The sequence below is a fragment of the Juglans microcarpa x Juglans regia genome, chromosome 2S, assembly GCF_004785595.1.
Source record: "Juglans microcarpa x Juglans regia isolate MS1-56 chromosome 2S, Jm3101_v1.0, whole genome shotgun sequence".
In the NCBI taxonomy this organism is placed as follows: Eukaryota; Viridiplantae; Streptophyta; class Magnoliopsida; order Fagales; family Juglandaceae; genus Juglans; species Juglans microcarpa x Juglans regia.
This window is the reverse complement of record NC_054597.1, coordinates 27,591,999-27,664,087: the sequence shown is the minus strand read 5'-3', so window position 1 is coordinate 27,664,087 and position 72,089 is coordinate 27,591,999. Positions and strand designations below refer to the sequence as shown.

General features: G+C 36.1%; 3 protein-coding genes and 1 long non-coding RNA gene across 4 annotated transcripts; 2 read left to right on the top strand and 2 right to left on the bottom strand.

The window, feature by feature from the left end:
• Window positions 1-21,069: 21,069 nt before the first annotated feature.
• Window positions 21,070-28,149, top strand: LOC121252415 (AP-4 complex subunit sigma). Its single transcript, XM_041152020.1, has 4 exons — window positions 21,070-21,317; window positions 27,130-27,216; window positions 27,674-27,742; window positions 27,859-28,149. Exons 1-4 carry the CDS (start codon window positions 21,177-21,179, stop codon window positions 27,988-27,990), a joined length of 429 nt encoding a protein of 142 aa, XP_041007954.1. The 5' UTR covers window positions 21,070-21,176; the 3' UTR covers window positions 27,991-28,149.
• Window positions 28,150-28,602: 453 nt separating this feature from the next.
• Window positions 28,603-31,977, bottom strand: LOC121252414 (glutathione hydrolase 3). The gene is made up of 7 exons (XM_041152019.1): window positions 31,754-31,977; window positions 30,829-31,169; window positions 30,130-30,648; window positions 29,745-29,980; window positions 29,366-29,630; window positions 29,117-29,254; window positions 28,603-29,039 (listed from the first exon to the last, which is right to left on the bottom strand). Exons 1-7 carry the CDS (start codon window positions 31,869-31,871, stop codon window positions 28,767-28,769), a joined length of 1,890 nt encoding a protein of 629 aa, XP_041007953.1. The 5' UTR covers window positions 31,872-31,977; the 3' UTR covers window positions 28,603-28,766.
• A 23,262-nt stretch (window positions 31,978-55,239) lies between these two features.
• LOC121253527 (probable inositol oxygenase) lies at window positions 55,240-59,909 on the bottom strand. The gene is made up of 12 exons (XM_041153528.1): window positions 59,671-59,909; window positions 58,046-58,107; window positions 57,813-57,927; window positions 57,642-57,723; window positions 56,731-56,935; window positions 56,565-56,624; window positions 56,419-56,471; window positions 56,177-56,299; window positions 55,932-56,001; window positions 55,578-55,656; window positions 55,363-55,444; window positions 55,240-55,266 (listed from the first exon to the last, which is right to left on the bottom strand). The coding sequence occupies exons 1-12, from the start codon at window positions 59,907-59,909 to the stop codon at window positions 55,240-55,242; spliced, it is 1,197 nt and encodes a 398-aa protein (XP_041009462.1).
• Window positions 59,910-64,070: 4,161 nt separating this feature from the next.
• Window positions 64,071-64,432, top strand: LOC121253126. Its single transcript, XR_005938359.1, has 2 exons — window positions 64,071-64,293; window positions 64,380-64,432. It is a non-coding gene; the product is annotated as an uncharacterized LOC121253126 (long non-coding RNA).
• Window positions 64,433-72,089: the final 7,657 nt, after the last annotated feature.

Genomic DNA, 72,089 nt, shown 5'->3' with positions numbered 1-72,089 from the left:
AAGAAACCCTCTTGCTCTCTTTGTGCACTGAATCGATTTTGTTCTGCAAATTCACCCTTTATTCTTGTCTTCTGGGTTTGTCCCAATTCGAAGAGGAAGAAGAACGAAGGTTAGGGTATTAGAAATTCTGCACTGTTTTTTTTTTAATTAACAGCAGCTGCCATGTCAGTAGTCTACATCAGCTGACTGACTGCACGACATCAGCTGACTGCACGACAACTATAACTGACGACTGTACATAGCATATCTGATATTTTTAGGTAGTATTTTATCAGTTCTGATGACTCTGCTGCTCAGAAAGTCAGTATTGTCTACAAACTCATATTCTTATTTATGAGAAAACATCAATTATTATATGTAAAAGTTTCTAGTTATCTCCAATTTATTATGTCCTTCACTTTGTAGTTTTGAAGTAAGAGTAAAAATGACCTGAATGGGGCATTTCTAAAGGCCAAACCTATCTAAGGGGACAATTAATCATGCTTGTACAAGACACAACACATCTATGAATTTGATGGATTCGAGCATTCATTTCACATAATCTATGATCTCACAATTTTCATGCGAGACCCCAAAAATTTAGTGTGCTTTATTTTATTTTTATTTTTTTATTGTATTTTATTCTTTTATTTAAGGGTATTTATTTATTTTATGAGCCCATTTGGTTGGTTGTGTGTTTTTGGGGTTGTTGTAGCTATTGTGGGCAAATTATAGGCCTGAAAGTGAGGAGAACTGGGCCCAGCCCGTGAGCTAGCTGGGAACCCAACCCCCTCCTTCAAAACAATGCCGTTTAGTGGTCTGGGAAGGGAATTTTTCCCCCTGGAATGACGCCTTTTTGGCATGTAGGGTAAAAAACCCTAGCATTTTCTTTTTCCCCTTGTCGCCGCACCCTTCTTTCTTTCTTTACTTTCTTTTTTATTTTCTTCTTCTTCTTCTTCTTCTTCTTCTTTCCTCCTCCCATGCCTATGACCTACAGTGTCTCCACGCCGTCAACACCCCAGCTAGCCTCAATCTTCCAAACATATGGCTTTCCTACTTGCTTTTGCTCAACATCATGATCCTACGACTCATTCTCAAGCTGTCAACCATTTCCATTGGCATGATCCTACAACTCTTCCTCTTGGCAAAATACCCATTGGTTGTAAGTGGGTCTTTTCAAAACCAAGCTTCAAATTGATGGTTCCACTGAAAGGCATAAGGCTTGCCTAGTTGCTAAGAGATATACTCAGGTCGAGGGACTTGACTATCATGATACTTTTGCCCACATTGCCAAACTTGTTATTATACGTTGTTTACTTTCTGTTGTTATTGATGAGTGTATGAAAGTGCACTCTAAATATCCTATTATTGGACTAAAATGCTAAAATGTGAATAGAAATCATAGGAATTAATGTGTATTCTTGAATTAAGTTTCTATTTACTTTGAGATACTTCTAATCAGATTTTTATTTTTAATTTCAGTGTCTATAAAAAAGCAAGTCAAAGCCCAGTCAAATTCAAATGAAGACTTTCAAGTGGGCAAGACGTTGGAATAAGTTAATAACTTACAAAGAGTGTAGGACTCTTCAATTAAGGATAATGATGGGGTTTGAGAGCAATTTGGATCAAGGAAAAAAAAAGAAAAAAATCACAAAAGGAAACCACAGGAAGTTCAAGTCTGAAATTTGCTAGAAGACAACCTGAACATACTTTGGTCTTTTGAACATAACTTAAAGGCTACAAATTTGTCTCTAATAAGGATTTCTAAATTTGAACTCCTGAAACGCGTACATGGCTGCCAAGCTAAGTTATAAAATTTAGGCATCTTTTATGTGTGAATTATGAAGACATTAGAGTTTATTTCCTACCCTATATAGTATATAAGCATATCATTGGCACAAAATTGAGAAGTTTTTTAGAAGAGACGGCTCAATTATAAAGATAGGATAAAATACTATTTTTATTTATTTTTAGCTCTTTCATAGAGAACTAAATCTTAGGTAAAGCCTAGGGCGGAAATTGATTGGTGAAAATACTTTGATTTTCTTTCAATTCATAGATTAAGTTTTATTGTTTAAGATTCTAGGATTCAATTCTCTATTTGTTTTGGATATTATAAGTTTCAGAAAATTATATTAAATCTTGTTATGGTTTGATTTTGTTGAGCTATAGGATTATGAATATATATGATTGTGACTTAAAACAGGCTTTTCATGCCATTGATGTGATCTTTTGTTGTATTATTATTTGTGAACATAGTGTCATCTTTAGATCTGATATTCATCTTTATATATGAAAATTATGGTTTTTAAAGGGAGAATAGATTTTAGAATTAAATTTGAGAAAGTAGATGAATATAATATCATATCTTCCAACTATGAATTTGGTACTATAATTCTTAATTGTTGTAAGTGAGAATGCTCCAAACCAAGTCAAACACAAAGATAAACATAAATCTGAGAAGGTCACTCCTAGAGATATACAATATGTAAATTCAAATATATACAGAGATAAGGATAAATATAATTCAAACTAAGTGAGGATCATTCAATTGTTATCTTGTAATCAACCATATTGCTTATAAATATAAGGCAGGATGCCTCCATATGATTACTGGAGAGCAAAGCATTCATCCAAAATATCTTATCTTTATTTACTATTTTAATTGTGTATATAGTTTCAATAAAAAAGTCAGAGTATTAGATCCGGTTGATAGAAACCCAAAGCTTTACTTGCCTTCTTATCCGTGCCCTAGTCTCATTTTAATTACTTGATTTAGGTAGAATTTTCATATTCTTGTTATATTGTAATTTGATCTTTTCTTTTAAGCTTGTGTCTTGTTGTGTTTCTTCTGAATCCCAATGGATTGACACCCTGAACTATACTATAACACCGCGTACTAGTTTGGACATAATCAGTTACTGATTGCCATTGGTCATAAAATTAACTTGACGTTTTCCAATATCTTTCTCCATGCAGTTCTTAATGAGGAAGTTTACATGCAACTTCCTCCCAGATATCCAAAACAAGAGGAGAGACATGTTTGTTGTCTCAATAAATCTTTTTATGGAGTCATACAGGCTTATGGAATTGGTTTTACAAATTTATCTCAATTCTTCTCACGGCTGGATTTTGCTAATCTCAAGCCGATCACTTCTTATTTAAGTTTTCACAAGGTTCCTCGTTTATTGTTATTGTTGTTTGTATTAATGATATTCTTCTGGAAGGTAAGGATGACACCTCCTTTTGCAAGCTTAAAGATTTTCTAGCTCACTAGTTCTATCTCAAGGACCTCGGCTATTTGTGATAAATACTTTTTGTGCATTAAAACTTCATGTTCACTTGATGACATTTTTCTGAATCAACGGAAATATGCCTCAGACATTCTCACTAGTGAAAGTCTTTGAACTCAACGTACTCCATTTTCCATGGAACAAAATTTTGAGCTTATGGTCACTAACGGTAAACTTCTTTCTAATCCAAGTTGCTATCATGGTCTCATAGGCCGATTAATGTCTCACAATCATAAGGTCCCAACATTGTCCAATTTGTCAACGTATTGAGTCAATTCATACATCAAGCACACCAACCGCATTATGATGTTACTATTCCGATCCTTCTTAATATTATTTCCTCTCCCGACGACAACATTTTTTATCCATTCAAATTTACCCCTATTCTAATTTGAATTAGGCCTATTGTCCTATCACGTGCTACTCTATCACTTATTACTTTCTTACATTGGGAGATAGACGTATTTCATGGCATACTAAGATGCAACTCAGTCTCTTGCACTTCCGCAGAAGTAAAATATCACACCATGATTGCTATAACTTGTGAGCTCATATGGTTGAGGATGCTCCTCCATGCATGATCTTGCCATCTTCCACTCTCAGCCTATGAAGCTTTACAACTTTTGCTCTTCACATTGTTGAAAATGTATTTCAATGTACATTGAAATAGATTATCATCTTAGACGTGAAAACCGCATGCTCATATCATTTCTACTGCCCATGGACCCGTTGCTCATCAACCAGCCGACATTTTCACCAAGGCCTTGGGCCGTGAGCCTTTCTATCCTCTACTTAGCAAGTTGGACATTATAAACCTCCACACTCAAACTTGAGGGTAAGTATTATGACTTAATATGATTTTATTCTCATTGTGGGTAGCTACATAGTTTTGCATTCTTTGTATATTGTAGGTAGCTATATAGCTTTATTGCTGAAATTTGTTTTCCTTATTAGACCCATGATTCATGGGATGTTATAGCTTCCTCCACTGTATATAAAAGCTTGTATGGATATTGTAGTCATGAATAGGAATTACAAAGAATTATCTCCAATTCTATTCCATGTTCTATTATCTTAATAGTTACTGTATCTTAACATGTCCCTCCTTTGAATGGACAGACACATAGATTCATGAGTCATGAGTATATAGATTCATGAGTCATGAGTATCGAGACACTCTACATGGAAGAGATCTCAAAGTGAAACTTGTCTTCCTCCAAAAGGGAAACTTGATCTTTCCAATTTGTACGTCATGCTTGTTCTAATGCACAAAGCTTCAGTTTGCCTTCTGCCCAACTTGGTCTGCCGCCTATCCCCTTCTTGTCGCTTAATTCCTTCCCTAGCGTCCTCCTTATTATTTCCTCTTTGTGCTTTCCCTATTTTTCTTTATCTCCACCATTTTTCTATTCCCACTCCACTTTTGACCCCAAATATGCCACCCTCCCGCAATAACAACCGTGCGTGAGCCTTTTGACCATGACACCAACTTTTGTTCCATTACCTAGTACTTTTTTTTTAGCCTTAAGAAGACATGTGGATCCCACAAGTTGTTATCCACAAGATCAAAACTTTAGATTGCGTTTGGATGTTGAATTGAGTTGAGTTGAGATGATAAAATATTGTTAGAATATTATTTTTTAATATTATTATTATTATGGGATTTGAAAAAATTGAATTTTTTATTATATTTTGTATTAAAATTTTAAAAAGTTATAATGATGAGTTTAGGAACCAAATGAAGTGTAGGGGCTTCAACCCACCAAGTTTCAAATAAACTCGTACTTTCTAATTTTTATGGTTTTTATAGAAGGAGAATTTGTTAACCTCCAACCATCACCTAAACCGTCATGATAGGACTATAACGAATTGTGACCACTGACTAGCAACTATAGTTTTTTTAAAATATTTTATAGGCAAATTTGCATTAATTAAGAGAACAAAGGGTGGTGAGCCCCAGCAATAACACTATTACAACTGCACAAGAGTTCAATAGAAAAAGAAAATAAACTAAAAAACTAGAAAATAAAGCCGAATTAATGGTTAGCTCTCTAGTTTTCTCTTGATGGATTAGATACCAAGAAAATGTTGTCTTGAAGACGGTTGATATAACGGTTCAGAAAGTTATGGAAGTTCATGTTGCTTTGTATGCTACGAAGAAGACTGCATATATATAGTAGGAAGGGGCACACTGTTGTAGACTGTAGCAAGTAAATCGTTGAAACGCTCATTTTCCTTGTCTTAGTAGTAACATAACGAGATGAGACAAAATGAAAGGATTGGTGTTTCAAAGGCTCCAAAAGAGGTTGGACGGCTATATTGGTTCTTTGGGGTCCACACGGTGGGAAGAGTACTGGGGATGTAGTGATGATCAAACTTGAAAGATCGACAGCTGAGAGAAAATGAGGGTAGCGCACATCATGTGGGCATTCGTCGCGTGGTGGAGATGTGGTGGAGTGTGTGGTCAATGCGTAGCTTGAAATGGAGCACTAGTTATTATTACTGGTACGTAGATTGATTAATTTTCGATGAAGATGGTGGTAGGGGGCATTTAGCTCGTTTGGTGTCTTCAAAGGCGGTAAGTCAGTTATCAACCAACCAAAAAGACAAGAAAAAAACTAGAAAAAAAAAAAAAAATGGCACATGGACCCTGTGGGAGAGGGGGAAGGCAGGGAGGGAGGCCTCGTTCCACTCATGGGGCTTGTAGGGAGTTTTTTTTTTTTTTTTTTTTTTTTTTAATAAAAACTTGCCTGGTTTGTTTTATGAGATGAGTTAATATTAAAATTAAAAGTTGAATAAATATTATTAGAATATATATTTTTAATATTATTTTTATTTTAAGATTTGAAAAAGTTCAATTGTTTATTTTATTTTGTGTGAGATTTGAGAAAGTTATAATGATTAGATGAGATGAGTTGATAGGAGTTATGAAAACAAACGAGGATGTCCGTTTTAACCTTTAGGCCTATTAGACCACCACCATAGTCAGAATTAACTATGAATCCCCTTTCTCTGATTAAGCAATATAGTTTTTATAATTTATCATATTCAGTCACACAGATAAAAATTTAATGAAGACTCAAGTCACATCTTGACTATATTTCAAAAAGATTAGCCAATGGTATAATTGAAGCCCTTCTGAAATCATTATAAGGAGAAAGAACTTCTATCTCTTAAAAAATGTGAAATCTTATGCATCACCTACACTAAAAAATAAGTATAATTAAAATGATAATATTCATAACAAATGTGGCCTTGAATTATTTGTATTTGTTTTAGATATTTTCTTATCTGACATATAGACTTTGCCAATAAAAAAATCAGTTCTACTACGGAGCATACTTCATTTTAACACACTGGCCACAGTGGCTAGCGTGTACAGTAACATGTCCTTAAGGTCTCGTTGGTATTCAAAATCCACCTCAACTCATATTATCTCATCATTATAATTTTTTCAAATTCTCATACAAAATATAATTAACAATTCAATTTTTTCAAATCTTAAAATAACTTTCTCAAATTTCCATACAAAATATAATAAATAATTCAATTTTTATTTTACTATTTACAAATTATTTTAACTCATCTCTGAATCCAAACCGCTCCTAAGTTGAATAAAAAAATGCCCACAAACAAAGAGCCAGAAATACACGAAAGTTGAGATTTTTCCTTCCATTCTATTTCAAAAGAGTGAAAAATTGCCCTAAGGAGCAGCCAACGAAACTCACCAATGAAAGTTTTTTTCCTTTCTTCTGTGTCAAACTCAAAGCAGTGCATTTCGTTCCCCACTGACGTGAACCAAAGCTGAAGCTCAAGGTTTAACCAAAGATGTGCATTTCGTACGTCCACCATATCTACTTTATATTTCAAAATTTTTTGTATTTGCATTTTTGAAATTTTTGTATCTATTTGTGTTTTTAATTTGTTTGCGTATGTAATGAAATTTATGTGCATTAATCTGTTTGTGAATTTACCTATTTGTTAGATAAATTTTTTTGCATTTGTCTGTTTGTATTTTTAATTTGTTTGTGTTTGTGTTTGAATTGAAGGAATTTATATGTGGGAAAGAATCACTTGTTGTTTGTGGTAATGTTTGCTTTATTCTTTTCCACGAAATGAGACTTTTGTTATGGTTTTATTCTCTCGAGGATAGCAAAAATTTTGGGTTCCCTAGTTTCGACATTTTTGCATTGCATTTGTGCTTCATTTAATTTAATTTGTTAAGCTCAATGTACATATCCGTATCTAAACAAATCACTTGTTGCAATTCATTGGCCAAGAAGCAAATGGGTAAAGAAGATAAACAACCTCTAAACACTCATCAAAGACATCTTTGAGTGAATGGTCAAGCTCTACAAAGATGAGAAACGTACAATTTTTTTTTGGATTTGTCCACATTGCTATTGTTGGTGTTAGTGTAATGTTATTTTTATTTTCAGGCTTATTATGGATCTATGCCAGCTCCATTTGTACCTCCATTTTCAGGCCTCTATCCCCATATACGCCTCAATTGTCCAGGCCTCTACCCCCATATACCCCCCTTAGTATTATGACAGTGTTATTTTTAATGCAGGAAGTGTGTACAACACGGAGCACTCCAGTGGAAGAGGCATTCACAAGTGGAGCAAGTAGATCCAAGTACAATAATGATGTCGTGTAATGAATGGAACAGGTTGATTTATGTAATGTAATGAAAATGTTGATTTCGTGTAATGTATGAACAAGTGAACAAATTGACTCTCTTGTAATGTATGGTTTTTTGTGATGGAATGAATGAGTTTTGATATTTCACAGATTGCATTTTGTTTCATGGTATGTTTGCATATAATCCTAAGACTTTGCAAAATAGTAAATCTTCAGGCAGGTCAGTCCATTAAACCCCAAAGGAAAGCCCTCCAATGGGACTGCCGAAGTCAAATGGAAATAGCCCGCTCAAGTTATTGTATCCCAAGTCCAAAACCTCCAGGAAACTTCAATTTCCCAATCTCGTTTGGAATATTCCCAGAAAAGTAATTGGTGGGCATCTATTATTTGGTGGCCAACGAAACAGGTGCGCGAGGAAATAGGTGCTAACTGAGCTGGTGGCGACGGAACTGGTGGGTGGCGCAAAACGCGATAGTGGGTGATGGATTTTGCAGCGGCGGTGTGAAGTTTGTGAGTGTCTCTAACTTCCGATGTGATCATCCAATGTGATCATCCTTAGAGTTTTTGTGTGGGATTTCTAATGTGGCGGACTCCTGTTGGATGCTGGTATAACACTTAGAAATGGACGGACCCTTGCAAAACGGAGTTATTTGCAGAAAGGCCACGTGAAGATAATAGGCAAAACTAAAACAGCCCATTCAACATACATATAAGAGTGTAATGTTTACAACCCACCAACCAATCTCAAGTACAAAATATCCCTACTTCACAAGTAACATGTACTTTACATTTACAATAATATGGGGGAAGGGCCTTTTGAGAAAGCCCCCCATTGTTGCCAAAATAGTTGAAAATACATATCATAATCAATCCCAGTACATGCACAAAGCAAGCCATGAACACCTCTTCTCCACCCTAAACCATCTTCTTTGGTCTGTAACTCCCTGTTATGAACTTCAAACTCTCTTTTGAAGACTTCATCCTTTTTTTGGCTGAAACTCCCTTCTCGTGACTTCTTCCTTCTGTTTTTGAACCTGAAACTTCATTTTGAGGACTCATCCTCCTTTTTCTGAATTTCATTCAATTTTTTTAGAAGTTCATTTTGTCTTTCTTTCTAATCATATGCCCATCTGAGGAAACTACATGCGGAATGCCCCTGAAAAATATGCCTAGACCATTTCTCTCCAAGTAACCCCATTGTTCATATCATTAGCAGCGGGAATCCAAAGCCCAGAATTTTCAGAAAGTATAAGTTACTGAAAAACTTTCATTCTACCAATATAAAACCATATAGTACAATATTTTATTGTAGACGTAGCAAATAAGTCAGAGAGCATGAGGGTTGCATGAATTGCTATAAAATTACTTATCTAAATCTTGAAGACACAAATACTGTGCATGATGGACAGCCTTGAAGCTACATATTTAATATGAGAGACTGCATTTCCTTATGTATAAATGAAACTTATACATAGTCCATTTGAAACTTATAAATGAGTTGAGATGAAAATTGAAAGTCGAATAAAATATTATTAAAATATTAAAAATTAATATTATTATTATTTTAAGATTTGAGAAAATTAAATTATTTATTATATTTTATATAAAAATTTAAAAAATATAATAATTAAATAAAATGATTTAAGATCAGGCCTGGTTTGTATTCACAAGTCATCTCAACTCATTTCAACTCATCTCACTACTATTCATTATTATTCATCAACTTTAACTCATAAATCTCACTATTATTCACAATTCATCTCATTACTATTCAGAATCCATCTCAACTCATCTCAACCCATCTTCAAATCCAAACAATACCAATCTAAACGAGCAAAGTAGTTAAAATAATTTGGGAGCAGCTTCAAAGTTTTCACAAAGTAGGCTAGCTGGCTAATCAAACCATTCAGTAACAAGTCAAAAGCCAATTTTTTACAAAATAAATAAGTGCCTTGACTACTGGCCACCTCTCCCTCCAGTGAAAAGCATCCTTCCACCACCAAAACCAAAAGCAGATCACTAAGCACCTTTATATGGCAGAAATTAATATTATATTTTTTAATTAAATTATAAAAATAAATTTATAAATTGATACAATTTTACATGATATAATTTATATTTTAACATATTACTGTTCATACATGTAAAATATTTTTAATTATTTCTCTCTCCTCTGAATTACTTTTTTCCTTTTATTCTAATTTCCTTTCAGCCCGTGTGGTATTGGCTGGTCATAGTTGCTTATCTATTTGGATTTATTTGCTAGAGAATTCACGAAAGTGTATTGAAAACTGGAACTAGATCAATTTTTTCTATATTTTTTTTATAAGTAATTTAAAATAAGACATAATCTTTTTTCTATTTGTTTTTTGTTATATTTTGAATCAATGTTTAGTTTGATTTAAAATAGAATATAATGATATGAGATTGTATGTGAGGAGATATTGTAAATATTAAAAGATATAAAAATATTATTGATAATTAAAGAAAATATTTGAAATGAATAAAAAATATTAAAAAGTATAATATTTAAATGATATGAAGTAAAAATAGATAAGCTAATGTATGACATATTGTAAAAGTCAGTATGTAAAATAGAAAAAGTGAATTTTGATAATGTATTTTAAAAGATAGAATGAATTATCCATTGGGAGTGCTCTAAATAGTTTTATTTTAAAGAATAATTTGGATCTGCAAAGGCTTTCATAGACTGCCAGAGAGCAATGACCCACATTATTCCCAAGCAATGAGCTAGACCTCAACATTTTTTACAAGTTTGGTTTTGATAAGTAACAATTGTATAAGCAGAACCACCAAACCCCAAACTTGAAGTGCGAATATTTACAATTTCAAACTCACACAAATAGACGGACAATAACTTGCAAACAACGTCGTTCAAAAAAGTTTATTAATTATCTAACAAGTAAATAATGTAAGCACACTAAAATTGGATGACAATACCGATCATTACAATGTATAACCACTTCTAATTGTTATAAGATAAGAAAGGGAGCTGAAGTGGATGAGATTAGCAGATGATTGTCTAATGTGTAGGCTGTGTAAAGGAATGGGAAACAAGTTGTGCGTAGGAGAAGGTTGCAGATGATAGTTTAATTAGTTGAAGTTCGAGAGATACATTATTGTTCTATTAAACAAAGTGATGTCTTTTGTGTCAATTGGGAAAAATTAGTAGAACGGTGTCATTTTTTTATATAGAATAGTAATGTAACAAAACGAAGTCGTTTTGAACATATATAAATACACCACAACTGGGAAAGAAGCCAACTATGGATTTCATAGAATGTACTCTCTCTCTCTCTCTCTATCTCTATCTCCCCCCCCCCTCTCTCTCTCTAGTTCTTGTTCTTGTTCTTGGAGGGCAACTACCTCAAACCAATCAGCAAAAGCAGGGTAGCGGCAGGGTCCATTACAAATGATATCAGTTGCTAGGAACCATGGTAGAGGGTACACGATCATATGCTAAAATTGTGGATTCGATAAACTATATTAGCCAGTAGCAAGAAAGGCAACAGAAGCAAATTGAAGACACGATTGCAATCATGGTTCAGAAGTAGGAGGCTACCAAGGTGGATCCAGAGAATCAAGATAAAAGATTTTTGGAATTGCTGTAACAAATTTCAAGAATTTCTTTCATGTAATACTTCTGAAGGGAATGGGCAAATAGTTAGAAACTTTCAAAAAACTCAGACATTTTTTCGAAATGGGGATGTTAATGAAGGTATGAGTGAAGTTCATTATTGTGACATGGGTGAAAGGGGATTCACTAAAGGTATAAAACTAGATTTTTCAAGATTTGGAAGCAAGAATCCATAAGCTAGGATTTATAGGGCTAATCAATACTTTCTATACCGCCTGGTCAGAGAATACTTTTAGCCTTATTTCATATGGATGAGAAAGCTTTAATGTGGTTCCAGGATGTCTTAACATGGTTCTAGGATGTAAGTCAAGCTGAAACTTTTCGTTCTTAGGAAGAGTTTGCACAGGCTGTGCAGACAAGATTTGGTTCATCTCCATATGATAATCCAATGGAAGCTCTTACAAGAATTAAGCAGATAGGTTCTATAACTGCTTATAAGACCAATTTCGAATTGTTGTCTAATCAAATAAAGGATATCTCTGAGAAAAATAAACTTAGCTTTCTTTGAGTGGGCTAAGGGATGAAGTGATGATGCAAGCCCAAATTGATATGAAATATCTAGGTTCAGATTCTACGTTGATTGCATTGAAGTACTACCTTAAGAAGATAAACATGTATAAATATGGAAGAAAAAGCTTAATATCTTCCTTGGATTGGGGCAATAGTAGTTATTTTCCCTCAAATTATATATTTACGCTCATTTTTGCCTTGTTAGTAAATATTTTGTTTCAAGTTTTGGAAGTGATTCTAATTTCGATTTTGACCAAATTTTTTGTAGGATTCTTATTTATTTATGTATTTATTTTTCATACAATAATTTAATTTTTTTTATAATTTTGAGTTTTACAGCTATTTAAGTCTAGTTTATGGGCTTCATAAAGGGATTCCAAATTTTACTATTTATTAATGGATATTATTCTAAAGTTGTGATCATTTTCAATTGAAAACATAGTTGTTTTCTCTGTGTTTTGGTTGAATCTCTTGTCTGTCATGTTTTGATTATCTATTGAAACTAGCCACCAGAATTAATCTAAATGATGTCCAACATTAAGTGAGGTTGCCCGTGAGGATATTGAATCCTACTACCTTAAATGATCCTTTTGGATTAGCTAAGATCCAAGAGCAATATATTTGGAGTATAAAGAGGCTCGGGAGAAGTAATTCTATAGATTCTCATTAACAAAATTTTGAGTGGGGGTTGTCTAGAAATGTACCTGCTAGTTTTATTCTGGGTACACCTAAAAATTTACCTACTATAAAATTGCCTTATCTGAAGTCTAAATGCAAGAAAGAAGGAAGAAATGACTGTTATTTTTGTGATGATAAATGACATCAAGGCCATAAATGTGTTAAACCCATATTATAGTTGTTGGAGGGTATGGATGTGTTTGAGGAGCGCAGTAGTGAATTTGCATTGGACTTGGAGCTAATGGTTGACAATTTGGAGGATGGACTCAAGGATGTGTGAACATTGCCTCAATTTCATTACAGGCAATTATTGGGACTCCAAACCTTAAGTTAAAGTGGTCGGTGGGCCAAAGTTATGAGAAAAGAGTTGTTATTTTGATAGACACTAGCAGTATCCATAATTTTATGGATACTACAATGATGGCTAGATATAAATTGTTTGTACAAAAGCGCAACCCTATTCAGGCGAGGGTAGCCAATGGTGAAGTATTGAGTAGTGAGGGTAAATCTGCAACAGTTTGGGTACAAATGCATGGCACTATATTCACTGTTGATTTTTTCACACTGACCTTGGGGGATTGTGATGCAGTTTTGGGGGTACAGTGGCTTTTGTCATTGGGACCTGTTCTTTGAAACTTTGTAAATCTGAATAAGGATTTTTCTTACAGAGGAATGGCAGTCTGTCTCAAGGGCCTTATGTCTACTAACACCCAATTGGTTGATGATATGGAGATTTCTAGTATTTCCAAAATGTGGTATAAAGGATTGTGGTTACAGTTACTGTCTACTGAGAGCATTTTATCGAGACCAGTGTTTGTGTTGAAGTTTCTGAGTTGTTGTAGAAGCATGGTAAGGTTTTTTTATGAACCTACTGGCTTACCTCCTCAAAGGTCTCAAGATCATCAAATAATTCCAAAGAAAGAATCTCAACCTGTAAGTGTGAGGCCATATCGATATCCTTATTGCCAAAAAATAGAAATTTGCGAAGATTGTTAGTGAGTTACTGAAGTCTGGGGTGATTAGGCCAAGTCAATCACCATTTTCTTCTCCTATTTTATTGGTAAGAAAGTCATATGGTTCTTTGAGAATGTGTACTGACTATAGAGTGTTGAATGAGGCTACCATTAAAGACAAGTACCCCATACCTGTAGTGGATGAGCTGCTGGATGAGTTATTTGGCTCCAAAATTTTTTCCAAATTGGATTTAAGATTAGGGTATCATTAAATCCATATAAAAACTGATGACATACGAAAAACGGCCTTTAGAACACATGAGAAACATTATAAGTTTCTTGTCATGCCATTTGGACTCACTAATGCTCCATCAACATTTCAGGATCTAATGAATGATGTGTTCAAACCATTTTTTAGACAATTTGTAATAGTATTTTTCGATGATATCCTTGTTTCTAGCAAGGACATGCAATCTCATTTACTTCATCTAGCCACTGTGTTGGAGATAATGGAGAAGAATCAACTATTTGCAAGGAGATCAAAGTGTCTTTTCGCATGTGCTGAAATTGAGTACTTGGGGCACTTAATTTATAAGGATGGGGTAAGAGCTAATCCAAAGAAGTTGGAGTCTATGTTAAGCTAGCTAGTTCCTAAGAATGTTAAGTCTTTAAGAGGCTTTTTAGGATTGACAAGTTATTATAGAAAGTTTATTAGAGGTTATGGTCTAACAGCTACTCCCTTGACAACTTTATTGAAAAATGATGCATTCCAGTGGTCTCAAGTAGCAACTGATTAATTTGAATAGCTTAAACAAGCTGTGACTAATCCACCAGTGTTTTCTTTGCCCGATTGTACAAGGAAGTTTGTTATAGAATGTGATACTTGTGGTGTTGGTGTGTGAGCTATCTTGATGTAAAATAAAAAAACTAGTGGCCTTCCTTAGCCAAGCCCTCAAGGGTAACAACTATTTGTTGTATACTTATGAAAAGGAATTACCAGCCTTAGTTATAGCTATTACGAAGTGGAGACATTACTTCCTTGGAAGTGCTTTTATAATTAGAACAAATCATCACAATTTAAAATAGCTGTTAGAACAGAAGATTGGTAGGACAGCTCCAACAAAAGTGGATTTTGAAGTTGTTGGGTTATGAATTCTCTATTGATTATAGAAAAGGAGTTGAAAACAAAGTGGTAAATGCTTTATTAAGAAGGGATAGTTCAAATGATTTTATGGTGGTTACTGTTATAACAATTCCTACCCCAACTTGGCTTAAAGAGTTGAAGAATGCTTATGTTGGAGATCAGTTAGCACAACAACAATTTGATTTGTTGAAGAATGGCACATCTTCTACCTCTTCCTTCACTCTTAAACATGGTCTTTTGTTTAAGAAATGAATAATTTATATTCCAGATTGTCCTAAGTTAAAAGTGAAGATTTTGCATTTCATTCATGTTAGTCCATCTAGAGGTCACTTTGGATTTCACAAGTCTTTGTAGCGTGCTAGAAGTGATTTTTATTGGCCAAGGTTAAAAAGTGAAGTAAAAAAATACATTAAAGAATGTGAAGTTTGCCAAAGAAACTAAGTAGAAAATGTGTATCCTGATGGATTGTTGCAACCCTTACCAGTACATCAACAAATTTGGATAGATTTTTCTATGGATTTTGTAGAAAGTTTACCTATTTCGAAGGGTTATTTTGTCATCATGGTGGTTGTTGATAGATTGTCCAAATATTCTCATTTTATGGCATTGAAACATCCCTTTACAGCAGCAAAGATAGCCTATTTATTTTTTGATAATGTGTTCAAGTTGCATGGTATGCTTAAGAGCATAGTTTCTGATAGAGGCTCAACTTTTACAAGTTTTTTTGGAAAGAGTTATTCAATTTGTAGGGAGTCACTTTTTCTTATTCTTTTGCTTATCACCCTCTAAGTGATGGGTAGACTAAGGCTATTAATAAATGCCTTAAACATTTCTTGCAATGCTTCACAGGAGATAAACCAAGGTTGTAGTTTGAGTGGTTGACATTGGTTGAGTAGTGGTACAATACCACTTTTCACACTTCTACTAAGCTCACACCATATAAGGCAGTGTACGGAAAAACTCTTATAAGACTACATAATTATATACTAGGGTTGACATCCAATAAGGTAGTAGAAGAATTATTGAAGGTTAGAGATCGGATTTTGGCTGCCTTGAAAAATAATCTGTCAGCAGCTCAGGAAAGAATGAAATTTCAAGCTGATAAGAAGAGGTGTGAGAGAAAATTTTCAGTTGGGGTTTGGATGTATCTCAGACTTTAACCTTACAGGCAGAATTCATTGGTTGTCAGCCATAACTTCAAGCTTTCTCTAAGGTTCTTTGGTTCATTCCATATAACCCATAGAATTAGTCAAGTTGCTTATAGGCTTGAACTTCCTCAGTATTTTTTTCTTTATCTTGTATTTCGTGTCTCTTGTTTAAAAAAAAAATTGGGACAGAATGTTTCACCCTTGTCCACACTACCACCAATTGATTTGAGGGGTGAGCTAACACTAGAATCTAAGTATATTTTATAGCGTAGAAGTAAAAAGGTTAATAATAGAGTTGTAGTAGAATTTTTAGTGTAGTGGAAGGGAGCTGGAATGGATGATGCCACTTGGAAATCCTATTGGCAACTTCGTGAAAAATTTCCTTACCTTATGAGAAAGGTGCTTTGAATATGAGATGTATGTTATAAGCTGAGAAAGGGAGCTGGAGTGGATGAGTTTAGCAGATGATTATCGAAGGTGCAAGCTGTGTGAAGGAATGGGAAACAAGTTGTGTATAGGAGAAGGTTGGAGATGACAATTTAGTTAGTTGAAGTTAGAGTGTTGTTCTATTAAACGAAGTGATGTTGTTTTTCTATAAGTCAAGGAAGATTAGTAGAACGGTGTCCTTTTTTTATACAAAATCGTAATAAGTAAATGCACAAGAAACAAAGTCGTTTTGAACACATATAAATACAGCACGAGTTGGGAAAGAAGCCAACTCTAAAATTTCACACAAATTACTCTCTCTTTTTCTCTGTATCTAGTTCTTGTTCTTAGAGAGTAACTACCTGAAACCAGTCAACAGAAGTAAGGTAGCAGCAGGGTTCATTACACTAACAAAACATCACAGCTTTTATACCATTACCTACTCACAGATCACATCCAAAACAAAATAAAAAGTACCAAAATTTGTTGTCATGGTAATTGAAAAAGTACCTACAGGATGCTCTTCTGTTAGCTCTTTTCCTTTGGGTTTATACTCCAATAATCTAAATGTGAATGGAAAATTAAAGCACAGACAATTGATTAATTTGTCTGTACATCCAGAACAGAGAATCGAACTACTACATTTATGGGAACTTACAAAAGCGATTTTGGCTTGACCTATGTATTTGGGTACCACACTTGAGGATATTCAACCCTAGCTGACCAAATGTTTGCTATTAGAAGAGAAGATCACGGTTTGAGGAAGTCTAGAAGCAGCCAAGATCCAACAAATCCTTTACAGTCATCGTCGAGAAGAGCTGCAAAGCACTTAACGCTTGAGAAGAATTGGACTCGAGGAAGGTTAGGTCACCAGAAGGTAAGAAACTTGTATTTTGAGCTTTTGGTATGTTTGGTTATTTCCACCTTGCTAATGTGGAAATGTGGTGTGTGCATTTTTTTTTTCCCTAATCCAGCATATTATAGAACAAAAAAATGGAATTAAAAAAAGTTTATGGTTGATCTTTTCCACTATCAATAAACAAAAAGCATCTAGGGAGATTATCTATAGGTAAACATAAAAAAACATGATTGGTTGCTACCCATTGTGCCACTGAGTGCGCCCATCAATTTTGGAATCGATGAATTTTTGCTAGTTTTCATCTTTGGTGACGACGGAAGATTTGTTGAATATCTGCAATGATGGGGGAGATTTTCCAAAAGGGGATGAGTCTAAACTTTCAATTGCTATGATGACAGATTGGGCGTCACTTTCAATTCTTAGATTCTATTGAGTTGCCATTTTGGAAGCTAGCAGCACCGCTGAGACTTCAGCTATCAAAGGGTTTGAAGTTTGAATTTTTTCCGTTCTGATTTCCAGGATATCCCCACCATGGTTCCTGTGAATCACTAATGCTACTGAGAAATTGTTTCTAACCGTGGATTGTGGATCAGCTTTGGTTTGAAATTTTTCATAGAAGGAACCCATGGTTCTTACCAGATGTTGGCTGAAAGACTGTTAAGAATTTGGTAACACCTTCCTTTTTTTTAGTATGTCTCTTATTTGGAGAATACCTTTCCACATGCATGAGTCTGACAGTTTTGGTACTTTGTTCCAGAAATTTGTGTTGTGGAGGTAATTTACTGAGAGAATTGAATGCCACAAGCCATTGTGCCTTTGGCTTAATTCTCATCCAGTCTTTGTTAATAACGCTTGATTCATTCTTCTCATCAATCTGAGTCTGAGTCCTCCTAATGTTTTTTGTTGGCATATGGATTTCCATGATTTTAATGTCAAGTTATGAGCTTTGTCCTTTGGGAATCCCCACCAAAAGTTTTTAAAGCTTGTGTCGAGTGCCTTGCATACTGATTTTGAGAGTTGGAAAGAGCTCATGGGGTAGGATAGGATGGTGCTTGCTACTGTTCTAATCAACATTATTCTTCCTGTTTGTGATAATAGCTTTGATTTCCAACCTTCCAATTTTCTTCCCACTTTGCTCAGCATTTCTTTATAGCTCTCTCTTTTGTTTTTGTGAAAGAAAGTTAGCAAGCCCAAATATTTCATTCTTGCTGAAGATGCTTTGTAAGAAAGCCACTAGACTTGTGTTCCTTGTGATGAAGATGGAGGATTTGCTCATATTAACTTTGTTCCCTCACCATTCTTAATATTTTACTAAGCTTTCTGAGATAACTTGAGCATTTCTTTCTATAGCTTTTGCGAAGATAATTGTGTCATCCACGAAAAGTAGGTGTGAGATGGGCAGACTATTTCTACTGAGTTTTACCCCTTCAAGTGTACTTTGCGCTTCAGCTTTTAACAAAATTCTTGATAGTGCCTCTGTGACTAGTATGAAGAGGAAGGGCAAGATCGGGTCTTCTTGTCTGAATCCTCTTTGTGTTTTGAAGAAGCCTCTTGGTGAGCCGTTGATGATGATGGAGAATGTTGCCGTTGTCACACACTCTTTTATCAGGTTTATACATTCTTGATTGAATCTCAATGCTTTCATTACCATGAAAAGAAAATCTCATTCAACCAGATCGAATGTCTTTTCCATATCAAGCTTTATAGCCATTAACCCCTTTTTCTTTTTTCTTTTGAGATGGTGGAATAGCTCATGGGCGATTATGGTATTTTTTTTTATGTTGCGACTTAGGACAAAAGTCTTCTGAAGAGGGGGGATAATATTACCTAGCGTGGCTTGAAAGCGGTTCGCTAGTATCTTTGTTATGATTTTGTAGCTGACATTTGTGAGACAGATTGAGCAATATTGGCTTGGGGAATTCGGGCATTGGGTTTTTGGAATGAGAGCTATGTTGGTATGATTTATCTGCTTTAAGAGTTTTCTACTTCTGAAGAAATTCTGCACTGTTTGGATTACTGAAGATTCAATAACAAAAGGGTCCCAATTTGATGAAGTCTATGGCATTTCTAAGATGATAGAATTTTGTGTTGAGATCCATGGAGGTGAGCCAGGTGATCCATGATTTTTTATACCATAATGTTTCTTCATTTTCACTTTGCTTGTGGAGTCTATGCTACAAGAACCTTTCTTTTTCTTGATTGTGAGATGTCATTTGACAGCTTTGAACTTCAAGTAACTCTCTTTCTAGATGGTGGATATTATTTTGAATTTGCCCAAAGTGATTTTTGTTCCATAGTTTGAGTGTACCTTTGGTTGATTTGATTTTTCTTGCAGAGTGTGTAGGCAGGATTGCCTTGATAGCTTTTATTCCATGCTTCTTTTATTATTTGATCGCTAAGTTGAAGGGGTTTAGTGACATCGATTTTGACCTTTATCTTAATGAATTTTCTGTAGGCTATCCCATAGATAGGATTTTCTTCAACTTTGATCAAATTGCCTAAAGCTTTCCCAATGTTGGTTGCATTCCTCATGTCATATGGTCGAGGGGTAGCACATGAATCTGAACATTAAACAGTGAGTGTTTTAAATTGATCTCTTGCAGAGGATCTCCTGGGGGCCATGGCTTGAGGATTAATTAGGGATGCTACTCACATGGTGTGGGGCGCTGGTGGGGGGGAGGGGGGGGGGAGGTGGTTTCAACCCTCACCCCGCCCCCAGGAGGCAGGGGGTGGGGTTGAAACCGCACCCTGCCTCGCCCCCCGCTCATTAGAATTGTATTTTTTATTGCTTTGGTCTCCTAGGCCAACCTTTATATAGGATGCCAAGGCAATATAATAGTCATTCTTAAGCAATGTATTGCCTTAACTTCCTATATAAAGGTTGGCCTAGGAGGTCAAGACAATCCATTGCGGGACCCCGCTAGGGTCAGCCTGCCCCCCGCCCCCACTATGGGTCCTTCATGCGGGGTGGGAGCGGGGCGGACGGGGGCTGCCCACCCCTAGGATTAATAGGTGGCCTTTGAAGTTCGAGGGTGCTTGGTTTAAGACTCTTAACTTATCCTAGAGAGATCAAAATGTGAAAATGAATATGTTTGTTTCCAGATCTTCTATAAGAAATTTTTGTATGAAGTTTCATGTTGCCTTAATACTAGAGTGGATTGCAAACTTGTTGAGTGGCCTATTTGCTACCAATCTTCTTACTAAAATTGTGTATGATATGGCATTTGTTGATTCTGGTGCAAGTTCAAAATTTAAATCTTGCCAAGAAAGAACTTCAGCTTGTGTGATGAGTGAATCTAAAACCATTCGATGCTTCTGAAGTTTGAGATGTCTAGTGTGAATGGTTGACTAGTTTTTGTTTGCGAGAAAAATGGGTTGTTTTGTGGTGGCAGGAAAAAAAGCACTATAGTGTGAAGAGAGACTCTAGTAATAGAGTTAGCTCAGAACAAGAGAAAGAGCTTAAGAAGATCACTGTGGTGGGTGTGTTAAAAAAGAAGGATTAGGATTTAGGAATATAATTTTTGTTAAAAAATATGCTCAACAATATAATTAAGATAAGAAAAAAGACTTCTCATTCATTACTTGTTCCAACTTGGCGGTTTTAGTAAAAATTTTACAAAAAGAAAATTTTCTTAAAGGAAAATATTATTTATTATCTCTATACTACACATTAAATATTATTTATTATATTTTTACTTAAATATATATATATATATATATATATATTTACATATTAATATTTATATTTAAATAAAATAATGACAAAGTACGTATTAGTGAATGGTTTAGAAGATTGTAAGTAAATTTTTTTTTCGAAAAGGTATAGCCAAACTTAAAGATCTCTCTGCCTCTCTCTCGTGGTTTGGGTGTGGTGAAGAGGGAAGGAAATGGGGATCAGATTCATATTGATGGTGAACAAGCAGGGACAGACCCGTCTTGCCCAATACTACGAGTACCTCACTCTAGAAGAACGACGCGCTCTTGAGGGCGAAATTGTTCGCAAATGCCTCGCCCGTAACGAGCAACAGGTTTCCTTATATCTTCCCATCCTTTTTTTGAATTTTTTTTTCTGGATTTATCTATGAGATTGATTTAAGTCAATTTTATCTTGGGGTTATATTGACCCCAGATAAATTCCCAGATCCTACCTAATCGAAACCTTTTATAGTAAAATTCTTTGTTTTCAGCCTATATTGGGAATTCCGTTTCGTGTATATGAACTGCATGATTTTCCTATTCACTGATCGATTGGAAACTGGTCGATTGGAAATTGGTTATGAGTCACTAATTGAGAGAGGTGGGGAAAATTTTCCACGGGTGCGTGCGTGGGGTTTCTGATTCCTTGAATTAATGCTTCGAGTTCTATTCCCAAATTCTGGAAACGAAATATTTTAGTCTTGAATTTTTAATTTATCCTTTGTTGTTGATAAAGTACTCTATATTTCTATGGCTAGAAAACTGTGCAATTTACACAGGATGGCTATAATGGTTAAGGATATCAAACATAAGATATGTTGGAAATTTCACTTGTCAATTTAGTCATGGTAAGAAACACAATGACTAAAATATCTTATACTTTTTCCGACAAACATTCTTAGAAACATAAGGCTAAAATATCCAGTATTTGCACTTAATGAACCCTATTTATTTCACTTTTAATGGATAATCTTATGATATTATAGTACATTGTCGCAATGAATTATTATAAAAATTTTGAAAGAGATTTGAAACTAAAAAGAAATCAAAATAGATTAGTGCTAAATCTCAGGGAATTTGGTAGCTTCACCTGTACCATCCCATAAGGGTTATAATTATAATTTATGTTGTGTAAAGGGTTGTGAAAATGGTTGTGCGTCTATCATTTTCCTAAATTCATTGCACGGCACGCCAAATCACACTTCAAATCATGTTTGAGCCTATGAAAAAACTAAACCCACACCCTTATTTGAATAAGGCTGGAAAGAATGCCGGCCAATTTCAAATAAGGGAATGCTTCTTAATGATGATACTTTTATAATTTATTTTATAATTATAATTTACTTTTCTAATTTATGTTGTGTAAAGGGTTGTAAAAATATTATGCTTCTATCATTTTTCTAAATTCGTTGCACAACACTTCAAATCTCACCTACTTGTGACGGCTGAATTTCTTTTCTAACTTTCAAACACTTAGATTGCAGTACAAGGCATTACATAATGCGTACTATATAAAATATAAAGCCAATGATAACAAATCTTGCCACAATGCAATATAAAAGGGGAGATTTTTTTGTGGGCATTTGCTGGTATTTATGGGCTGGACTCAGATAGTAATAGAAGACTTATATGGGACGAAATAGCGAGAGTTAATTGTTGGTGGGACATAGCATGGTGCATAGGTGGCGATTTTAATGTTACAAGGTTCCCAGGTGAACGGTCAGGAGAAAGTAGGCTGCGAGCTGCAATGATGGAATTCTCGGAGTGTATTTTCGACTTTGGATTGGTGGATTTTCCTCTCATTGGCGGAGCATACACGTGGTCCAATCATCGTATGTGGTCTAGACTGGACAAATTTTTAGTTTCGTCGGAGTGGGAAAGTCATTATCCAAACCTATGTTAAAAGAGGTTGCCTCTCGCCTTTGCTCAGATCACTTTCCTATCTTATCGGATTGTGGTGGTATTCAAGGAGGACTTTGGTTTTTTAAATTCAAAAATATGTGGCTGAAAACTGAAGGCTTTGTGGACAATGTTAGACAATGGTGGTCCTCATATAAGATTCATGGCACTCTTAGTTTCATTTTTGTAGGTAAGCTGAAAGCTTTGAAACAAGATCTGAAACTTTTGAATGCTCAATCCTTTGGTGATATTGCTGACCGTAAGAAGTCTATGTTGGAGGCGATACAGGGGCTAGAAAGCATATAGGAGGGTTAGGCACTTTCCTTGGAAGAATTATCTCAGAAGGCAGAGTTCGTGTCAGAATTAGAGAGGGTTATCTTATTGGAGGAAATCTCTTGGCGGAAAAAATCAAGAGCACTATGGTTAAAAGGAGATTGAAGTATGAAGTTCTTTCATTGAGTGGCCAACTCTCACAGGAGAATGAATACCATTGAGATGTTAAATATAGATGGTGTGCCTTGTATGCAGGCTCCTATGATTCGAGAGCACATGGCTGATTTTTTCGAAAACTTACTGAATTGGTGGGTTGGCGACCAAAGCTCGATGGACTAGCCTTTGAGTCCATAGAGTCGCAAAATGTTTCTTGGTTGGAGAGACCTTTTGAGGAGATGGAGGTTCTTGGAGTGCTAAGGAAAATGGTAAAAGATAAAGCAGCTGGCCCTGATGAATTCTCTATGGAATTTTCCCAAACATGCTGAGAAGTGGTGAAGGAGGATTTAATGAAGGTGTTCTAGGAATTTTTTTCGGTTGGAAAATTTGAAAAAATCCTAAACACTACTTTTATTGCACTTATTCCTAAAAAGATGGGGGCAATGGAAGTGAAAGATTATCTACCCATTAGTGTTGTGAATAGGGTGTATAAGATCTTATCCAAGCTGCTTGTGAACCATTTAGGGGAGGTGTTGGGAAAGATCATTTCGAAACCCCAAAATGCTTTTTTAAGGAGAAGGCAAATTCTGGACCCAGTTCTTATCACCAATGAATGCCTAGATAGTGGATTAAAATCTGGCAATAAGGGGATCTTCTGTAAGTTGGATATGGAGAAGGCTTATGATCACGTGAATTGGGAATTCTTAATATACTTGGTTGGGAGGTGTGGATTTGGGGAGAGACGGTGCTCGTGGATCAGATGGTGTTCGTGGGTCAGATGGTGCATCTCAACAGTGAAGTTTTCAGTGTTGGTAAATGGCAGTCCAATTGGTTTCTTTAACAGCTAGTGAGGCCTAAGACAAGGGGATCCTTTGTCCCCACTTTTGTTTGTCATTATTATGGACGCACTTAGTAGAATGATCTCAACCATAATTAACAATGGTTTTGTGGCTCGATTCTCGGTTGGTGACTTCAACAAGGGTATTCTAAACATTTCTCACTTCTTTTTTGTGACACACTGATTTTTTGTGAGGCAAAACAAGACCAGATGTGGCACTCTTACTTTGTTTTGACGCGACATCAGGTTTGAAAGTGAACTGCGACAAATCAAAGTTGGTGCCAGTTGGTAATGTGCGCAACACCCAGCAGTTGGCTAACATTCTTGGATGTAAGGTTTCCTCTCTTCCCATGAATTAGCTTGGTCTTTGTTTGGGAGCAGCATCAAGGGCTAAATTGATTTGGGATAAAGTGATTGAGAAGATTGAACATAGATTCGTAGGCTGGAAGAGATTGTACTTGTCAAAAGGTGGTAGGATCACCTTAGGCCTTGTTTGGATAGTGAGATGAGATGATTTTAGATGAATTGATGGGGACCAAGTTGGACCTAGTCTTAAAGATTCTTTGCATGTTCCAGATGGGCCAATTACAAGATCAAGAGCTAAGAAAATCAAGGAAGCAATATAAGGATTGGTGCAATCCACTTGGGATGAAGTTAGCAAGTGCCCAACACTCAAGATGGGCTTGAAAGAAGAAGAACCAGTTTGAATTCAGATTACAAGGAGGAACGCCACAAGGGTTGTGATTTACCTTTGATAAGTTTAATTAAGAACAAGAGGAGCAAACTCAACTCACAATGAATAAATTCATCAAATTTTATAAACTTATTAAAATGAGGCTACAAAGAGTAGTTAAACCAAAACCTAATTAAAACCCTAGCCAAAATAAAGCCCTTCCCACTAGTTCATATCATGAATTTAATTAAATATTATTAAAATATTATTTTTTAATATTATTATTATTTTGGGATTTGAAAAATTGAATTGCTTAGTATATTTTGTAGAAAAATTTGGAAAAGTTGTCATGATGAGATGAGATTAGATAAGATGGGTTGAAAGTGTTTCTGTATCCAAACGGAGCCTTAATCAAAAGCACTCTGTCTAATTTACCAACATATTTCTTATCTTTATTCCCAATTCCAGCAAGTGTGGCGACTCAAACTGAAAAACTGTAGTGGGATTTCTTGTGGAGTGGTATGGGGGATGAATTCAAATTCCATCTAGTCAAGTGGGATAAGATATGTTCTCCCATCTCTTCTGTTGGGTTGAGAATCAGAAATCTGAGGATTTTTAAATAGGGCTTGACTTGGGAAATGGTTGTGGAGATACACTATGGAACTGGAATCCTTATGGAAGTCAGTGATCGACTCCAAATATGGAGGTTTGTTTTTTTTTTTGGGGGGAGGGGGGGGGGGGGTTTGAGCACTAGTCAGGTGAGTGGGGCTTATGGAGTGGGAGTCTGGAAGCATATTAGATGAGGATGGGGGTTCTTCACTCGTCATACTAGACTTGTGATGGCTCTAGAATTAACTTCTAGAGCGACCTATGGTGTGGAGATAATGCCCTTAAGGACTCATTCCCCTCAGTTTTCAGGATTGCATGTAAAAAAGAAGACTCAATGGCTAATGTTATGGTGATATATGGGGATCAAGTCCAATGGAACGTGAACTTTTATAGGGCTGCCCAAGATTGGGAAGTTGGTAGCTTTGAGAATTTTTTTTGTCTTCTATACTCCATGAGACCGAGCACTCAAGGAGTTGACAGGTTGTAGTGGATGCCTGCAATTAAAGGCACATTCCTGGTTCGTTCTTTCTATAAGTTTCTCACACAATCGCAAGACAATCAATTCCCATGGAAGAGGATTTGGTGAAATAGGCGCCTCCTAATGCGGCATTTTTTGCTTGGTCGGCTTCTCTGGGTAAGAATTTGACGTTAGATAACTTACGAAAACATGGGGTCATCATAGTAGACTGGTGTTGTATGTGCAAGAAAAGTGGCGAGACTATGGATCACCTTCTATAACATTGTGAGGTTGCTAGAGCGATATGAGATGATGTGTCCTGCAGGTTAGAGCTTGCTTGGGTTATGCCGACCACAGTGATTGCATTCTTGGCAAGTAGGACAAATCTAGGAGGTTCTCCACAAATCACAGTTGTGTGGAAAATGGCTCCGATATGTATTCTGTGGTGCTTATGGCAGGAGCAAAATGACCGGACATTCGAAGACAAGGAACACTCTTTAGAGGAACTTAGATCACTCTTTGGTAGCACATTATTTCTATGGGCCATATCTGTAGATTTTAATGGCCTTGGTCTTCATGACTTTCTTGTTTCCTTTTCTTTTTCCTAGATAGGCGTTACCTCGTGTATATCATCGTGTACTTGGGCTATGCCTATTCTTATTAATACAATTATTTACTTATAAAAAAAAAATATAAAAGGAGATGGTCAACCGTCTCACTGCGATTCTTGGATATGTCTGTCCACAACGATTTTTCCCTTTTCTCAAGTTATCAAATCATAATATTTTACACATAGCAGCTGTCCATCCAAAAAAGATAAACTAATATGTGATCGTTGAAAAATGATTGGATTATATATTATGGTGGACCTTGTTAGACGTGGACAGTTTTGTGTAGTTTGTAGTGTACTCTGCACGGATTATCATTCCTATTAAAATCATGCCTAGGAACAAGTGAATATAAATATCTTGTCTAAGAGTTGAGTTCTTGCCTAAGTCAAGCACATTATGGTTTTCTAATTTCTTCTGGTCATGTTTTATTTATTTATTTTGTTAGCTCTTCATCACGTTCTACCAAGAATCTGTGTCTGGACAATGTAAACGTATTAGTTGCTATTAGTTATCAGAGAATGTGTTTCTTTCAGTAAATTGAAGTTTTTCTTAAAGTTAATTTTAATTATATTATGTCAGAACAGGGTACATGTATCTGTTGCTGATATGTTTTGTTTTTTGGTAACAGTGTTCTTTTGTCGAGCATCGGAACTACAAAATTGTTTACAGGCGCTATGCGTCACTTTTTTTCCTGGTTGGAGTTGATAATGAGGAAGTAAGTTTCTTTGTTTATCCATATCTGGAGATGATGCTTGTATTTTGAAATTTTTGTTGTCACAGAGAGAAGAAAACAATGTGAACCATGCCAATCAAAAAATATGGATTCTTTTCAGGAAATTTCTCTTTGCCTAACACTTTGTGAAAATTTTTGCATGATACTTCTCATGCAATGCGCCCCTCAATTTCAAGGGTGTAGTTTCTATGTGAAGAGAGCATGAGAGAGAGAGAGCATTGTTATGTCTTGGCCTTGGATGATAGAGAGAGAAAGCATTGTTATGTCTCGGCCTTGGATGAGACAGCCTCTTAAAAGCATTGTTTATTTGTTCAAAACTCAAATTAAAGCTCTGTTAAATACAGTACTAGAAAAGTGTTCTCCCCTCAAACCTTTTCCTAGATTTCCTATTGGATTTATTTCTCGACATTCATTCCCATTTCTTATTTTCCATGTTTAGAACGAACTTGCAATTCTGGAGTTCATACATCTCTTGGTGGAAACAATGGACCGGCATTTTGGCAATGTGGTAAGTCTGAGTTATTTCTAACCACATCCTTTATTATATGTCCCGAATCCAGTTTCCTTCCCTCCTTTGATGAAGTTGATTTGGTTTCTCCTATTTCCTTCTGCTGAAATTTGCAGTGCGAGCTAGACATCATGTTTCATTTAGAGAAAGCGCATTTTATGCTGGAGGAAATGGTCATGAACGGGTGTATTGTTGAGACAAGCAAATCTAACATTTTGGCTCCCATACAGCTGATGGACAAAGCATAATGAACGGGTGTATTGCTATGGGTTTCTTTTAGATTCTTCAGTGTTTGCTTCTTACTTGTGTTGTTTGCCTTTTGTGCAATAAGCTAAAAGATGGTAAAAATACAATAAAAATACAATGTAAACCTACCATTTTCATTCTAGTGTTAGGTTTTTGTTCTATTGTCTTGATCACATACTAGTTGATGGATCAATCCTAGAAGTGCCTCTGCCTTTTATTTTGCTCTTTAGAACTTTGTAAATTAGAGGACTTCGAGACGAAGCAAAATAATCATTCACTATTTTTTATGCTCTGTTAATATCCATTTCTTAGGTCCAATGGCTGAGTGTCAGTTGCCAATGTCCCTTATTGATGTTACATAGAGCAATGCCACTCTTCATCTTAGATATGTGAATTTATAGGTTAACTACTTAATTTGAAAGCCATATAAAATGTGGCATATCAACCAATGTGATTAGAGAGAACAAAATTTATGATGAAGATTTCTCAGCTGTGAACGCTTATTTTAATATCGAGTTTGGTTAATACAATTGAGTTGTGGTTAAAAACGTACAATTAGGCCAATTTTGATGGACTCATCTGATCTTTTTCGCCTTCTTCAAGATGGTTAAGACAGACAGAATGGTCATGGACCAACTTGATATTGATATTTGCAAAGAATATCTTAACATTTTTGAATTACAATTTACAATTTTAGAGGCCAAGATTGAAAACATCCCACGCAGAAGGGCCTCTCTCCCTCCTTCAGAATTTTTTCAATCTGAGGCCATAGTGCTGGCTAAATGGCCGCGGGCCTCCCGTTCTTTCTAGGGTCACATACAGCAGTAAGTGTACCGTGGAATATGTTGTCATTATGATACTTTCCATGTTTTCGACCCATTTTAATGGGGTTTTGGAGAGTTTGAACAGCAAACTGGACGATAGCTCCCCCTGCTCTGGCCTGCAGTTGATGACCCCTCTCTTTCAAGAAAATCTTTCTTTCATCTTCAAGCTCAATGTGATCGCCATCAATCACAGTCCAGTTTTCATACAAAACCACATTGGGTATTAGCTGCATGGGAATTAGAATGTGAGTCAGATCCCCATGGTTAGTTAAATTATACTTATGGACTGAAACAAGTCATGAACCTTGTGGTAAATTCTTGGATTCTGAACTGCATCTAATGGTCCCATACCCAACATAAAATGGTTTACAAAAACCTGGGCTACTGCCGGAATTATGTTTATTCCACCACTGCCACCAATGACCCCGGCCAGCTGATTATCCTGCCAAGCGCCAAGGTAAGATAAAAAGAGAACTGAGCACAGATTTGCAATCAGTTCCAGAAGGAAAAGCTTCTTGGGAAACATCGTTTTTTAGCTGTTTTATTTCTTTACCTTGATGACAATGATCGGAGTCATGGAAGATAATGGTCTCTTATTCGGTTGAATAAAATTTGTTGGAGCCGGAGGGAGTTTGTCAGGTGTAATTTCGGTGGGCGTTGAGAAGTCATCCATCTCATTATTCAGCACAATCCCAGTAGAAGGAGAGAGCACCCCAGCTCCAAAAGGATAATTTACTGTGGTGGTCATTGATACAGCATTTCTATCTATATCCACAATGCAGAAATGACTGGTTCCATGATCTCTCAGCTGACTCCACCTGGAATTTATGGGCTGAAACTTTATAATATAATGAGATAGATACTACAATATTAGCAGTATTGTCGATCAGATAGGGAAACTCAAATTTACACCACTAATATATGGACCAAACCTGCTCATATAGTATTCTGGAGGGAAAGTGGTGTTGTCAAGTATCTTTTGCTGAATTTGCTTTGCAAAAGATGGTGAGAGCATGTCTGATACATATTCACTTATGTCAACAAATCTAGGGTCGCCAAGATTCATTCGGACCGCAAACATGTGTTTTATTGCTTCAACAAGGCGATGTAGACCAAGACTGCCTTCTGCAGCATTGGAATCTCCATAGCTGTCCAAGATGTTTAGAACCTGTTTTTACAAATGTTTGGTATTAAACATGCATATGCAAAAGCTTTTAATTCTATATAGTGAAACATAGCAATCATCTTTTTGTATGGTTCAATATACCAATGACCTAGTATCTTAGTACTCTGTCGTCTTGGAAGTGAAGATCTTACCAGAGAAAGACCGAGTGTTCCACTTGAAGGAGGTGGCATTCCAATTATGGTGTAGCCTGATACATTCGTAGCCATGGCATCCATTACATCCACTCTATAATTCCTTAAATCCTCCATTGTCAAAATTCCACCTGCCTCTCTCACATCCTTCACTAATTTCTCACCGATGGTTCCATTGTAGAGAGCTTGTGGCCCATGCTCTGCCACTGCCTCTAAGCTGTGGCCAAGTTCCACATTATAGCACGTATCACCCTCTTGCAACAGCTCCCCGTTTGGCGCAAACACCTGCCGTAAACCTGGGTCATTCATGATCATCTCTGCACTCTTAGTTATGTGTTGTCTGAGATAAGGAGCAATCGCAAATCCATCTCTAGCAAGTTCTATAGCGGGTTTGAATAAAGTCTTCCATGCCAAACGCCCGTGTTGCAACCAAGCTTTGTGAAGGCCTGCTATCTCTCCAGGAACTCCCATTGCAAGTGCACCAAAAGCTTTGGATTTGGGGTTATTCTCGTACATATTCTGATTTTGGTAATCATATTTTGGCACAAGAGGCAAAAGAAAACTTGTTAGTTAAACTTTAGTGGAAGAAAATGGTGAAATCTGAAGTCAACCCTGTCATCCAATGGGTTCAATCTCTGAAAAACACAAGCAAAATTGATTTGAACTGCTAATCAATCTGAGCTTGGTGAAATTATGAACCTGTGAAGCTGCTGATGGAGCAGTTTCCCTCATGTCAAAAGCTTGTGTCTGTGATGTTGAAGAAGACCGGACAATCATGAAACCCCCACCTCCAATCCCACTAGCCATCGGATTAACAACACCAAGGCACAATGCGGTAGCCACTGCCGCATCGACAGCATGCCCACCCTGCTGAAGCATGGATACACCAATTTCCGAGCATCGACCATCATCAGCAGCAACAACACCCTGATCTGACACAACAATGTCAGCAGCTTCATTGGCTCCAGCTCTCTTATCATACTTGTTTCCTCCTAGTACCCAAGAACTTAAGTCGCCACCACTGAGTACAAGGCCTACAACTGAAATGCAAACATTGCGCGCATGGTTAAATCTAGTTTATAGCTCCTATGACCGTAGATTGCGGAAAGCAAAGAAAAGATGACTCAAGAAAATAACGTAAGATCTGTGTCTGTCGGTCATCTGGCTAATCATGAGAACAGATTAGGAAATATTCCTTATAATAGTAGTTCTGAGGTGGCCTGAAACATTCAAAATTCTAGACTTGGGCTCCAGGACGAAATGGAAGAATGCCTGGAAATTTATGGGACTACAATTTGTTTGGATTACTGCAAATTCAGCCTGAGTTTGGTGATCAACTGTTTTGGTGCTTAAAAGTATAGCAACCGGGTTCATGTTCGAAGAACAATAGCTCTAATGAAAAGTCAAATCATTTTACAGCGAACAAGTAGGTGGGGGTGGGTTCATACATATTGCGATATATTCACAGGGCCGAAGGAATAAAAAATAAATGAAACAAAGAAGACCCATACATGTCTTCCTCGGATTCAACCACTGAAACTCTTTCAGATAACAGAATTCAGGGCAGAATCGATCCAGAACTAAAAAGAAAAAAACCCAGTAAAAAGGGAAAAGAGAAACTCACTTGTGAGGGCTATAAATGCAAGAAGGAACCGCAGAGCCTTGCTCCAACTCTTCCTGTTATCGTTGACCAACCCATGATTGCCCAGAAGTGGAGCTTCCATCTTCTTCTTCTGCCCCATCACCGCACACCTCTCACCCACACATAGAGAGAGTGGTAGCTGTACTTGTTACTATTATTGATATTTCTCTCTTTTATTGTAAATCTTATAAGAAAAATCTTATAATTTTTTTGGTGAATAAATGTTTATTTGATTTATTAATCGATGATATATCTCAACATTCGTGAACGCTATAAGCGTTGGATGCCGAAATTAAAACGGAAAAAATTATCATTTCAAAAAAAGAAAAACATGAACTGGGATTTTTTTAATAATTAGCTAAATGTACGAACAAAGAATCTTAACAAGCGCTCTGAGAAAAGGCCGGCAAATGTTTCCAAAACAGGGGCAGCGAAGGGAATATTCCATGATAAAATTGGTGTGACGACCTCTAAGAGCTTTACACGTCATTTTCCATCAAACCCAACTTCTCAAATTTCTGGTGTATATTCCAATTGGCGGGCCCATGAATTGCAAAAAAATATAAAAGCAAGAACGAATTACGTAGACATGGATGGAAAAACATCTTTTACAAATTAAGTAATATTACTATATTAAACTATGAAAAATACAACAACGGTGGGCGTGAGGGTTGAATATTCCTTCCATTTTAGTTATTCTTCTCTTTTATATTAGAAAATACATTAAATTATATCGAGAATTCAAAAAGACTACTGCACGGGGAAGGCACCCTCGTCATCATACTTGAAAATTTTGATGCTTTATATGCGGAGAAATTTTTACGATAAGATCACGTGTCAATTGTTTCTAAAGATATATTTAAATCGATATATATAAAACTGTTGATCGATATTGCATATGTCAATCTCTCTCTCCACATTACAAGAAATAAGGACTTTTGCAACGAGTTTTTATTTGTTAGAAATAAAATCACAGCAAAAGCTTTTATTTGCAGCAATTTTTTACATCGTTGCAGTTTTTTTACATGAAGTTGAAAAATGGTCTTTTGCAGTGATTTTTCTACTTTTTACGACGGACAAATTCGCCACAAATACTAACTTGGTCATTTGCAGTGACTTGCCACTTTTTGCGACGGTTAGTTAATCGCTGCAATTGCAAAAATAGTCATTTGCAGCGATTTTTTATGTTTAAAAATCTCCAAAATAGATTATTTTTAGCAATTTTAAAATCGCTGCAAAAAATAACTGGAAATACTACTTATTTGCGGTAAATTTAAATTTTGCACTGTAAGTGTTTTTCCGCCGACGTTTAGTCTCTGCAAATGAGTATTTGGAGCGATATTGTTTTCGTTGCTAATGACTTTTTATATTTCTGGCAAGGATTTTGGTATTTGCGGAGAGATTAAGACGCCGAAAAAAGCAAATAAAATTAAAATGCCCGCTCGTTCTCCATTCATTTCCCTCCAGCCCTCCCCTCCCCCTTCCCTCCCCTTCTCTTTCTCCAACTCTGCCTTCTCGAGCACAACCCACGCCGGTAAGCACAGTCCGTCGCCAGCGACCCCACCACGCCACCGCCACCTCACCTCGACGGCCACCCCTTCCTTCTCCCCCAGCCCCCCGCCGATCTCTTTCCTACCCGAATCTGGCCTCACGCCTCTCTCTCTCAGATTTCTCTATATCGCCGCCAATAGGGGCGCCGTTCGCCACCACCCACACGTCGATGTCGTCACCAATTCTCTGTCGATGCCCCATTCTCCTCCACGCCCAGCCCAGCAGTCCGAGGCCCTCCCTCTCTCCCTTGCTCTGTTCGCAACCCACGGTCACCAGCTCTCCCCAGCGCCACCGTGCTCCTCCCGAGCCACCACTCCAAGCCAAACAACTACCACGACCACCCCTCTCAGCTTCCTTGTTAACAGATTTGGCTTGCCATTTCCCAATAGACGGTATACTCAATTTATATTCAGTTTTACAATTTCTTTTCTTTGATATGGTCCTCCTTATATAATATTTCTGTGGGGAATATGTAGGATATGTGGGCAGAGAGCCAGAATGAAAATATGGATCGTGCTATTGCACTCTCTCTATTAGAAGAAAGTCAAAATGAACTGTGTTTCGATGTAGTTTTTTTACCTGCATTTTACTTTTCTTTCTCTAACCTTATCATTTGTTTGCTTTAAGGATATTGATGAGAGTAACCAGCAGAATGATCTCGGTATGCTACTTTATAAACCTTTTAGAAATGCATCTTATTTTGTCATATTTCCTAATTTTGAGTTGAATCGAGGCACATATCAGCTTTGATATTTGACTAATGAGAACAAATTAGTAATTCTTATGTGTCTGATCAACTTTACTCTTTTATTGTTCTTGTTTGATTTTTCTAGCTTTATAATATTAATTCTAGTCAAGGGTACTGAAGATTTTGGAACTTATTTCAGCAGATATTGTTAATCATTCATCTTATAATCTTCTCCCAGCTTGCTCTCTCTCACTATTTCTTTCATCATCTTTTGCAAAATCATGATCATTTGCTGATGCAGTCTACTATGCTTTCGTTTCTACCAGTTCATTATTTATTTGTAGAGTACTCATATGATCATGCATGCAAGACCTTTAATTGCCATTTTCATATGTCAATTTTCTTGGATAATCTGGACTGTGAAAGCATTGATTTATGGAAATTTGGGAAGTGGATTATGATGGTCTTGCATTGGTACTAAGTGCCATAAGCTTGTGTTTGGCTGCTTGGAAGCAGAATTGATGCAAGTTCATGATGTTTAATAGAAAAGTTAAAATATTTTGCATGCCATGCGATGGTATAAATTGCCAATGTAAAATATACAAATTCAGGAATGTATATCTGCAGTTTTGGCTGCTAAAGCTTTTGTGGCTTCATTTGGATTGATGCTTTATGAGATAATGAAGCATACTAGTTTGGACAGATTATAACTAATATTGGAAACTGTTTCCATGTACTGTATATATGTGATGTTTAAAGATTAAAGTTAGTTTGAAGTTATACATTTATGTTTGTTCAATGGAAGGTCTTGAATTTGAATTATGTAATATAAAATATGAAAAGGTGAATGGAACTTGTCTGAATATGTATTGTATAGTATTTTTGGGCTAGCTAACTTGAATGAATGGAGTTATCAAAAAAAAACTTGAATGAATGGAGGAAGGGCTTTTTACATTGAATTTGAATTAAATTGTGTTGCTTGGATTGATGTTTTAAATTATAAATTGGCGTTTGGATGGAATAACTAAGTTCTTGGATCTTTGTAATGAACTATAAAGTGAAGCACATAAACTGGGGTAGGACTGAAGCAGCAATAAATTGCTGCAACGAGGGGATTCTTTCATTTGCCTTTTGAGTTGTTTTGGAGTACTTTAATATATAATGTGGTCCTAATTGACTAATTAAATAAATCAAGTAACCAACAATCAATTGCCATAAATTAATGGGTGTCATCTTTATCCCAACACTTCCAACCCATGTTTCCGAACTTCCAACTCCTCTTTAATTAGATGGTAATTGTTGATGATGATGATGATGAAGAACAGCTAACTACTAATTGGAGATTAAGATTTCTCATGACTTAGTTTATGCTAAGAGAAGAGTAGTTTTATTTATTTTTTGTCTGTGAATGGTATAGTTTCTTCTATCAATCTGAGATAAGTGATCACATTGTGTAGTTTTATCAAAGTTAGTAGTTTTATTGATTTTTTGTTTGTGAATGGTGTTTTTTTGATTTAGTTGTTTGCACATGTATTGAGTGGAGCTAGGTAATGTGAAAAAAAAAAAAAGATGTGGGAATTGAATTTAGAGAGTTTCTTGGTTATATAAGGTGGTGTGATTGTATTTTGGATGTGCATTATATTTTTTGTTTTCTAAAACATCATTTTCGGCGAGTACAGTTCGCCAGAAATAATTTTTTGTGTTAGAAGACTATTTGCGGCGACTTTTGCAGCGACAATTACTCGCTGGAAAAGAGACCATCTTATTTGCGGCGATTTTAACCGCTGCAAAAAATATTATTCACGGCGATTTATGAACACGCTGCAAATAATATGAAAATATTTGCAGCGATATTTTGTGGATTCGCGACGATATAAAACGCTGCAAATACATTTTTGCAGCGATAAAAAGTTGAAATATGAATGTTATTTGCGGCGTAATTTACAGTATTAGCAACGAAAAAATCGCTGGAAATAAACATTTGCGACGATTTTTGGGTTTCATTAGTTTAACTTTTAAGTGTGTCAACAATTGCGACGAATGTTCGGCACAACATAAATCGCTGCAAAAGGTTATTTGCAGCGCTTTTGAGGGTTATTTGGGACGATGTTTGGTGTCAGAAAATGCCATTTTTCTTGTAGTGTCATGATCTCTTCATTCTTCTCTCTGTAACAACGAAGATATATTCCATGTTTATTTCAACTTTTGTTTAGCTTTTATTTATGTGCATTAGGTTTCACCGGAATTAATAAAATCTACAATAAATGGCAATGAATGTTACTTTCCATAGTTACTTTAAACTATTGATATAATTTGTTTTGAAATAAGTTTTTTTGAATATGAGCAAATTAAACATCCTTATAATTAAGGATTTGCATGCATGCATGGTTGTGGAAAATGAATGGTTGAAAATATAATTTTGATTGCTCCAGGCATCTTTATAAGCAAGTTCAACATGAAATGAATAAATTCAAGGTGATCGAGGTCTCCTGGCATGCGCTAAGGAGATTTATTGCTTTAGACAAGTTTCCTGGTTCATACTAAGGAGGATGTGCAGTTAAAAGTGAATTTTTCATTGCAAGGTGACATGATTAATGTGAGAATGTCAAACGAGATAATTGATAGGTGGAGCAAACTTCGACTAACTGAGGCAAAACAGCATGAGTTCCAGATTGATATCATAGCAGAGGACATGGTTGCAAAGCATGGTAAACTTTGTCTAATTGGGCTCCTTGTTTAAGAAAAGAATATCAACAAAGAAGCGTTCAAGACAACAATGCAGAATGTATGGAAGACAAAAAGAAGAGTACACTTTAAAGAAGTTGGCGACAATCTGTTTCTAATCAAGTTTCAGCAAGAACAAGACATCCAGAAATTTAAGAAAGGATGTCCATGGACTTTTGATCGTAATCTTCTGTCTTAACACGTTTGATGGTTTTTTTGCCCCTTAAGATATCATATTCAATAATGTGGACTCAATTCCATAATATTCCCCTTGGGGGAATGACAAGGGGCATTGGTGAACATATAAGGAGTATGATTGGTGAAGTGAAAGAGGTGGATGTTGATGAGGATGAGATTGGATGAGGCCCTTATCTTAGAGTGAAGATTGATGTCGACATTACTAGGCCACTTATGAGAGGCATCCTCCTAAACCTGCAAGGTAACAAGTATTGGATTTCTTTTAAATATGAAAGATTGCCAAATTTCTATTTTAGATGTGATACTATCAAGCATGATACAAATGGGTGTTTAAAAGATCATGCCGCTAGAACTCTACATAATAGCAAACAAAACCAATATGGGACATGGCTTCGTGCTCCTAATCAGAAGGCTGTGACAAAGAGTTTTCAGAGTGGCAATGGTGGAAAGAGACAACCAGATTCACAACCATTAGAACAACAGGTTGAAGATGATGTCGTGGAAGGTAACAAAACCTATTATGGAAAGAAAGAAAAGTCATTGGGGGAGGAGGCTGATTCACAGGAAGATTCCATAAGGAATGAGGATTTTTAGGATGGTTTCCTTCTAGAAAAAGTGGAGGCAATCAAGGGTCAACACTTAATTATGGATACTAGGATACCTATGGATTCGCAATCTCAAGAATCTGAAGTTCCATTTCAGGATAGGAAGGATTGCACAATGGGAGTTTATATGGTATTTCCTGCTACCATTGAGGAAATAAGGAGTGGGAAGGCTCCAAAACCTCTTGCAATTAATGAGCCAATCCTGATGACCCTGAATCCACAAAAGAGGTTCTTTCTGTTAATAAGATCTTAATTGAGGAAATAATTGATCACTTTGAGCCCCAAACAACAAATAATGAAAGGATAAGTATACAAGAAGAGTCATTGACTCATACACATGATGAAAGAAAGGGTGGAGGCTACCCAAAGCAGGAAATAAAGTGGAAAAGAATGGCTAGAAATAAGCAGCACAATAACAATGATGATCATAACAGATGGAGTGGTGCCTAGAGAAGGAGTTTGCCACCTCCATTAGTGAGCAAGCTAACTAAGAAGGGGTTGATTATTGAAGAAAGGCAGCCTCTTGCAAAGAAAACCAAAACTAATGTTTATGGGGGAAGAGTAGCAAAAAGATCTATTGGCAGAGGCTAGTTTCCAACCTTGCTAGCACCAATGAGTATCCTAAGTTGGAACTGTCGAGGCCTTGGGAAGCCTTGGACAATTAGAATCTTAAGTTTGTTGACTAAGGAAAAGTGCCCCAATTTGATTTTTCCTATGGAAACCAAATGCAAGAAGGCTACAATGGAAGATATTAAGATCAAGTTGAAATTTGATAGTTGTATGACATTAGAGAGTCGAGGCAGTCATGGAGGACTTGCCCTTTTGTGGAAGCATGACATTGATGTGCAAGTTTGCAGTTTCACATATGGCACATAAGTGCAATTTGAAAGGAAAAAACAATGTTGTCCCATGGATGTTCATTGGCTTTTATGGCCATCCAGAAACTTCAAAAAGGGAAAGCAGTTGCAATTTACTAAAGTATCTTAAAGTGAATAATACCTTGCCATGGATTTGTATGGATGACTTTAATGAAATTACTTACCATAGTGAAAGGTTGGGGCAGCCTTGAGATCATACAAACAAATGGAAGCTTTCAAAGAAGCAATTGAAGTATGCTCACTCAATGATTTACCAACACAGGAACAAAAATTTACTTGGTCTAATAATAGGCAAGGAAGGGGTTCACTAAAGAAAAACGTGATCGAGCTATGGCTAATTCAGGATGGCAACAACTATTCCCAAATTCCAACTACTTTGCACTACCTGCTATCAAATCAGATTACTCCCCTCTTCACCTAATCGTTGACACAAACAATAAGAGAAGCAGGAGGGGACAATTCATATTCTGATATGAAGCACCATGAGTTTTGAGGAATGATTGCTCAAATGTCATAAAAGAAGCTTGGAGTAAAATGATAGCAAGTGATTCTGTAGACTTAATGAGAAGGAACAAGCTTCTCAACTACCAAAGGGTGCTTCAGAAGTGGAACTCTGACAGTAACAAAAAGACCCCAACTCACATTAAAAGGAAGGTTGCGAGAATCGCTAATATACAAGCAACTGGTAGTGGTGATCATATAAGCACTATACAACAGCTCAAAGAAGAAGTGGAACTCCATCTTGCAGAAAAGGAACTCAAGTGGAAGCAGCGAGCTAAATAGCATTGGTTGCAACATGGGGTAGAAACACAAAATTCTACCACATGTATGCAAACCAAAGAAGGAAAACAAACTCTATCAATCAAATTATTTATCAACAAAGACATTTGATTAATGAACAAGATCTTATAGGTGATCTATTCAATAGTTTTTTCTCAGATCTGTTTACTTCCTCTAATCCATCTGCTATTGATAGTTGTCTTAATGGCATGCAAACCAAAGTCACAGCTGATATGAACTCAAGGCTTATGATTAAGTTTACTGAGCTAGAAGTGTAAGAGGTTTTTTTCCAAATGACTCCACTAAGCTCCCCAGGACTTGATGGATTCCCAACCCAATTCTACCAATCTAATTGGGATACCATTAGGAAGAATGTCTACAGATTTGTTCTTCACATTCTCAATCAAGGTGGATCCTTAAAGTGTATCAATGATACCTTTATCACTCTTATTCCCAAGATTAACGAGTCAAAGAAAGTTTCTGATTTTAGACCAATAAGTCTTTGCAATGTCATTTATAAAATTGTGGCAAAAGTGCTAGCAAACAGATTAAAGATTGTCCTTCCCGACATCATCTCTATTAATCAAAGTGCTTTTGTACGAGGCAAGTTAATCACTGATAATATCCTTGTAGCCTATGAAACTATTCATATTTTGAACTCATGTATGTAGGGTCAGGAAGGCTATATGACTCTTAAACTAGATATGAGCAAGGCTAATGATCTAGTGATGTGAGACTTTCTTGAAGCAGTTATGAGCAGATTGGGTTTTGACCCAAGATGGATTTCACTTCTAATGGAATGCATCACCTCAATATCTTATTCTATTCTGATCAATGGAGATCCACAAAGGTCTTTTGTTCCATTTAAAGGGATCAGGCAGGGAGATCCTCTCTCTCTCCCTATCTATTCATTATTTGTCCAGAATCACTATCTTTCCATTTGAATCAACCAGAAGCAAATGACAGCATATCTAGTGTACTAATTGGTAAAGGCCCTATATGTATCAATGACTTATTCTTTGTTGATGATAGCCTTCTCTTCTGCAAATCAAATTCCTTGTAGTGGAGCAAAGTTATTCAAATTCTTGACACTTATGAAAAAGCCTCAAGTCAAATGTTGAACAAGGAAAAGATATCAATCTTCTTCAATAAGAATATATGTACTGATATTCAACAAACTATTTTAAAGATTGTTGGGGTTAAGTCAATTGGCTCTTATGAAAAGTACTTGGGGCTATCTGCTGTTGTGGGTCAAGCAAAGGTGGCTACATTCCATTCCCTTATTGACAAGACATTGAATTGAATTACAAAATAGAAAACTAAGTTTTTATCAGCAACTGGGAAGAAATCCTTTTGAAAGCTGTCCTCCAAGCTATACGAACCTACACTATGGGGATTTTCCTTCTTCCTCATTCAATTACACAAAGGCTTAACAAGTTTCTAAGGAAGTTCTGGTGGGGATATAATGAAGATCACTCAAAGATCCAGTGCGTAAAATAGGACCAGTTGGGGAGTCAAAGGAAAATGGTGGTTTGGGTTTCAGAGATATCATAAGTTTTAATGTTGCTATGCTATCAAAGAAATGTTGGCACATATTAAAAAATCCAGACTCCCTTCTTGCTAAAGTTTTCAAGCAAAAGTACTTTCCACATGTTGATTTTCTTAATGCCAAATTGGGTTATAGGCCTTCTTTTGCATGGAGAAGTATTCTTGCAGGTCATCAATTATTAAAGGCAAGCCTAGTATGGAGAATTGACAATGGGCATAAACTTAGAATCTAGGAAGATAAGTGGATTCCAAGACCCCCTACATGATCCAATCTCAAGGGTAGGAAAATGAAGACTTTGTAATGGCGGCTAATCTTATAGATTATGATCTGAAGAGATGGAAAGAAGATCTACTACTTACCATCTTTTCTCCACTAGAATTTGATCTTATAAAACCCACCCCAAATAGCCTTGGTCGAAGAAAGGATTAGATGGTATGGTATCATACAAACAATGGAGTTTTCACAGTAAAGAGTGCATACCACCTACATAAAGAATTTGAGGCCGAAAAGGAAAGGGAATCTTCATATGGAAGGCTGCACAATAACACATGCAAGTCTATTTGGAAGTTACAAGTTCCTAGTGTTGTGAGAATGTTCATTTGGAGAGCCTGTAGAGATGTGCTACCCATCTTATCTAATCTGTTGAAAATGAAAGTTCTGGAAGATGCTCTATGCCCAATTTGTAGAAACTTCCCTAAAACTATTGAGATTGTGTTATGGGAGTGTGAGGCAGCCAAAGATGCATGGAGCCAAGGATGCATAAGGATATAGAAGATGACAACCAATAGCAATTACTTTCTGCAGGTATGGAGACAGTTACTCAAAAAACTAAATAAGGATGAACTTAAGCAAGTTGCTATGATTGCTTGTCATATTTGGTATAGAACAAATAATGTTATTCGTGGTAAAGAATTTTCTCACCCAAATTCTGTTATTAGCAAAGCAAAAGTGGAGTTTCAGAATTATAGGGAGACTAAGGAAAGTCATTTCAACAATGTTGCTAAACATGAAGACTTGATATTTGTATGGAAGAAACCACCAGAAGGAGCCTACAATGTAAACTGGGATTTAGCCACTGATAGTGCTAATGGAAAAATTGGTATAGGTGTTATTATAAGGGACTCGAATGGCAAAGTCATTGGTACATTAAGAGCCCCTCAAACCTTATTTGTTAACTCTTTTACTGTAAAATCCTATGCAATGATGGTGGCAGTGGTAGTTTGTCAAGACATTGGCATTAGACATTTTATAGTAGAAGGAGATGCTCTTCAGGTGGTGAACAACCTTAGAAAGAATAAAATTGATCAGAGCTAGGGAGTTTGTTGATTGATGAGGCAAAACACATGCTCAACTCCTTTGCTAGGTGGTCTGACAACGCATTAGGAAAGGAGCAAACATGGTTGCCCATAACTTAGCAAGAGTTGCTGTTAAGTTATATGAAGGCTTGTATGATATGGAAGAAATTCTTCTTGTCCACTATTTTAAGTGAGATGATATAAGTCTTCTTTGAGCAATAAAACATCCGTTTTTCAAAAAAACAAAACAAACAAATGAATAAATGAATAAAGTGTAAAATAAAATACCTGAGATTGTGATTCCTAAAAGTCTACTCCCAAAATATAGAGTTCACAGATACAATGTATGAACTTAATAATAATACATATTGATCGAGCATTTAATTAAGCTTGTTAGGCGAGCTCCCCATATCCAGTCCCCGCTAGGGACAGGCGGAGACAACTACTAGCACATTGTGGGCAAGAGGGCATCTACCCACCTTCTCAAGGTGGATGCCGGGTTTTCACCTATCTGCTTGGCCTATATAGATACACACACACACAGAGATATATATATATATATAATTAAGTTTTGTTAAAAAATGACATCGTTTTTTGGATCCCCAAAATGGCGTCATTGTAAGTATCTCGAAATTGAAACCCTAAGATCTTTAAAATTCCGAAATGCTTTTGTTTTATTTGCAATGGAGGATGTATTTTTGCAATGGGATCGTTATGTTTTGGATGATGTGAAATTTGAATGGTGTTTAAATTTCGATGTTTGAAGTTTTGAACATACTCTTAGGAAAATTTTAGGGTTTCAATCTAAAATCCTAAATTAGTTTAAGGGTTTGGATTAAATCCCTAAATGATTTAAGGGTGTCAAATCTGAGACCCTAAACTAACTAGGGGTTCATCCGGACCCCTAACCTAATTTCTTTTGGGGTTTCTAAGTTGAAACCCCAACTAAGTTTGCGGTTACAAAATTAAAACCCTATACTATTTTGGGGTTTTACTTTTGAAATCCCAAAACAATTTCACTTTGATATACTTTTTAATTAATTTTTTGTAGTTTGTACATATGTTATTATTTTTTTCTAATTGACATTTTTTCTTTTTGACATTCTTTTCCAAATTCATTGTTTAGTTTTTAAGTTTTATGATGTCATTGGAGATGTTCGATGCTTGCTATATGTTCTTAAATTGTTATTATTATTTTTTAAAATTTATTTCAATTGTTGAAACGTTGTTTTTTTTACTAAAGTAAAACATTGACATTCATATAGAACCAATAACAACAAAGTCAATACCAAACAATTACAAAGTGGAATCAAGCATGATTCGTGAATCAATAAAATCTAGACATTGATGTTGTAACACTCGGGCCAGTACGAAACTCGCATTCAATTTTTTTTTTTTTTTTTTTTTTTGAGTTCTTATACTATCAAGACGTAGGCCCTTTTTCTTCTCGTGATGGATCCAAAGCCCTTAAGTTAAAGTTGAATGCACTGCACATCCCATGCACGTTGATGTTCCCTTTTTCTTTCTTTCCCCATTTCTCCCTTTTTTACACAGCCACAACACCAATTAAACCCCCAGGCTATTTCGATTCCAAATCTCTGCTCTGTCCCTCACTTCAGTTTCCCATAACTACTTCTCCAATGCCCTTGTCTTCCCCTCTACACTGAACTCTTTTTTCCTCGCATCTTTCCTTCTTCTGCACAATGGTTTCTTTTATTTGTTGTTTCTGATATGCACGCTCGCCTTCTTTTCATTGTGTGCCTTTTTTTCTCCCAATTGTTTCTCTTCCCAATCATCTGTTCCTCCCCACGTACAAGAAGTTCACCGCATCAAGCACGGTAACTGCATGGTAACCGCTACCCCCATGCACGTAACCACCTTCCTCTCTTTTTTTCTCCTTTCTCGTATGCTCTTTCGATGCCAGGAATTTTGGTTTCTAATCCATACACTTCACCTTGTAGATACTCTCTCTCTCTCTATTTATTTATCTTCTCCACACTATTCGAATAGATGGTTTTGATGTTCCTTAGATAATATATGAGTTGAGCATTACCTCAAGCACATGATGTGCACTCTGTGTAAATACCGTAGACAATAGGTTTGTTATTGTCTACGGTTGCCCTAACAAACTTTATTCCTTATTTGATTCCTTTACAGTGTATATATATATTTGTACAATATCCCATAAATTTTTTATAGAGAGAAAATTCCAAATTCCTTCGTGTGTACTCTACTCCATTTGTGCTAAGTCTAACATGGTATCACAAATATATCGTTACCACAAAACTATCCTCTGAAAATTACCTTCTCTGGAAAGTTCAAACATCGGCTTATCTAAGAGGTTAGGATCTCTTCACCTTCTTTGATGGTTCCTCTCTCCCACCCCCCAAGTTTCTTCCCCACTCCTCCAATGCACATCCCAAAATTAATCATGCTTTTCTCTCCTAGCGCAAGACGGACAAACTTGTGCTCAGCATTCTTTTCTCCTCGCTCTCTGAATCTATACTCAATCATGTTCCCTCTTCCACTACATCCTATCAACTTTGGACCTCTCTTTCTTTTATGTTCTCTTTTCAATCCCAAGACAAAGAATTTCAAGTGTGTTTTCATCTCACAAATCTCTCCAAGGGTGAACAAACCATTTCGGATTATTTTGGCAAGGTGCGCCAACTAGCAGATTCTCTAGCTGCAATTGGAACCATTCTATCAGATAAAGAACTCATCACTTACATTCTTAATGGTCTTGGTCCCTCTTATGAGTCTTTTGTAACCTCCATTACTACTCGATTTGACCCCATTTCTTCTCATGTACCTTACCAACTACTTCTCATACATGAAACTCGTCTTGCACACAACAATCGATCCGCACTTGTTTCTGTTGAACCATCAGCCCATTTTACCTCTACTTCCCGTGACCAACGTGGAAGAGGTTCTTTTCGAAGGGGACGAGGCTGAGGCTACTCAACAAATCGTGGTGGTCGAACTCAGTCTCCTCAATACTCTGCACCACAGCCCCAATATCAGCAGTATAACTCTCAGCGCCCAGTCTGTCAAATATGTAAAAAAACTAGCCATGTTTCTCTTCACTGTAGGCAACGATTTAATCATTCTTATCAATATGAAGCTCCCAAAGTTGTCCAGCAAACTATACTGCCCAACATCCCTCCTCTGAATCGGTTTGGTACCCCGATTCTGCTCCGACTCATCATCTTACTCATGATTTCTCTAACTTGAATATGTCTTATGAGCCTTATGCAGGTAGTGAGACCATCAGAGTGGGAGATGGTGTCGGCCTTCAAATAAATCATTTTGGTGATTCATCTCTCACCTTCAATTCCTCTTCCTTTTGTCTCCAAAATATGCTTTATGTTCCTTCTATAACAAAGAATCTTGTTTCTGTTCTTCAATTTTGCATTGATAACAATTGTTACTTTGAATTTCATACCACCCATTTTCTTGAGAAGGACAAGGTGACACAGAAAATCCTCCTCACAGGAGTCACTCATGATGGTCTTTATACCTTTCCCACCACCAAGTCTTCATTGCCTTCCCCATCTGTCCATGTTGGATAACAAACTTCAGTTGCTCACTGGCATAGACGGCTTGGGCATCCATCTCTAGCCTTTATCTCTCGCGTCTTGCACTCAAAATGTTTGCCTTATTTCCCACAAATTTCATTTTCTATAGTTCAGTTTGTCCTCTTGCAAAATGTCATCAATTGCCATTTTCTCCTACATCGGAGCATTATACACGACCCTTAGAATTAATCTATGCTGATGTATGGGACTCAGCCCACTATGTTTCAAAAAATGGCTATAAATACTATGTCTCGTTTGTTGACTATTATACACGCTCCACTTGGTTCTTTCCAGTGAAATTAAAATCTGATGTGCATCACATTTTCTCCTTTTTTTGTCATTTGTTGAATGCTTGTTTAATTCCAAGTTAATTACATTACAAACCAATGGAGGTGGTGAATTCAAACCTCTCACCTCCATATGCAAACAACTTGGCATTACGCATCGTTTTTCATGCCCCCACACCCATCAACAAAATGGGTTAGTCGGAAGCAAACACCGTCATATAGTTGAGATTGAGTTTGCACTCTTAGCCCAGGCTTTTCTTCCCTTTAATTATTGGGTTGAAGCTTTTGAAACTGTGGTTTATCTCATAAATTTACTTCACACTCCTACTCTTAAAAACAAATCCCCTTACTCAAAATCATCAACATTGTCTCACTATCTCTGTACAGGTTCCAGACGATCCTTCCAGCTTCTCTCAAGCCTCAAAATTTGATGAGTGGAAACAAGCCATGAAGGAGGAATATACAGATCTTGTTCGAAATTCCACTTGGACGTTGGTTCCGCCTACTCCTCACCAAAATGTTCTGGGGTGCCGATGGGTCTTTCGCACAAAAACTCATGCGGATGGTTCCTTTGAAGGAAGAAAGGCCCTTTTGGTAGCAAAGGGATATTATCAGCAACCTGGAATTGATTTCTAGGACACCTTTACTCCAGTTGTGAAGCCATCAACAATTCAGCTTGTGTTATCCATCGTTGTTTCCAAAGGGTGGCTCATGCATCAAATTGATATACAAAATACCTTTTTGCATGGGGTCTTAACAGATGATGTCTACATGCAGCAACCTTAAGGCTTTGTTGATATAACTCGGCCACACCATGTTTGCAAACTTCAGAAGGCAATCTACGGTCTCAAGCAAGCTCCACAAGCTTGGTTTGTCCAGCTAAGTATTTGGTTGCTTGATTATGGTTTTGTTGCTTCTAGAGCAGATCCATCATTATTCATACTAAATCGTGTTGATGTTCAAATTTATTTGCTGGTCTACATGGATGACATTGTCATCACGTCTTCCAAATCCTTTGCAATAGATGGTTTAATACATGATTTAGGTACTGCTTTCCCTATAAAGGACCTTGGCCGACTTACCTATTTCCTTGGTATTGAAGTGGACTACACTCAAGATGGTATTCTATTGTCCCAACGAAAATACCTCCAAAGCCTTCTCACCCGTAGCAATATGCTTCAAGCAAAACCAATGTCTTTCCCTATGTCTGCCTCCTTAAAACTATCCAAATATGATACCCCTAATTTTGAAGATATCACATTATATAGGAGTATTGTTGGAGGCTTAGAGTACTTGTCCATCACGAGACTAGACATTGCTTTTGCGGTAAACAAGGTTTGCCAATTTTTACATGCACCAAAACTTCCTCACTGGAGTGCAGTGAAAAGAATTCTGAGGTACTTGAAATTCACAATTAATCATGGACTGTTTTTTGCTTCAAAGTCAAGTCTCACCCTCCAAGCCTACTCCGATGCCGATTGGGGTGGCTGTCCAGATGATCGTCGCTCCACAGGAGCTTATTGTATTTTCTTGGGTCAACACTTGATATCTTGGAGCTCCAAAAAACAGTCCACCTTGGCCAGATCTTCAACAGAGGCAAATACAAATCTGTCGCCTCATTTGCAGCCGAAGTGATATGGCTCCAAACTGTCTTGCGTGAACTTGGTATTCCTTTATCTCAAGCCCCAACTTTATGGTGTAATAATCTTGGGGCCACCTATCTTTCAGCAAATCCAGTTTATCATTCCCGAACCAAACATATGGATATTGATTATCATTTTGTGAGGGATAGAGTTGCTGCCAATACAGTAAAGGTTTCCTTCATCAATTCTCAAGATCAAATTGCGTATGTGCTTACCAAGCCCCTTGTCGCTGACAAGTCTCTTCATTTCAAATCAAGTCTCAATGTTGTTGACACACTCTTGAACTCAAAGGGGCTTATTAGAATAGATGGTTTTGATGTTCCTTAGATAATATATGACCTGAGCATTACCTTAAGCACATGTTGTGCACTCTGTGTAAATACCGTAGACAATAGGTTTGTTACTGTCTACGGTTGCCCATAACGAACTTTATTCCTCAACGAAAACCTGTCCGACGCACTTGTCAGCCTCTGCTGAACCAGTCAAGATCACACCAAAATGGAATCAGCCTCCTCCGCAAACCAGACAGTAGCTTTCCTCCTCTGCTCAACCACCTTGCAAGGCACTGCCTTGCGTCATGAATACCATGGAAACAACAGCCAACCCTAGGAAACCACCTCCCACAGCCACGGCTAACAACAACCATGACTCCTCCATACACAACATAAATACCTCCCCACCGCGAGCCACGCCCTCCTGTGCATGTAGCCCTGCATTAAACCATGGAGACTGCACCCTTGAAACAGCCACACGTAGAGGGAACCAACCATGGATGAAGAAGAGTGGATTGTTCCTCGTTTTTGAACCCTTAAAACAGAGCAAGGAAAACTTCCCCCACGTCTTAGTGTTTTGCCCCGTAACATGTCGGTGAAGCCCATCGACACCGCCAGCCTCCCTACATGACCGTCCTCCACTCTCAAGCACTATCATCAACAACAGACGGCTCCAGACATCAAGACTCCGCTGTTTGAAGCAGCCCCGTTGCAATCCTCACAAGAGTCGCATATGCAACCATCGTAAGCCACCCCAAAGCAGAACTCCTCCTCCAACGTTTCCCATGAATCAGCCACCCCCCACACATGTTCCAAAATTTTAAGCCATCGCATCGTAATCTCCTCTCTCTGATCACCATCGTTCCAGCCTCCAAAACGTTGGATGAGTGTGCCCTGTTGCACCACGCCGAAACAGGGGAGGTATTTCTATAAGACACTACAACCACCCCCACCGAGAACACCATCATGATGAGACCCCACAGAAACCGTCGTAAAAAATTTCCCGTCACCCCCAGTCTGCCGCACACCACCTCAATCTCACAGTGAGCTTCATCTCTCTCTCACGCTTGGCTTGCTTTTCCCGTTACCCCACTCTCTCTCTCATCACCCTCTCTCTCTCTCTCAGTGCTCCGCCTCCAAGCTCGCCGACGAATTCATCTCAACTGTCCATCTCTGTCGACGTCCAGCTCTGAGTCCCTGCCACAGTTGATCCAGCTTTCTCGCTGTGAGCTTGGTTTTTACGTATGTTCTGGCCGGTTCTTTTCTGTTTCAGAAACTTTGTCTATAAACTTTTTTTTAACTTCTCATTTTATTTCCTAAAACATCCCTTTAAGTGAGTTTTATATTTATAAGTCTAGTGCTCATTTTAGGAGAGTAATATATATATATATATATATATATATATATATATTAAACATGAAATTTTGAAATGAACAGTAAGTACAAAATTTTATTTTGAATCCTTTTAAAAGAATATTTTTTATTTAACCAAAATTATGATTTTTTTCTACTTATAATGATTCTATACAATTATGTTATTTAGTTTTATATTTTATAGTTAGACCTCATTAGTAAATAAGTTGGAATTTAATACTTTAGATAGAGACTAAGTTGGATATTGAGGAATTTGGGAAGTGATGATATTTTTAGGGATTGAGAATTTAGGTTTTTGAGGAATTTGAAGTGACGATACGTGTTCGACTGGAAATTTATAGAAATTATGTGATTATTTTATAAGTGACGATTTATAATTTTTTGGCATTGTCGAGGAAAATTCTTGAAAAGTTAAGAAGTTCAGGTAAGCGAGATTCATATACTAGCCTTACATAAAATAAATAAAATGAGATTGACTTTGAAAATATGCACGTTTGTGTTTTAAAATAAATCTAAAAATGACCTCAAACGTTTGTCCTGCATATGCATAAATTCTATACAAGAAAAAGTATTTTCTGTCGTGACTGGTGTAAACATGAGTTAATTTTGTATATTCTGTTTCTGAACTATACAAAAAGAGTGAATATGAGATCCAAAAAGTTTTGCTTTGATTAAATGAGGAAGTTTTGTTTCTGTTATTCTTGAATATGTGAAATGATCTGAAACTGTTTAGTACTTGGTTTTGATATGATATGGAATCTGAAAACTTTGATATGAGATTTTGAATTCTGATTCTGTATCTGAATATGATCTGGTTCCGATGATATTCTGTTCGATTTTTGTTATGGCCCCGCCATGGATATAATAGTGGCATACGCCCAGCCATGAGTATAATGGTGGTTTATAATCCTACCACGAGGGTGAAATATGGTATACGACCCAGTCACGGGTATAATGGTGGTTTATAACCCTACCACGAAGGTTAAACATGGAATATGGTCCAGCCACGGGTATAATGGTGGTTTATAAATCTACCACGGGGGTAAAACATGGTATTTGTCCCAAAGTGATGCTCTAATATGATATGAAGACGATGTTTCAGATTTTGATACGCCAAATAATTTTTAAATAAGAAAGTTTTATAAAAATTTCGCTCTGATATTTTTGATAACATGTTTTGATTACGCATTCTATAAACAAATATTCTAATTCTACATTCTGAAAGAAAATATTTTGTTCTACATTTCAAATTCTGTAAATGGTCATATTTATATACTAGTATATGTTCTCTACTTGCTGACTTGTTGATAACTCACACCTATCTCCACAATATTTTTCAGATATTTTTGAATGGTTCAGCTGAGGATCAAGATTATGAGGTATTAGGTAAGATAATTTAAGTATAGTGGATTAAGCATAGAAAGTTTTTATGAATATTGGCGATTTTTATTAAGAAATTTTATTGTGTTATGATGACTTCACATTTTGGAAAATCAGTTATATTGTGGAAATTAGTTTGAATCGAAATTTCCATATGATATTAACAATTTGGAGTCTATAATTATATTGTTGAAATGTAAGTTTAAGTGATAGGAAGTAGCTCTCCGACCCATGTGGGACCGGGGCGTTACAGATGCCACCATTGAATAGTATCATCCACAAAGCGAGCATGCCTTGCAAGTAAATGAGTTGCTACATTTCCTCGGCAGCCAACATGAGCTACTTCGTATACTGCAAATATAGATAGGAGACTTTGAATTTTAGATATCAAATTCCCTTGCCCTGAAAAGTTTGGCTCATGTGAACCAATAGCTTCATTGCCCATGTATCCCCTTCTGGTAATTAACTTGAGAAGCTCAAATTAGATATCATTTGAAGACCCCGTAAGGCAACTAAAGCCTCTATATCACCTACTTCATGCAACCCAAATTCCTTTTGGCTCAAAGCAATTAGAATATCACATTTTTCATCCCTTAAAATAGTCTCAATACCTGCAAAGTCAAAAGATCAAAACAAAACACCATCAAAGTTGAACTTTACCATACCTGGAGTAGGAGGCTTCCAAGAGAATACAAGCTCTTTCCGTATCACCAACTAGGATTGTTTAACAATAATGTAACTCTCAATATATGCTAAATAATCATCAACAACTTCTTGCAGCACACAAGAAGAATCCTCAAATAACTTCAAGTTCCCATACTTCCAAACTCCCCAAGAAATAGTAATAAAAATAGGAACTAAAGTCACATTAAGTTGCCTTAGTTTCCAAACCAGATCTATATAACAAACAGCAGACTCCAAACAAGATAAAACTGGTGGACAGTGAATAGCCAATACCTTTTGTACATCTGGACATCCACGTGACAATGAGGACAACCAGCATTTGACAGAATATCGCGCTTCATTAGATTCATTTTAATAGGAAGACTATCCTTACAAACTCGTCGTCCAAAGTTTTTAACCTTATTTGGTAAATTCATATTCCAAAATTGATGCCAAAATATGGAAGATCCAAGTGAATGAGAACTTTCAGCCCCAACAGTAGAGTCAAACAAATTCAAGGCTAGATGATACCCATACTTTATAGAATATACTCCATTCTTTGTGCCACTCCACACAAGTTTATCTTCACATTCTTTTGAAAATATAGGAAGCTGAATAATTGCATTCGCAACAATAAGAGGAAAAACAGCTTGAATTAAATCCACACTCCAAGTTTTGTGCTCCAAATTCATAATCAAATTTACCTTAGAATCATCTTGTAAAACATAGCTAGGAGGTAGCATCCGAGGTAACCAAAAAATGGGTACCCATTTATCATGAAGGATTTGACTCTATCACCCTTCCCTATCTACCAAATGCACCCATTCTACGAAAGAGATTTAGTAGCACAAATACTTCGTAATACATAAAAGAACCTCCTATTTACATTAGATTGTAAAAAATCTACTGTAGGAAAATACTTAGCTTTACAAACTCGATAAAGTAAGGAATGAGGGTTTTGAATCAACTGCTATCATTGTTTAGCAAGCAAATTGCCAAGTTAAACAACTTATGGTTTTTAAAACCCATTCCACCTCTTAGCTTAGAAGAACACAATTTTTTTCCAACTAATCCAATGCATCTTACGTTCAGTTTATCATTGTCCCCACCATAATTTTGCAAACAACCCTTCTAAGTCCTTACAACATGATTTAGGTGACAAGAAACAGCTCATAGTATAGGTTGGCAATGCTTGTACAACTACTTTAATTAAAACTTCACATCCGGCCTGTGATAACAACTATTCCTTCCAACCATGTAGTTTTTGCCAAACTAAATCTTTCAACTCAAGTAGTACATTTGGAATGACCAACCAATGAACGAAGACCCAAGTAACAGTCATGATGTAGAAGAGAATGCACATACCAAATGGCTATAATTGCTACAATTTACTCTTCATCAGCATTAGGACTAATCAAAAGCTCAGTTTTATCCATATTTACCTGTGGTCCGAAAGCCAACCCATAAATATGTAACAGTTGCTTCAAACTTTCATTTTGAGAACAAGTAGCCTGACAAAATAAGAGACTATCATCTGTAAAAAAAAATAATAATAAGTGAGTAACAACAGGAGCTCGAGGGCAGACTTTGACACCCTTTATCAAATTTTGTCTCTCAACAGATTTTAGAAGGGAAGACAACCTCTCAGCATATAAAACAAACAAGGCGAAAGAGGGTCTCCCTGTCGCAAACCTCGTGAAGCATCAAATGAAGAAGTTGGCACCTCTTTAATTAGTACCTTATAAGATACAAAATTAATACAAGGCAATACCAAAGTTACCCATCTTGAATCAAACCCAAGTTTTGATTGTTGCAACATTGTTATTCATTCAAGCTATTTGACAATTTTTAATTTTTTGATTAATTTGTAATAGTTTTAGATAAATGTGTAATAGTTTATACCGCTTTGTAATAGGTCAGAATTATTAGATTTATTTATATTTAGAGCTAACATTTACTTTTGTATTTTATACATTTAATTTTGTATTTCAAATGAAATGAAAACAGGTTTTGGGCCAAAATCGGACCATTGAGGCCCATGGGTGGGCAAATCGCCACTCAGAATCCGGGCAAGGGCATCTACCCACAGGAGTCAGGGCTAGGGCCTGGGGGCCCAAATCACCCCCATCGATGAGGGGGCGAGGCCCCTGGTTGCTTACTTGAGAGGTGTGGGTAGCACCCCTACATTTAATACTACTTAAAAGACATAATTATGTTTAACAATATTTAGGGGCGGCAATTTGTATTCGTAGGTCGTGTTCATATCATGTCAAGTTATTGGCATCTGACTATATGGGTTAACCCAAACATGAAAGCTAAACTGGTCAATCAAACATTCAAACCCTAACACAACTCATTTAAATAACAAGTGACATGACCCCAGTTGTTTTGACCCGTTTAATAATTAATTAGAAATGAATTAGCACAACATGATGCATTTCCACCAATTTTAACCCATTTTGAGTAAATAGGTTGAACTGACTCGCATAACCCATTTGACCTGATTAACATAGTTTCACATAAAAGTCAAAATCTATATTTATTAGTAGCCACAATATCTAAAAAAAAATGGAAAGGAGTTTCTGTACCCAACCGGGGCAAGCCCAGCCCACTTTCCCGAAACCAAAGGCCGGTGACTTGGCGGGTCAGGAAATGAAAGGAATGAGACCTAAGGCTGGTTGAGATCCTATCTCTAGCAGGATCAGCCGCATTAAATGTGACGTCAAACCAAAGGTTAAGGTCCTGTCCCTAACAGGAAAGACCGCATTAAATATGACACCATGCCGTCCAAAACAAAGAGTGATCATTACAGAGGCTGGAAAGTCAGATAACCTCTCTAGAGGCAAAGGTATAAATAAGAGAAAGCTGGTAAGGGAAGGGGGTTAATCACTTTGATCAAACTCTTAACTCCATCTCTATTTTCTTCTAGTAAGATTATTTTTTGGATTTGGCATCGAATGTGTCATGGACACACTCAACCACCCTTCTCTTCCTTTGGCAGACGTTTGGCAGGTTTCGAAGATGGTGGTTACAAAGCACGCCTCAACAAAAATAATAAGACCTACTAGCATATCAATATTTTCTGATTTTAACCTATAATAAAACTAATATTATAAACCCAACAGTAACAAATATGAGATTAGGTCCAAAACTACAATCTCAATAATAAAAAATAAGCATATTGAAAAAGACCAACCCACAACAATAAAATTGTAATTTTGAAATAAAACCTAAACAGATTATTACGGGTTGATTTTGGGTTAAGCGGGTTGACCCATTATTTACTTGTTTAATAGTTGTGCCTTAACAGTTTAACCCGTTTAGACCCAAACTTATTTATATCAAATACAAACTCGTTAATTTTGTGTCATGTTCGTGTTGGATTCACGGATTGTGTCACATACCACTAACAATTATAACGACCTATGCGTGACAATAAATGTCGCGAACTGGCACAATCTAGAAGCCCTGATCAACTCCAACCAAGGTCAAGAGACTCTATTTGGAATCGATAGTTGCAAGGGCTCAAGTTTTTTCTCTTAACTAACTAAGATATCTTAGTACTAAGATATCATCCTTCCATCCTATTTTACATAATTTTACTTTTTGAACGAATGATGCAAATTTAAAGAAAGTCGGCCACAAAGCTGTATTTAGCTATATATATGGTAAATGCTGAAAGCAAATTGGAGAAAACAGAAATGAGTTACTTGTATCTTTCTTTTCTTTCTTTTTGGTTACACAAAGTAACGCATTACAGTAAAAGAGAAAAGACATAATAATTGTAGTAAATATCTTTTGAAACAAACTGAAAAAAGGACGTCCCCCCACCGCCCCAACCCCCCCCCCCCCCCAACAGTATCCTTTATTTATGTGCACACACATGAAAGAACTACAAATTAATGTAGTCTATATATATATATATATATATATATATATATATATATATCGGCCACCAGGTTGCCATTTCCAGAATCCAGCATGCAGCTGAAAATCTCCAAGTTCACCACTTGAGTTTTGCCGGGAAATACTGCAGAAAAATCATCCCAATTTAGAAGGCAGGCAAAGCTGAAGTTAAAATGGCTAGATAATTAAAGATCGTATTAAGAAATGGAATTGATCTAACCTTTTCAATGAGGGACATGTAATATGGCTTTACTTTCTCAATATCAATCTTATCTTTGCTCTTACTATAGAGGTCATATTTGCTGTTCACGATCGTATATAAAAATACATGTTAAATTTTGTTAATATATATATATAATAATGTCGACAGCAGAACATGATTAGGGAAAAGAAATTTTGAGGTGGAAGAAATACGAACAGAAGCAGCTTAATTACTTGAATATATGAAGCCAGGTTAGACTCTTGGCATCCTCATCGTTGAGTAGGTGCTTATACGCTCCCGCCGTATGTAAAGCTGAAATATATATATATATATATGTATATGTATATATATATATATATGTATATATACAGATCATTGAAATCAGCATATCTATTGACTGCCAGATGCATCATTAATTAATACTTAGAAGATGATCTAGATCATCATCATATATATCTATAACATATAATTTATGCGCGAAATGATCATCGATCGATGATCATTTAATTTATAACATCGATATCCATCATCCATTTAATAATTAATACAACATCTAATTGTATAGTTGTTTGAACAATAATGCTTACGGTAAAATGAGTGGAATCGAATAATGAACAATGCGGCTGGAGGTAGAGTTGTCCCATTCTGTTTAGCCACCTGCATATAAATATAAATATATATATATATATATATATATATATATATAATTGACATTAATCAACCACCACCACCACCAGCAGTACTTAATTATGAGTAAAATGATTGCTCACACAAATACTAATGAAATCTTATGTTAATAATTGGAAGGTGATGAATTAATATAGATATATACCAAGTACATGTAGTCATCATGCCCCCATGATATTATTACATTGTCCAGTCCACACCCTTGAGAGTAAATTCCGTATTTGGTATTGTAAGCTGGATTGTTGTAATCTGGATTTTCCTTGAAATACTGCATGCAACACACGTAACGTACAGATTTGTCTCAACTGGTTGATCAATAAGATAACAACCAAATTTTATAAATTAAGCTCATGAAGTCATGATTATCTTAGCAAAAAAGACAAGCACCTTGTTGTGGACAATTGAATCGTCAAAAGCACATCCAAGAGGGAATGTATCCCCTGCAATATTAAAACAGATCAGAGAGAGAGAGAGAGAGAGAGAGAGAGAGATTAAAAACAAACTAATTTCTGGGGTTATGACAGAGTGCTTACCCACAACAGCCCATTGAGGAAGCCCTCCAAATTGAGGAAGGAGAAGAACTTTTCCAAGGTCTGAAACGAAACCAATTAGCAAGAGAATCTAGCTTATATATTTTATATCTCATTTCAGCTTTGGAAAGCATCAAAAAACTGTGATAGAGAATATATTATAAGTTACCATGAATTAAGGCAGTGAGATGCAGCCAATCTTCATTGGGATAATCTTTTCTAATTGCTTCGGCCGTTTGTAACAAGTGCATAATTTGTGGTTCATCCAAGTCAGGATCACTGTCATCCACCACCTCGTTGAGGAGCTCACAACATTCCCATATCCCCATTTCCATTCTATTCAGCTTAGTGTACTCTTCTCTCATCCTCTTCACCTGCAACATTCATTTTGCACCCAAATTAACCTAATTCCATGCCCATTGTAACGTCTTTTTTAGGCAAATATCTCAATGTTAGGGGTGATACTGGCATGGTGCGGGGCGGGGTAGATCCTTCCCCGCACCATTGGGAGGGGGGGGGGGGTCGGGTGTATTCAACCCCACCCCCTGCCAAAGCCACACGACCCATTAATTTTTTATATATAGGGGAGGCAGAGCGAGGGACGGGGCGGGGCTCCGCTGGGGTCAGCCCGCTCCTTGCCCCCACTGGGTATTCTCCCTGCGGGGCGGGGTACCCCTACTCAACGTACGATATTAAAAAGATCCTCCAAACATATGGGTTTCAAATGGAAGAGATAAATTCAGAAACTTGGTCCTAATCTACAATACTTATTACTAATTTAACGACGTCTCAAATGTTGTAGGACCTATTTTTTGTATCTTTTTATCTGTGTCCTATTAGAGGCAAAGGCCTTAATTTTGAGTTGATCATCTCAAACTTTCAAACAAAATATAATAAATATTTTAATTTTCTCAAATTTCAAGACAAAAATAATATTAAAAAACTATATTCTAATAATATTTTATGCAACTTTCAACTCTCATCTCATCTCAACTCAACTCACTGTCAAAACCTCTCATATGATATGATATGTACCTCAAAGTAAAGAAAGAAAAAGGGAAAGCACATGAGTTTGCTTACAAAATCATATGTTTGGTTAATGTGCTGCTGCCTGTAGAATTCCTCGACCGTGCTTTGCCTTGCGCTTTCTGCATTATAGTCCCTGCCCAGAATTTCGATCACGGATCAGTGTTACTATTAATACATCGCCAAACGAGAGATGAAAGCTAAATATTGAGATTTGTAGGACACCTGAATGAGTTTCCGAATGAATTGATTTCTGGTGCGAAGAATCCATTCTCTGCTACCATTTCTTTCTCGGAATCTTCTTTGTTTGACACAGCTTTGGGCTCCAGTGCTGGTGACACTCGATCAAAAGATAAATTAACGAATAAAACATCAAAACAAATGCAATAGTAGAGACTCAATTCATTATCCAGAAAAAGGAAAGCATGGAAAAGAAAATAACATCCAAAATGGTATACCAAGCACAGGCTTCTCAACGAGGATAGTCATTTTTCTTCCAAAATTCAAGCAATTAATGTAACTCAGAGCAATCAGATGGATCAATAAACGAGTAAAAAGTCCTACTTTTGGCTGTGGATAGCAAGTTGTCAAAGGGTTACTGCCATTATTTATAGTTTCGTGAAAAGGTCCTCGTTTGTGAAATGAAAATATTTGGGTCCTCGATCTAAAATCTCATTTATTTTCTTAACAAAAAAACTTATCCATTAAGGCCGAAGGAAACGCTCAAAGTATTAATCCACGCTATATAATATGTTTCAGTTTCACACCCTTAATTTATTTTTTGACAAGAAGATAAGTCCCTGCACATCTCTCTCCCATTTAGATGAAATTTGTTATTCAGCTAAAAAAACAGATGGATTTTCTATTCCCCAGGAAAAAAAAAAAAAATTATGTCTATCCCTATATATAGATATAATGGTTGTCCAATTCAGATATTTAGTGAATTGGATATTCTTATTACGGGAAGAATTAGTTATAAAAATGTTATCTTTGAAACTAGTTTTAAGTACTTTTGGAGTACAAATAAGGTGACACTTTCGTCCCATCACACACTATAACAAAAATTCATTTTTGGGACTCTTTTTTTGGGGACGAAACAAAAATCATCCCAAAAATGAGATCTATGGACGAAATGTCCCTAAAAAATGATGGAAGGTGTTTACTATGTAGAGGCAAAAAATTTCGTCCCTAATAAAATAAACGTTCGAATATCTAGAAAAAACGTTCGACTAAAATAAAATAAACATTCGAACGGAAATTATATATGGTCGAACGACAATTTGGCGCGTTAAGTCACCAAAATTTAACGGGACATTGACTTATTATTCAAACAATATAAAACAACTTTCGAACGTCAAAGTTAATTAATATTCAAACACATATTATATATGATCAAACGAAAAATTGGCGGTTTAAGTCAATAAATTTAGCAGGACATTGACTTACCTTTTGAACTAGTAAGTTATCAATGCTCGAACGTAGAATGAAGTGTTCGGACTGAGACTATAAACATTTGAACATAACATATTCCGTTCGAATGGTTATAAAATTTTTACAATTATTGATGGCAACAAAATACCTTACTTAATTATGGATAAATTTTTAATTATATAAAAGTTAGCAATTAAATAATAGAAATCAATAATTAATTTAGAAATGACAAAAAAGATTTAATTCATAATTAAATTAAATTTACAAAATACCAAATATTGTTCATATCAAAAATAAAAATAAAAATGTAAAAAAAAAAATAGAAACTACTAAGATCCCAACGCCCTACACACATCATCGACTGTAGCTAGATATGTCTCTACCTGTGTCAATCAAGTACTAATCGTGACTTGAGTTGCAGACATGGCATCAATCTATGTACGTAACTCAGATATACTAGTATTAATCTCTGTACGTAAGTCAAAGATGTTAGCATTAATATCTGTATGTAAGTCACACATGGCAGTACGGATCTCCGTACGCACTGCATCGATCATTGCTGATGTCTGTCTGCTGATCTCTGCACACACTATATCAGCCATCAACTCACAAGTAGCTATGCGTGATGCCTCGGCCTGCGTGGATGTCTCACCAGTCGATATTCCACAATCTCTCGAATGTCCATCTGTCTGAGTATCGACCGGGTCTATAATAGGACCACGAAGATGAAATATCGAGTGTCCCGTACTTCATGACAGGGTGGAGTTGTTGATCATTCTCATCAGCTCCCAGACACGCTCGGTAATATCTTGCAGGACCCCAACATGTAGCAGAAATAGGGTGATCAGGATCCTGAATGGCATATCCGTAGTAATGTACCAGGCCTTTCATCTATCGGGCATTTGATCAAATCCTATCGAATATATAACTCACTAGATCAATAGAAACCCCACTAGCAACTCATATCATAAACTTCGCCCGAGCCATGCCAATCTTTGTCTTATGCTGCCAATGATCAATATTTTTGGCGATGATTAAGTTCATGATCTTGAAGAAAGCAGATAAATATGTCTGCTTGATGCTCTTCATCCCATCATACAGAGGAGCATTTGGCCAACAACCAACTCCCTCACCTCATGATCAGTGACGGTATCGAGCTCCTCTATATGAGTTGATCCCTTGTCCTCAACTGTCTCCCCATCACCCGAAGCTAGAGACTCTCTAGCGACCACGTTCGGATATGCAGTACGCAATCTATAACTATAACATATATCATCTCAATAAATATAACAACACTTATCAACTCAAAAAATATAGGAACTTGAGAAGCTAAAACAAAAGATAGTTTTGGGTTCTAACAAGCAGCTCCGTTTGAATTGTTCGAACGTATAAAAGTTTGGAGGGATTCATTCCTGCATTTTCTTTGAGTAGATTTTTTTATGGACAAATAGTTGCTTCCTTAAATACTACTATTCGAACAATAAAATGACTATTCGAATGATATTTTTAACAATTATACTTTTTGAAACGAAATTTAAATTTTGTTCAAAAAGATCACTTTTAGGGATGAAAATAAATTTGTTCCTAAAAGTTATATTTGTTGTAGTGTTCAACAGATTAAACAAGATTTTAAAAAAAATAAGTATTTATTATTAAAAATCACGATGTATTAATTACAATTAAAAAATATATTTTCTCTGAAAAGTCGGGCAAATGATTTTGATCCAGCGACTTTGTTAACTTTCAAGTTACTTCTGTTCAAAGCATTTTGATCACTCGATTTTTGTAAAAGAATAAACCCAAAAACTGCAACTTAATTCTAAGAGTAAAAAACATAAAGCAAATAATAAAAGGAATTTCAAGGTTTATAGTTAGCAGCTAGGCTGTTCGTCTATCCTACCACAATACTTATTTTATTTAGAAATGGAAGCAGTACCAACCAACTCAATAATATTAAATCCCATAAGCCTCCCTACGATTCGTATAGGAAGGCGACCGCCAAAGGTAGAGAAGGTAGAAGATTAAAAAAAATAAAAAGAAACACTTGAATGTTTTAGATATGACGGTAAGCAATCAAGTTTCTCGTGGTGCCGAGACTAGTCGATCCTTCCTATATATATATTCATACACATATATACATAGTCTCAAACTCCAAGTCCATCACAAGCCTATATATGTAACGCACACCATAAATATAAACCCAGTTTCATGTTTTGGAACAAAAGCATATCAAGATGAATTGCTTTCAAAGTTTGTTTTAAATGAAATTCAAGTTACATTGTTTGTAAATAATATAGACGTCAATTTAAATAATATAGACATCAATTTAAATAATATAGACATCAATTTACATTGTTTTCTCACGAAGAAAATTATCTTTTTGCATGCTTGTAAATGACAATGAAATTAATACTGCCTAACACAATTTGCTTATTAATATATACGTGACAAACTTTAATATTACTTAATAGTTTTAAAAAATGAGATATCTTGTATTTTGGATCTCTCATCGATCACACAATATCTCGCAATCAACTTGATTCAAATCATCTAGGACATTTACAATCGCTTCTTCTTTTGTAGAGTATTTTTTGAATACCTTGTACAATGCATGGTGATAGTCTTTGTAACTTTTGCCTAACTTTGCTTTAACATTCTCTTTGACTTCACCTTCACTCCAATCAATGAGGAATTCTCCTTAAGACATAATTGAATTAAATAAAGGTATTACATTTCAAACTAAAAAAGAAAATAATAAATGTGCACGACAATTATTTACACGGACATGAGCATACAATTTATCTAACTACAAGAAAACTGCCTATTTGTAACCAGTTAATTCCAGCGAAATGACTATTTGCAACTAAAATTGGTTGCGAATAATCTTTTGATTGCAATAAATTAATCATAAAAGTCCGTTTTTCTTGTAGTATATATATCGATCTTTATCTTCTTCAAGGATGTGTCTCCAACTTTTGCAAGTGGTGGGGACAAAATGCCTAACTACAAACTGTACCCTCCTAATGAAAGCGGTACTATTTGTGCTAGTAGATCCCTTATTGCCCGTTTCTATCTCAAATGACATGCACTATTATTTACTACAACCTCGCTTTACCTTAGAAGTGGCTAAAAATGTAGGAAAAAATAATTATTATAATTACTATTTTCTATCAATTATAGTTTACGAATCATAATAAGACTTTAAAAATTAGGAAATTTAAATTACATGCTTCACAATTACTCGATTATATTTCATGCACTTGACCACCAACTACTACTGGGTCTTTTGGCAATGACCCCCATAGAAGAGAATCCTCCGTGAGATGATCGTGGTTGATCCATAAGAGCCCTTGAAGTCAATCAGATGATTGTCCTCCATATCCTTGAGTTGTAGTTGGAGCCATAAATACTAAAATAAGTTACATACAAAAGTTCCATGACATTAAGTCAATAGAGATATAGTGCCAAAAAATTGGAGAAGTAACAATGGGAACAATGCCAACGTAGCTTGTAGTAATAATAAGTTGACAATAAATGAAAAAACACAGCATAGAAATAAATTACCTAAAAAATTAGAAAGTGAACAAGTGTAGTATATCCAAGATAGAGGGAAGACTAAGAAATGAATACAAAGAAAATGCAAAGTGGGACGGAAATTTAGAGAAAAGGAAGACTGAATGGGCCGGCATAGATACAAAAATGTTTTTCCTCAACTGTCGGTTAACTGATCAATCCCTCGTCTTGTTTTCCTAAAAACTAGGTGTACGTGCATTAATACTAAAACTTCACAATCATTCATTTCAAGATATCAGAGCCAAGACATGCGTAGCTTTTGGAATCAAATACACATATAATTGATTAGAAATAAATATGAAAATGCCTGACAAGAAACGAGCGACAAGAAAAATAAATAAAACCGAAAAGACTGGAATTCTCGTGATCTACAATATATTAACATAACAACGAGATAGTAAATTAAGTGACTTCATAGAAGTATCACTCCATATATACATACATACATATATATATATAATATATATAGTTTGCGGATGATTTTAAAAAAAAAAAACAAACAAACCTATACAGATCAATAAGAAATTCGTATAGGTCACTGCATGTGCCATGCATTATAATAAAGAGGTTCATATGATCCATTTAAAAAGACTTGCATCGACCATATTACAAATAAATTTGTAATAAAGAATTGTTAGCAAATCAAACGGCGGGTAGAGATCATACTAATTATTTTATAATTTATTTCATGATTCTCCATGCACTGTGGCCTCAAAGCACGCCACATACTCAACTTTCATTGTAGATGAAGTAGTGATTGTTTGCTTCATGCTTCTCCATATGTAAGAGTTTTATTTAAACTTTATATCTCACACACCCATATCTTGATGGGTTTAGAATAGCTCAATACTTATCACTTAATTGATAAGACATAATGGGATAAGATTAACTACAATGAGATAAGATTAACTCTATATCTAATAACAGTGACAAAGTTTCTAAAATTTTTGAAGTCCATAAGTCTATAAATAGTACTGAATGGTTAAGGGTTCTCACCTACAACATCATTGTCCCTCTAGCCATCGAGAGACACTTGTGAGCCTAAATTGCTAGGGTGATCTTTCTCTCTTAGTCAAGTCAGATTCTTCATCGAACTATGAAAGAAAAATGTACGTCTTTTAACTGTTATTATTTTATTATTGTGGATCATAGAAAACCGAATATCCGATTATTAATGTTCATGTTAGAATATTTAACATGTGATATCAGAGCATCAGGTTACATATATTTTATGATCTCAAAAAAATATACAGTAAATAAATGACTATTTGATTTTGAGAAATTCTACTCTAAAGCCGGTTTACTCTCCAACACCACACACTAATGATGTGGCAAACCGGATTTATTTTCAAAACGGTCCACAGCTTCATTGCTCTGTTCGGTCCTGAGAATCCCTCTCCCCTTCCCCCTCCCTCTGCTAATCCCTCTCCCCCTCCCCCTCACTTTCGGTCCCCCTCCCTCTGCGAATCCCTCTCCCCCTCCCTTACCGAAAGCGTCTTCTCCCCCTCCCTCTGCTAATCCCTCTCCCCCCTTACAAAAGCATATCATGGTTCTCTCCCCCGTCGACACCCCTCGAAGCGTGCCCTAAGAGGACCTAAAAATCCCCCATGAAAATCCATCTACCAAAGCCCTCTCCCCAGTCAAATGGAACTTCCAACGGCAGTGGTGAATCAGGTTTTGGGTTTGATTTTAACTCAACCAGGTTTTTCAAACTTTGCAGCTTCTTAACGGTCGTTCTTATGATCAATATTCAGTTTTTGAAAAGTGCTATATCTGATGCTTATACAGTTGGTGATGAGGGAAAGTGCAATGATGAGGCAGACTTCGTCTCATGGTCACAGTTGGTGATGTTCGTCGTATGTACCTTTCCCTTCAAAATTCAGAACATATATATATGGTGGTGGAGAAGAAGAAAGAAACAAATATTGAATAGTTAAAACTATGCTTTTTACTCTGATGCTTTAAGCCTTTAATATATGGGTTTATTTTGTTTTTAGTTTTTTTTCTCTTTGCATACTGTATTTAATTCAGTTGGATTTGTTGTTTAATTGGGTTGGTTCACGTTGTAAATGGACAAACATTCAATTGAAGCTCAGTAACATTTGATGGTGAAGGTGTCGTTGGTCTTGTAGATTTTTTTGCTGTATCAGATGGGATCTCTCAAAATTCCAGGAAAGGGGCCTCTGGATTTAATCTCAACCCAACCTCAATGAACGGTATAATCTTGGAGTCATACTCTAAAAGTGAGCCGAATGAATTGGTATCCTCTTTGGTTGATGAGAATGTTGGTGCCAATGAGAACTTTTGTGAATTTAACGATGCATTTTCAGAATCTGGATTGAAACACAAATCAGTAAGTGAGTTTGATTTGAATTCTTTTTTCCATACACAATGTTGAATCTTTGGATTTATAAAAGTAAGATTTTTCTAGTTGGACGATCTGCTGGACCAAAGATTTTTCTAGTTGGACATATGCCGTTCTTTGGTCCATTAGAGGTGGATGTACTGCAACACGGCGGAGGCGTGAATCGGAAGCATGGAGGGAGTACGTGAGAGGAGAAGCAAAATTTCAAATGGAGGTAACATGGAGAATGAGGAAAACGCATGGGGAGTCTAACATTTTAAAAAACAAATAAACAAAGCCAGCTCAGCTGGTGTGTGGTGTTGGGAATTTTAGTGGCCTTAAAGTAGAATTACTCTTTGATTTTATGTGTCTCTATTGATTTTTATCATGTTGTGGTCGAATGAAAACACTATGTCCTTTCGGCCTGACAAATAAAATTATAATGGTGTTTTTTAAGTAACTATTATGCGTTCTCATATGAAGAATTACGCAGTGATATTCATGTATGTGTTTTAATTTTGTGATTTTCTTTTTTTCTCCATTTGTTGTATTGTGTATGTGCTGGGTAAAGGGATTTCAGGAAAGGGGCAATCGTGTGGGTCGGCAATGTGCGACATAAGGTGCCTGGTGTCACCGTGCCGGTAACTCAACATGTACGGCAGCGTAAAGGGCTGTGAAGCTTTGAATGGGTGCTGCCTGATCTTGAAACTCGATTTTGTTAGTAAAAAACCAAGATAGGTGTTTGGCATTGGGAGGAGGCTGAGAACCTCCTCCGTGACAACTTTGTGACGGCAACGCAGAGGGCTTTAAAGCCCAGTGGCCGTTGCGGTGTTGTTGATTAAAAAAACAAAAAGACAAAACAATGAATGGAGGTGGACAACGACTGCGGGAGGAGGCTTGGGATGCCATGTCATCTTCTCCTTGCCGGCGACATCTACGGTTGCGCCAAATCGAATGAAGAAAGACTAAGGGAAGAAGAAAGAAGAAACCTAGGCTTTCTTCTAACACGTAAAGGCCCAATCCAAAAGAAAATGAGCAACGGGCCAACATAACAATGGCCCAGCCCAAGGAAAAAAAAAGTGAATCGGACCTTTACAGTAGGCCCGACCTAGGGTCACTATTGACCAGACCCGTAGCCTCACCAATGAATCGGGTTTCAGCCCGACTTATAGGACGAGTTTGATCTAGACCTAGACCAAATTATTTTAGTATTATTTATTAATTTAGAAAAAAAATATGAAATTTTACTTTTACTTTTATGTGCATGTTCTTATTGTTAAATATATGTATGAATTATTTAATGTTTATTTTCTTTTATTTAAATTATTGCTATTATGTCATATATAATTGTTTATCCAATATGAGGCAAATGATTTACACCAAAATTAAGGAAAAGATTGGTTGCCCAAAGCTAGAAGATTTTCTTAAATTTTGGTAAAACATCATTAAACTCCATAGTAAGGTGGATATGATGGAGTGAACAAATTTGTATGTCAAGATCTACTACTAAAGGAGGGTCTTGATGACACTACTAATTCATCTATCAAATTTAAGGTTAGAGTGAACAATTTGTGCGTCAAGATCTATTCTCAAATGAGGGTCTTAATGACACTACTAGTTCATCCATCAAAGTAAGGTTGGACGGAACAATTTGTATGTCAAAGTTTACTCCCAAATGAGAATTCTGATGATACAGCCAGTTCATCCGCAGAATTTAATACTAGTGAGAACACTTTGTGTATCAAGATCTACTCCCAAATAAGGGTCTTGATGACACTATGAGTTCATCCATAATTGTTTAAATTCTAATTATTATTTATGAATGTCTAAATCAAAGCATTATGTGACAAAAAATTTCTTACAGTAAGCGTACCGACATCATTACATTCACAGACTTCAACTCTTCCTATTTTGAATGGCTCTAATTTTTTTGAATGGGTTTAGCGAGTTTGATTCACCTAAGCAGTCCTTAACCTGGACTCATCCCATACAAGTCCAAAACCACCACCAATCACTGAGAGTAGTAACAGGGATGTGAGAGAATCATTTAAACAGTAGAATGGATCAAACAGGCTAAGTCTAATATTCATGAGAATGACCATAGTCAAAAATATAAAAAAATTCACTCCCTAGTACTAAGGAAGCCCAAATATTTTTGTAAAATGCTAAGGAGAGGTTTCAGTCTGCAGATAAATCTTTAGCAGGAACACTGATGGCTAGACTTACCACCATGAAATATGATGGAGCTAAAGGAATGTAAGAGTATATCCTTGAAATGAAAAATATTGCTACCAGATTACAAACCCTCGGAATGAAAGTAGATGAGTCATTTATTGTACAGTTTATTATGAACTCATTGCCACCTCAGCACGGTCCATTCCAGATGCACTATAATTCTATTAAAGATAAATGGAATGTGAATCAGTTGGCAACTATGGTAGTTCAGGAGGAAGCAAGACTGAAACAACAAAGACATTACAATTCTATTTGGGTGCTAATGTTCATCGAATTAGAGATGGAGAAACATTAGCACCTGAATCTAGCCACCAAGAGTTAGTAGGAACATTTATAAGGTTTAATTCAAAACATACAAAGGTAAAAGGCTTACCCTTCTTTTCAAACTAAATATTGCATTTCAGACACTCAGCTTTCATGTGTCCTTGTTTTCCACAAAAGTAGCATTTGCTACTGTTATGTTGAATCTGATTGACTTTCGCAGGCTCTCTTCTTTTCTGTGGTTCAGTTCGTTTCATTTTGCCATAATGATGATTTTTCTTTATAGATTCTTTAGTCACAAAGTTAGCAAAGTAATGTCCTTGTTATTTCAGTCTTGCTTCCTCCTGAACTAACATAGTTGCCAACTCATTCACATTCTATTTATCTTTAATAGAATTATAGTGCATCTGGAATGAACTGTACTGAGGCGGCAATGAGTTCAGAATAAACAGTACAATAAAGAACTCCCTTACTTTCATTTCCAGGGTTTGTAATCTGGCAGCCATATTTGTCATTCCAAGGATATGCCCTTGCATTCATTTAGCTCCATTATATTTCATGGTGGTAAGCCTAGCCATCAATGTTCCTGCTAAAGACTTATCTGTGGACCGAAACCTCTCCTCAGCATTTTTCAAAAATATTTGGGCATCCTCTCTACTAGGGAGTGAATTTTTTATATTTTCAGCTATGGTCATTCTCATGAACATTAGACTCAGCCTATTTGATCTCTCTCACTGTTTAAATGATTCTCTCATCCCTGTTACTACTCTCAGTGATGGGTGGTGGTTTTGAACTTTTAAGAGATAAATCCAGGTCAATGACTCCTAAGGTGAATCTAACTCATTCAACCCATTCAGAAAAATTAGAGTCATTCAAAAAATGAATAGATGAAGTCTATGAATGTAATGATATTGGTACGATTACTGCAAGAAAGATTTTGTCACATAATGTTTTGAGTTAGACACTCATATACGATAATCAGAATTTATACAATTATGGATGAGCATGTAGTGTCATCAAGACCCTCCTTTTAAAGTAGATCTTAATACACAAAGAGTTCTCACCAGTATTAAATTATGTGGATGAACTAGTTGTTTCATCATAATTCTCCTTTGGGAGTAAATCCTAACGTAAAAATTGTTCCGTCCAACCTTACTTTGATAGATGAACTAGTAGTGTCATCAAGACCCTCCTTTGGGAGTAGATCTTGACACACAAATTGTTCACTCCAACTTTAATTTGATGGATGAACTAGTAGTACCATTAAGACCCTCCTTTGGGAGTAGATCTTGATACACAAATTTGTTCACTACATCATATCCACCTTACTATAGAGTTTAATGATGTTTCACCAAAATTTATGAAAATCTTGTACCTTTGGACAACCAATTTTTCTTTAATTTTGGTGTAAATCATTTGTCACATATTGGATAAACAATTATATATGGCATAATAACAATAATTTAAATAAGATCCAAAATAAATATTAAATTATTCATACATGTATTTAACAATAAGAACATGCACATAAAAGAAAAAGTAAAATTTCAAAAAGAAATTAAATTAATAAATAATATTATTATATTATATTATAATCTGACCAGTCCAGTCCTATAACCCGGGCCGAAACCTAATCCATTGGTGAGGTCACGGGTCTGGTCAGCAATGACCCTAGGTCAAGCCAACTGTACAGGCCTGATTCTCTTCTTATTCTTTTTCGGGCTGGGCCACTGTTATATTGGCCCATTGCTCCATTTCTCTTGGACTAGGCCAAAGCCCACGGCCCAGGCCCTTTACATGTTAGAAGAAACCCTAGGTTTCTTCTTTCTTCTTCCCTCAGCACTTAGCAGTGCCGCACTAGTCTTTCTTCATTCGATTTGGCACAAACATGGACGTTGCCGGCGAGGAGAAGATGGCTAGCATCCCTAGCCTCCTCCCGCCGCCGATGTCCACCTTCATTCACTATTTCCTCTCCTTTTTGTATCAACATCACTTAGGTGGCCACTGGGCTTTAAAGCCATCTGCGCCGCCATCACAAAGGCATCGCGAAGGTGGTTCTCAGCCTCCTCCCAGTGCCAAACACCTCTCCTCATTTTGTACCAACAAAATCAAGGTTCACAATCCGGCAACATCCATTCGGAGCTTCATAGCCCCTTATGCCGCCCCCTTTACGCCGCGGCCCGCCGTACATGTCGAGTTACCGGCATAGTGACACCGGCCACCTTACGACGCACACTGCCTACCCACACAGCACCCTCTTTCCTTAACTCTCTTTACTCAACACAAACACAATACAACAAAGGGAGAAAATAAGAAAAACTCAAAACCGAAACACATACATGAATATCACTGCGTAAATCTTCATATGAGAATACATAATAGTTACTTAAAAAACATCATCATAAATTTATTTGTCAGACCGAAAGGACATAGTGTTTTCAATCGACCAGATCATGATAAAAATCGAGAGACACGCGAAGGTACATATAAAATCAAATAGTCATTTATTTACTGTATATTTTATTGTCATCATAAAATATGTGTAACTTGATGTTGTGATATAACATGTTAAATATTCTAACATGAACATTAATAATCAAATCTTCGATTTTCTATAATCCACAATAATAAAATAATAACAGTTAAAATATGTACATTTTTTCATCATAATTCGATGAAGAATCTGACATGACTATAAGATAATGATCACGCTAGCAACTTAACATCACAAGTGTCTTTCGATGGCTAGAAGCATTATAATGTTTTAGGTGAAAACATTTGACCCCTCAGTACTATTTATAGACTGTTGACCATTAAGAAATTTAGAAACTTTGTGTCCCACTGTGATTAGATATAGAGTTAATCTTATCTCATTGGAGTTAATCTTATCCCATTGTGACTCATCAATTAAGTGATAAGTATTGAGATATTCTAAACCCATCAGAATATTGGTGCGTGGGACATAAAGTTAATAAAACTCTTAGAGCAAAACACTAAAATGTGACACAGTGGGCAACCCTGCTTTGATAATATCTCTGTTTTGGCAAATGAATACAAAATACCGCTTTGGTCAGGGGAATTTGGATGGGATATTTAGGCAAATAAGATAATATTCCAACTAAGAAGGACTTGGATGCGGTTGATATCATGTTTGCAATTCTCTCATAAATTAATTAGACAAACTCCTCTCATCCCCATACAACAAAATGAAGGACAAGGGGCTTCCCCAGCCCAACGTTGTGCGCAAAAAATGCAGTATATATAAATCATTCAAGCTGTTAACAGACTGCAGAAATATATATATATATATTTCTGTATATTATATTGCTGTCCCTAATTCCCTTGGGCATGGACTGTATATGTGTGTCCCAGATCAGGCATTTGCAAGGCTCATCGATCTCAAAATGCTTTCAGGATAACACAAATAAAGCAGCAGCACAAACGTTGGATGCTTGCTAAGCCCATTGTTTCTGAGCATATTTCTTTTGGCGGGTACTAGGACAGCATAATCGGTCCGGCCCCCAAGTTTAGCCAATAGTTACAAGAAATCAGAAAGCTGGCCATTTTATTGCAGGATTTATAATTAAAGCAGCTTTAATTATTCCCCGAGTCCTAAACTATGTTCGAGCTCTTCTCGAGTTTTTATTTGAGCAAATAAATATATACATTTAAGTATACTATATGGTATTTATTAAGAATTTAATATTGCTAAAAATTCCTCACAAGCAATCATAAATTCAATTTATATGTCTATATTTCTTTCGTCGCAGATATTTATGCTCTGTTTGGATAGTGAGATGAGATGAGATGATTTAAAATAAAAATTATAAGTTAAATAAAATATTATTAGAATATTATTTTATATTATTATTATTATGAAAATTAAAAAAATTAAATTATATATTATATTTTGTGTAGAAGTTTGAAAAAATTTTAATAATGAGATGAGATAAGATGAGATGAAATTTTTTTTTAATCCAAACTGAAACTTAGTTTCCATGTAATATAGAAAGGAAAAGCGGAGAGCAAAAACCAAAGGTGGGAAAAAAAAAAAAAGGGAGGGATGTTTGGGTTGGAGTATATACAAAGAAAGGAATTGATGCAGTGATGATATTACTCTGAAATTTCTTTTTTCATTTTTTTTTATTTTTCTTATTTATAATTTTTTAATATTTTATAATATTTTAAAAAAATATAAGTAAAAAAATATAAATATACTAATAGTTATTTCCTTAATCAGTAAGTAAAAAAAATAAATAAAATAAATAAAATAAATAAATATATGAGCAATTAAAATAAAATGATAAAATAAGACGATATAATACTATTATTTTATTACTATAACTATTATATCCGTACGTACGCACCAAGCTAAGAACATTTTACTAAAACAGCAAAAAATCGTAAAATATTTCCTTAACCCAATAATTCAATAATTATTTGAAGCTGGTTAGATGGGATCGAGTGCTAATTAATCTGTATAACCAAACACATCTGAACCAAAAAGTGAATATTTGTTTTTTCAGCAAATGGGCAGACAAAGAGTTCGTGTTTAGGTAAAGATCTTATCTTCTACTTTACTGGGGGCCAGCCAATCTTTGAAAAGAAGGCAACTTTATAAGATTCAAACACAAAGAACAACATTATTATATGCTTCA

What these genes read in the sequence shown, in the direction of transcription:
- LOC121252415 (XM_041152020.1), top strand. Translation starts at nt 21,177, where the DNA reads ATGGGGATCAGATTCATATTGATGGTGAACAAGCAGGGACAGACCCGT. An exon ending in TCGCCCGTAACGAGCAACAG is followed by an intron (nt 21,318 to 27,129) that starts GTTTCCTTATAT and finishes TTTTGGTAACAG; the next exon opens with TGTTCTTTTGTCGAGCATCG. An exon ending in TTGGAGTTGATAATGAGGAA is followed by an intron (nt 27,217 to 27,673) that starts GTAAGTTTCTTT and finishes TTCCATGTTTAG; the next exon opens with AACGAACTTGCAATTCTGGA.
- LOC121252414 (XM_041152019.1), bottom strand. Translation starts at nt 31,871, where the DNA reads ATGGGGCAGAAGAAGAAGATGGAAGCTCCACTTCTGGGCAATCATGGG. An exon ending in TGCATTTATAGCCCTCACAA is followed by an intron (nt 31,170 to 31,753) that starts GTGAGTTTCTCT and finishes TTTGCATTTCAG; the next exon opens with TTGTAGGCCTTGTACTCAGT. An exon ending in GAACACTCGGTCTTTCTCTG is followed by an intron (nt 29,981 to 30,129) that starts GTAAGATCTTCA and finishes TTGTAAAAACAG; the next exon opens with GTTCTAAACATCTTGGACAG.
- LOC121253527 (XM_041153528.1), bottom strand. Translation starts at nt 59,909, where the DNA reads ATGAAAGGCCTGGTACATTACTACGGATATGCCATTCAGGATCCTGAT. An exon ending in TTAACCAAACATATGATTTT is followed by an intron (nt 56,936 to 57,641) that starts GTAAGCAAACTC and finishes TGAATGTTGCAG; the next exon opens with GTGAAGAGGATGAGAGAAGA. An exon ending in TCCTCAATGGGCTGTTGTGG is followed by an intron (nt 56,472 to 56,564) that starts GTAAGCACTCTG and finishes TTAATATTGCAG; the next exon opens with GGGATACATTCCCTCTTGGA.